At 37.7% G+C, this 72,089-nt stretch overlaps 1 protein-coding gene across 1 annotated transcript; it reads left to right on the top strand.

Moving 5' to 3' along the window:
- The first annotated feature begins 12,653 nt into the window (after positions 1-12,653).
- On the top strand, positions 12,654-53,454 carry LOC122808286 (melatonin receptor type 1C-like). Its single transcript, XM_044079250.1, has 2 exons — positions 12,654-12,855; positions 52,664-53,454. The coding sequence occupies exons 1-2, from the start codon at positions 12,654-12,656 to the stop codon at positions 53,452-53,454; spliced, it is 993 nt and encodes a 330-aa protein (XP_043935185.1).
- Positions 53,455-72,089: the final 18,635 nt, after the last annotated feature.

The raw sequence follows: 72,089 nt of genomic DNA, 5'->3' as shown, positions 1-72,089 counted from the left end.
TGCTTGTGTTTCTGCATTGGAGGTCTCTGTTGTGTAGACAGATTATCATTAAGAGCCTCTGTGAATGTTTTTGTGTTACTATGTGTGAAATTTGGTGGTGTAGATTTACTGAGACTATATGATGAGTGTGGTGTGGTATAGCAATAACCCATGCCTGGGTGTGGGTAATGCGGGATTTAACCACGGTTGGTGTGGTTTGGTCCCGAGGGCGAAGCCCGAGGGACCAAACAAAGACAACCGTGGTTAAATCCGCACCCACACCCAGAAGTGGGTTATTGCTATTATACTATGACATTATTTAAGAAAAGAAACAATTACTTTTCTTAAATAATGGCATTGTATAATGCCTCTTTGCTGCCCTTCCGCAGCTGTCTGGTATCTGCGGCAGTTCTGATGTACTGCGCATGCCTACACAGTACATCAGCGCTGTGGCCAAAAGCAATGGAGAAAGCAAGATCTCCGTTGCTTTTTCACTGTTTCGCTATGTTAAATGGGTTTAACATATCCGTTGCTTATTTTAAAGCTGTCTCGCTATGTTAAACCATTTAACATAGCGAAACAGTAAAAAGCAATGAAGATCTTGCTTTCTCCGTTGCTTTTTTTTTAAATCCTGTCTCGCTATGTTAAATGGGTTTAACATAGTGAGACAGCTTTAAAATAAGCAACGGAGATCTCTGTTGCTTATTTTAAAGCTGTCTCGCTATGTTAAACCCATTTAACATAGCGAGACAGGTTTAAAAAAAAGCAACGGAGAAAGCAAGATCTCCGTTGCTTTTTAAACACTGTGTCGCTATGTTAAATGAGTTTAACATAGCGAGACAGTGTTTTAAAAAAAGACTTATACTAATGGAAAAAGTCCGAGCGACCGGACCTTTTTTCATTAGTATAAGTTGATTTACAACGTGCATGCTGGCCAATCAGCGTGCACATTTTGGAATATTAATAGGGAGTCATGGTATAATGCAAATGTTTACCCTCTCCTCATGACTGTCAAGTTTAGTCTTGGTTGGAGAGAGCTTTACCTCCAGTTTGGCTAGATAAGTGCATCTCTCACAGGTTGTAGTGTTGGGTGGTAGGTGGAGAGGGTTGTCTGTGTATATGAGGCAATTTCTACATTGCCTCAAGAAGCCCAGATTCATCAGATAGACAGGAGAGAACACTGGGAGCTGTTTTCTCTAAGCAAGTGAGAAAAGTAAGTACAAAAACTGTTTTCCTCTAGGTAATGAGGAAGGTTGAGTGCTACAGTAATTAGTAGCTTATTTAGTGCTTACAAGTTCTGAACAAGTGCTGAGCAAGAATAAGCAAATTTAAGTGCTAAAACTAAGAATCTGTATCTGCACTAGACAAGTTACAGGACAGAAACAAGTGCAAATGCAGGCTTTCAAATCAGAAAGTTGAGAGAGATGGAAGAGATTGCCCAAAAGGCCAATAACTACATTTTCTGGGCACAAAAAAACATTCTTGAGTAAAACCCCTTCCTCTTTGGGACTCCCTGAGTCAAGAGATCTCAAAAAACCTCTGGGAAAAAAGGAAGGTATTCCCAAAGAGGTGAAGGGATGCCCATAAAAGAAGGATGGAATTTGCACACCATGAAGTGGACCTGATTAATGTTTGACAGAACCCAAGAATTCTGAGTTATCTGAAGCCAAACAGGAAGAGAAAGAGAAAGGCAAAGAGAAAAAGGAACGTGGCTGAGAAGAAACAGATAATTACAGAGCACCTGGTTTGTCAGGAAAGGAAGGCTTCTGAATCCCTAAAGTCTGAGTGGCCTTAGCAGGAGGAGCCCATTTGCCACTCTTTTTACCTTTAGTGGAAGGGCAAGATTGCCTATGAACAAAGACAGGCTTATTGGGGTAGTGTCTCTGAAATTTAGGCACAGGAGAAAGAAACATGTGTAAGCTCCTGTTAGGCCTTCCCCGTATCCTGAAAGGACAGATCAGCAGCTGCTTCCTAAAACAAACATTTATTATCCTTAAGAGCATCCTTTGACTTAGCCATAATATCATCAGATAAAGTTTGAAGTCTAAACCAAGAACACCTCCTCATCATCGAAGCATTCATTCTAAGGGGATCCAGTATCTGTCAGCCTGGGATGGCATGATCAACAGACCTTGATGCTTTTTCAGACATAGTCTTCATCTGTTACTCCTGGGATTTCAGTTACTGGCTAAGGCTCTAGCCAGCCCCATAGTGCCTTTTTTAGGCAGTGTCTCAAGGACAAAATTCCTGAAGTAAAACTCCATCTAAAAACAACTTCAACGTTATGCTACTAAATGCTAGGAGTCTTAACGTGAAACAGCACTCACTGGAAGCAGCACTCACCTTGGAAGATGCAGACATTTGTGCAGTCACGGAGACCTGTTTTAAGGCTGTTGAGAGTACCCCAGCCATACTGGGTTACACCTCCTTCTACACATTCAGAATACAAACTGAAGATGTGAAAACCAAAGGAGGCGGTGCATCAATGTTCATCAATGATAAATATACCTCCAGACTGGTTAAACAGTATGATTCCCCGGAGATATTTCAGGTGCAATTAACTGTTGGTAGAACACCTCTTCAAGTCATTGCCAGCTAAAGGACCCCCACTCTGTCTATTTGGATCTACTTGAGTCTATCAAAATACATCGGAACTCCATTGTTTTGGGTGACTTTAACTACGATTCATTGAGTGGGTAAATTACTCATGCTCAAACTCACTTGCCCAAAGGTTCCTTGACTTTGTTAACCCCAATGCCCTGTGCCAGCTGGTTAACACCCCCAAAAGGGGAGCAAACATCCTGGATCTGTGCTTACCAATATGGGGGACCACAATAGCTCCCCAACTGTGAGGTCTTCCCTGGTGAGATCTGACCACAAATCTGTTTCATTTGAAGTAGATATCACACCTGAACCCCACCCCCCCCACCCCAGCAGCAACTAAACTAAAAAACTTCTCCAAAGCAGATTCTAACCTCTTACAGGATGGTATAAACAGGTTCACAGGATCTTGCCCCTCAGATGGAACTAGCAACTATACCAAGTTCTACACCAGTGCTTTATATAAACACCTGCATAACTTCATTGTCTTGGCTGTATCTGATATGACCAAAACAAGCTACTCAAGGAAGAGCAAGCCTGCCTGGTAGGCAATTGCCATTAACAGGTTTTACAATAAGAGGAAGAAATTGCTTTCTTAGAATAAGAGTGAGTGAGCCCTAAACTGGAAACACTCCCTCCTCAGCACAAACAAGCAAATAAGACTGCCAGTGAAGTCCTCCAAAGCAAACTTCAAATCCAAATTAGCTTCCTCAACTAAGAACAAAAATAAGGCATTCTTTAGTTACATCCATAACCTAAAAGGAAAGGCCAAGATTTGTGCTGAACTAGTAGTTAATGCTACCACATATACTTAGCCTGTGGACATAGCTAATCCACTGACTGACAGGCTCTGTGAAAACTTCACTCCCCTGTCCCTGCCACATGTACCCCATGACATCCCTACCACCTGTCCCCTACATTTTACCTCTAAAGAGCAGGTCATAAATGCTCTCTCAAAGGCCAAAAATGCAGCATCTGTGGGATATGATAACATCCTAGGCTGTGTCCTACATGGGCTCCAACAAGAATTAGCAATGCCATTCGGTACTCATTCCAATCATAGTCAAACCACCAGCTTTGACCCAGCTGAAAGGAAAATGGCCACTGTTATTCCCTTGCACAAAGGTAGTGCTTCCACTGACCCTGGGAACTATAGAACTATTAGCCTGACCAACCTTATCTGCAAAGCCTTGGAGTGAATCATCATGGACCTTATCAACAAAAATATAAGTAATCTCCAAACACCTGACCTTACTCAGTTTGGATTGTCAAAGGGAGATTATGCCTGTTAAACATGGTGGATTTATTTGAAGCAGTCACCAAGGCCCTGGACAAGGGGAGATCTGTGCATACAGCCTACCTAGACTTAGCTAAGATGTTTGACTCTATCCCCCACTTAGGCATCATTGACAAACTCATTCAGCTAGATATCAACCTTTATATCATTAGATGGGTCAGTCCTGGGAGCTCTACTGTTTGGAATCTATTTCTCAGAAATACAAGCAAAAACTAAAGGTCTGTGGTTGACAAAGTTTGCTGATGACTGCAAACTGAGAGCAGCCACAAAAACTCCAAATGATCTCAACATCCTACAAGAGGGTCTTACACAAACAAATGATAGATGCCAAAGTCATGGCCTTAAACTCAATGTAAAAAAATGTATTATCATCCCTTTTGGTAAGAGTGATGTTCCTGCCAACTACCACATCAATAGCAACACCTTAAGTATGTACTCAGTGGTGAGAGACCTGGCACACAGATTGACAGCAATCTTAATTTTGACCACCTTGTCTCCACAGTGGTAAGAAGGGAATTCTATATTGCTCATCTCATAAGTAAGGGCATTGCCTACAGAAAAAAAAGAAGTTATATCCTCCCTGTACTCTTCCCACATCAGGACAATAATTGATTACAATACCCCTTTTAATATGTACCTTTCCAAGCATCTGCAGAAATTGGAGCGACTACAAAGGTTCCTCACAATGAAAATGCAAGGTCTTCAGCATCTGTACTATGTGGATCATCTGAAATCACTATCACTTTATTCTGTTTCATACAGACTACTCAGAGGTGATCTCTGCCTTGCATACAAGGTAATCTCTGACTCTGCTTTATTTGAAATGCTGCATATCCATAAGTCAAATGGTACATGGGTTACTCGCTCTAAAGACCTTAACCTGGTATGTGACATTAACGGAACCTGCTGTAGGGACAGATTTGTCACCCAGAGGTTACCACACTTTTGGAAAAGACTCCCACTTTATGTCAAACAGAGCACCTCATTGGACCTCTTCAAATGCAATCTGGGCAGTTGGATGGGTAACCATAAATTCACCCCAGGGGTTCCACCTGTGTCCCTCTTGGACAAGGGCAGCAGGTGCTGATGATGAAAATAAGGGTAGAACTTGGCTAGACTTGTAAGAGCCCTAGGGCCATTAGCCTAGTAACTTCCTATGATCCTATGATCCTATAAACCAAAAGCAACAGTCCTAAAAGAGGCATCTGCTGCATCATAGCTACATTTGATAGAATGACTATCCAGTTGAGAGTAAGTCCCTAACAAGGAAAGAACAGAAGTTTTACCCTCAGAGTCTGGAAGATCAGAAATAAGCTGATAGGCCTGAAAAAGAAGTGTCAACACATACCTAGACATATAGGTCTGATAATCAATAGCTCTAAAAGCCAGGGTAGCAGAAATGTAAACCTTCTTACCTAGCCTTTCCATGGTTCTGCTGTCCTTGTCAGAAAGCAGTAACTTGGGAGAAGGAAGCAACTGAGATGGTTTATCAGAAGCTATGAGACCACAGAGGGGTTAGCAGCAGGAAATTTGTACAAAAAGTTACAATTCTCAGGCACCTTATAAAACCCGTCATGCTTCTTGAGAGCAGGGATGCAGAGAATCGGGCACTTTAGAGGCACTGGAAAAAGCATCCAGCATAGCAGCCAAAACAGGAAGTATAGCAGCAGGTTTAGGAGATTCCAGCTGCAACAACTCATAGAACCTTTTATGGATATCAGACACCTAAGCACAATCCCACTTAAAAAATTCCATCATTCTAGAGATCGTGTCCCCAAAGGAAATTTCTTCAAAAAAAGTATCAGGACTATTACATTCCTCCTCTACTGACCCATTGTAAGGAGAAGGAATTTGAGTAGAATAAGTCAGGTATTCTTCATCAGAATCCAACTCTGCCTCAGAAGAATCCTGCTCTCTAGGTCTTTTAAGGGGAGTAAAGAGCCAAGCAGGAGCAGGAACAACCCCCCCATGAGGAAGATTTAATGACATTAAAACATTAATTAACCCTTGAGTAAAAGTCTGCTACTCATTTTGTGAATCCCTAGGGGACCAGAAGAAACATGTTTTGTTTTTTTTTTTGTTCTTTTTTAAAGGAATGCCTGCCCTACAAAACTGAGAAGGCTCTAACCCAGGATGGCATTCAATAACAATAATAGGAACTTCTTCCCTAATTGGAATCTGGGGAACCCTCCCAGGCTCCTCAGAAATAATCAGCCATGGTTTCCCATGAACATCTGAAACAGACGCCTGTAAAGCCTTGTCTGACATGCTGCCAGCCAGATCCTTGCCGGCATCCAACACGGTTGCTGCAGATCAATCCAGCAACAAAACTGAGCAAGCCTCTGGGTTCATAAAGACTTCAGCAGCAACACCCAGCAGAGGCTGGACAGTGGAAGCTTCTGGTCTTACCTTTTTCACAATCTTTTTCCCTAATGGCTGACCCTGAGAGCAGGAAGTTCCTACCATTGCATGTTTAGTGAGAAGCTTAAGTTGCTGGTTCTCAAGATACAAGGAAAGGGAAGAAAGCCTACTATGAAGAGTTTTTGGGATGAGCACCTGACAAATTGAACAAGATGTTTGGTCATGAGAAACTCTTAGGCAAAAATGATAATTATCATGACAGTCTTTATTGGGAATCCATCTCCCACACTGACATTTACCATTCCCAGATGACATTAACCCCAACAGCAACAAAAGAGCCAAGAAAAAACAAAACACCAATGGGGTACTTATCTACAATGGCTCAGACTACAGCAACAAGATGTAGGCAGTCACGGGAGAGCACAAATGCATTAAACTGGTGAAAAACAGATGTAGGTGAACAGATCAATAGTCAGAAGTGTTCGGACTGGTGGCAAGGAAGTTCTAAGTATGGTACACCTGAACGTCACCTTTATGCCCAATGTTATGCAAGGAGCATTTGGGTGATGTGCAGTGTACCTTAAAGCAACAGTAGGCTTTCATAGACTGGCCAGACATCAGGCTTCCAGAGCAGGGAGTCTCATACATTACAAATACTTCAGCAGTGAATGTAAGGACATCAAATGTTCTTAAACAATTTACTACTACAAAAAGAGAGCCTGGTATCAAGTCTGAGTCCCTGCTAAGCTCAGACATAAAAATAAATACATAAATAAATAAATAAATAAATAAAAATAAATTTCTGCCATCTTGTTTACACTCAAAAAATGCAATGTGAATTGAAAAATTGCTACCTTACAATAAAACATAATTTCAACAATAAAGATAAAATAATACAAACCCTATTACTGATAAAAAATATGGAAAACCACGGAAGAAGTTAAGAAATATACTGTTGGAAAAGGAAAAACAAAAGATAACTGCACTGAAATCAAGTACCAAAAGGAAGCATTAAACCAAAAATAAAATCTAAGAAATAACTAAACAACTTATACATGCATCTATCTATCTGTCTATCTATCTATCTATCTATCTATCCATCTATCTATCTATCTATCTATCTCTCTCTCTTTATATATATATATATATATATATATATATATATATATATATATATATATATGGATCTAGGACTAATTACCGATGATGCATTTCACCGAAACTGAAATGGTCGAGCACACTTTCACGAAAGTTCTTTTTCACTGAAAAGCACTTTCGCGAAAATCTGCAAAAAAAAAAAAATAAAAAAAAAAAGATAACAATAAACATGTTCATGCAGGGGGGCAAGCACCCCCTGCACCCACCACACACCCCTACTTTTATATTGTCATTCTGAGATCGCACTACAGTGGGGAAAAGGGAATATTACACATGTACTGCACTGTACTGCAATCTCAGCAACAGCCATCCTGTCATGTTTTTTTTTTTTTTTTTTGAGCTCACTTTTGCGAAAGTGCATTGTTGGTGAAAACACAGTTTCGCAAAAGTTGTTGTAGGTGTCTAGTGAGGTACATACCAATTGGGGCATTGTATTCTATAATAGGTGTAATGAGGGATGAGTAGAGAGGGATTATGACCTCTTTCCTCCTGGATGAGAAACCTTTTGTAATGAGATGTGCCACATAGAAAGACTTTCTGACTACAGTGGCAATGTGGTTATCAAAGGAGAGGTTGCTGTCAACCTGTATCCCAAGGTCTCTTATCACACCTTTGTTGTTAGTGGACTACTGCCTATGCGGTAGTCCATGGGCACTGATGTTTTCCAAAAGGAAATGAGAATGCACTTTTTGACATTGAACTTAAGGCCATGTTTCTGGCACCACTCATTGGTCTCAGTGAGGCCTTTTTGTAGAATTTCTATATCAGCCGGAGAATCAATAATGGCTCGATGCTTATATAACCAACATTCATTTACATGACATGAAAACAGAGGAAGATGAAATACCTGAAAAGCAAAATTATCCCAGGGTAAGTAAACACTTGCCCAAATGTAAATGAAACACACACTGAGGTAAGTAAAACTGACCTAGGTTAGGAGCTATGCCCCTCACACCCACCTAACAATATATACCAACTCTAGGATCACACCAAAGTGAAGAAAATGGCATGCTGGACAAGTGTTCACCAACCCTGGGAAAATTTCACTATTTGGGTATTTCATCTTTCGCTATTTTCATCTTGCAAAAATGAACATCTATTATATGGGCATCAGGATTTAGAAGTAGACCCATATATATATATATATATATATATATATATATATATATATATATATATATATATATATATATATATATATATATATATATATATATATATATATATATATATATATACATATATATATAAAATCTATTTTTTCTATTTTTAAGAGCACTTGCCAGGAATTGTGGGTCATTCTGACAGCCAGCACCTTTCTGAAGAATATTTTCACAAATGATTTATTGTTTCTCTAGGATTTGCTATTTGCTTTCATTTATTTATTTATTGGCATTTGATTGCAGGAAAAGTCTGACTTGGATAAGAGCCCATTTTCAGGTGAGGTCTAGGGGAAAAGCTCCAAAGTGTTACAAGACATTTTAAGAATAACAATTTCATAAACTTCAAAAATAATACAAAAACATCTACAGTTTAAATATTTTTACTAAGTTAGACATAATATTAAAATATTGGTTTAAAATAGATACCCATTATAAAACAATGATTTAATATTTAGAGAAACTTTAGCCAGTTTATATACAAAGAAAAGATAAGTCATTATAATGCAAATAGGAACAGCAGTATGAAGTGAGAGAAAAGCAGTCTTGTGGTGTATTTAGAGAAAATGCCAGGGGAGAGAAACGGATGGAAGTAATGAAGTGAATGAAGAAGGGAGAGTAAGAAGACACAAGCTATGAACATGTGTTTGCTCACATTTAGGATATGTTTATCTTGGTGTTGAGCAAGAACCGAGACAGCGTTGGCTAGGAATTACACAAACGCCACTCCACACACCTTCAGATAAAAACAACTCTGATCCAAAACAATACCAAAACAGCAAAATCTTCAGAGTCAGGAATCGAAAAACAGGAACCAAAGTTAAATCCAAAAGCAAACTCTTTATTCTCCAGCGCCTCGGTGTAACCACCTTTCAAGAGTATACAGCGATATTTCGATTCCTGACTTCTGAAGATTTTGCTGTTTTGGTATTGTTTTAGCATTGGCTAGGAAGTCTTTCAGGGTGGTTTTGAAGGGTGGGATGGAGGGCATTGACCTGATAGATACAGATAAAGAGTTCTAGGCCTTTGCAACATGGTATAAATATAGGCAATGTTCAGAAGATTTGATAGGTTTCTGGAAAGAGAGGAGTCTTTAGTAATTAAATCATAATGACCGACTGGTAACAGAGTTGTAGTGTTGGACAAGCATCCCAGAAGAAGTATACAAAGCCTAAAAAGTCTGAACCTTCTTGGATCTATCCTTTAATTGTACTCTTTGCTCTTTGTAATAAAATTATATATTTTTTCTCCTCAATATAAACAATACTGTAAATAAGAGAGGCAGGATTCTCTAAGTTCACCATGCAATGTAGACTACTCTAGGTCAAAATGTGTTATGCATTATGAACCACATAACAATTAGATTCTGTTATTAGAAGTGATTGGGATGCTTTATTATCTAGTAGTAATGTAGTGGCCAAATTCATTGTACTTATCCCTCCATTTACTTATAAAAGAACTACAAATTTAATAGGATTTCGCCTTCAAGAAATCAGGGCCTTTGTTAGGAAATCCATTTTTATTGAGTAAATGTTATGTATTTTGAGTTATTTGACAGCCAACACTTTTTTAAAGAATATTTTCTCAAACCATGTACAGCTTCTTTTGGATTTCTGATTTAAATTTAAAGTGTATTGTCACAACAGCAATTGTTTGTTTAAAATGGAATCCCTAGATTTATGAAATGTTATAAATTATAAAAAATCTGTGAAAATGTTAAATTAAAATAATTTAAAACAAAAAAATATGACTTGAGAGAATTAGCATAATTTTTGCCATGCCATTTTGTACAATATAGCCCTATTTGCCTCACTGTTCATTAACTTTTTCTAAGGTCTGCACTATACATTGTATTTTAATACTTGTATAATAAATAAATAGGTAAAAATTGCCACAAAACTTGTATTCCTTGAGTGCTCATAATGTGTATTTGTGCAAGGAGCATCATTTATGTGATGTAAATACTATATAATATGTGTTCACAGAGTGTGTAGTCTTGCCAAGAGGCAAAATAAGTTCAGAAATCCACCATAATGCAGCACGGGTATATTAACTTAAGGTTTGCCTTAATAACTTCTTACAGATATCATTTGTTCCATAGCACAATGGTTAAGGTATTCACCTCATAGATGACTATACAACTGTATTTTGACAGTCACTTCCAATCCATTTCAGACAAAACATGCAGTTAGTTCATGTGTCTGCTTGTGATAATAATAAACATCTTGTGTCTGAAGAGGTGGCCAAATCACTAATTATGATCAAAGGATCAGTACTCAGTGGATTGCCTTATGCTGTTCCCTCAGTGATGAGCAGATGGACGTTTGGTGGTATAATCCATCATTCCTTGTCGATTCATCCAGAAAGACAGGATACCAGAAATATGATGTCAGATATCCAACAATATGGTATAGATAGCCACCCTACCTTTATTTCCATGAAACAGCAGCAAAAACAAACATGTTTAGGAGTACTGTGCCCCTGTGGATCAAAATGTGTCTCAAAATTATTTACCTACTACATATCTAATGCTTTCAGAGCCCTTCTCAGCTAAGACCGAAGCAAAGATTTATGGTCACAATGACTAAATCTGAAATGACAACCCCATAAATGAGTGGGGGGGGGTGTGTGATAACAGAATGGACTATGAGAATATGTATGGAAGCATATGAGTCTAATCTCTGCAGATCATATAAACACATATTTATGATCCACATTTAAACATGTTATGCAGCCTCCAAACCTAATGTTTCCAGTTTAAGAAACAAAGATGGCACTTCTGCTAAAAGTAAAGTTTAGAATAACTGACGAATTGTAACAGCAATTTTCTGTTTTATCTGTTATGTGCTTGCACTAATGATGCAGCAAACAGCAATGTTGTCTTGGATTCCTGAGTTAACAATTATCTGAAAAAATGTGGTTTGTAAAGCAAGGACAAATTACACTGCATGTTGTAATCATTATGCACTGAGTCTTTTTTTCAGCACATATTAACATTTCTCCTTAGTGCATTTACAGACATACTGGTTCACAGCGCATGGCATTCAATGTCTGCTCTTCCAAAATCTATTGCACTGCATTAGACTGTTAACCATATGTAAATATTCTACATCTGCTATTATTGCAGGTGTTGAACTAATTTCTTCATGCATTTGAAAATAACTAAAAATCTGTTAGTTACTTATGTACATTTTAATAATGAATAGCTTATTGTTGTGATCATTGCTATGCACATTAACAGTGTCAAAGTCTTGTTTCCAAAGATATGCTAAACCTTAGCATATTGCAGTAATTGGAGAAAAACATTTTAAAAATTAGTGATAAATGCTTTCCATCAGACTGTGTAATATTAATATGCAATCTGCTATGCCACCTTTGGCTTAGCTATACTCAATAAACAACTTTATTTTCCTCTGGGATTCTAATGGTTTGAAGCTGAAAATTTACTGCAGGTCTCTAGAGGCTCAATTGCAGCTATTTAAGCCCTATTACTACATAGTAACAAACCCAAAGACTGGCCACCTTTTAGGGGATGATATGAAGATAAAGTAAAGAGGAATGTAGCTATCTGATTATTTAAGCCTGACTTTAAACTAAAGTCACATATAAATATTCTCTTGATGGAAACATTATGAAAATGAGTGCAACATATTCAGGATTACAAGATCTCAGACAAATGCAAATTTGAGATACATTTGTGCTTCCCTTCCGACTGCAACAAAAGTAGAATATTTTTATAATCTCAGCTACCTTGATGACTTAAGAGTATTTATGAGCCATTTCTCACTAATTCATCTGTTTTTCCTTGTCTCGTTAAACAGGAAAAATGAAAATATTATTATATATAAAATGTGTTGCTGTAGATCAAACGTAGTTGATTCCTTTACATTATTTATTGTTCCTTGAAAGGCATGAGGTATATTCTAAAGGGACACAATGTGTTTTCTTTAACCTTCATGTTATAAATCGCTTTTGATGTTTCTCAAAGTAATTTAGTGACCACGTTTCTCAGGTGTCGCCTGACCAAACTATAAAGAAGCTGCAAGCTATCATTTTCCTTTATTTTAATGATAATAACTTTATCAGTGAGCCCTGCTATGGATACTCAATACATAAATGCTACCTGCACTAAATGCACATTCCCTGCTAGTAATTTTAGTCTTTTTCCAGCATATAAAATATCAAAAGGGTTGACAATTTTTTTAGCTGGTTTGACACTCTTTACAGCCATTGTGGACATCCTTGGAAATCTCCTTGTGATTCTCTCTGTTATGCAAAACAAGAAACTCAGAAATGCTGGTAAGTATTAAAAAGAGAGAGAGAGAGAGAGAGAGAGAGAAGAGAACAGGGAACAGACTGTATGCATTATTATGATGATAAAACACTCCTTGTGCTTTGATATGATTAATGCCCTTACCTAGCAAAATTAGGTTTTAATACTTTAATCCTGATTATAGTGAAATGCATCTATCTGGACATTTGTGTATGTTTTTGTGTGTGTGATATTTGTATGATGCATGTGTGTAAATGTATATGCATATATGTGTGAGTGTGCATGTTTATTTTTGTTATATATTAGCAAAAGACTCTAAGGGATGATTATACAAAACACACACACACTCACATGCACACACAGTCACCCACATACACATACGCACACACACACACACACACACACACACACACACACACACACACACACACACACACACACACACACACACACACACACACAAACATATAATTATATACCTAGAAAACTCAAGAAAACAAAACACACTCTGAAAAACGATAAAGGAGAAAGAACCACACTGGAAGCAAAATAAAACAAATAGCGTAAGCGCTTTCGTTTACTGAATATACATAAACTTCTTCTGAAGAAATGAAAGTGCTTACGCTATTTGTTTTATTTTGCTTCCAGTGTGGTTCTTTCTCCTTTTTCATTTTTCAGAATATAATTGTATACCTATTTACAATTTCTGTGACTGCCAGTTCACCTACTGGCACATCTTTGAGATTTTGGAGGAAGCAGTAGCACCCAGCAAAAATACATGGGCACATGGAGAACATGAAGACTCTACCTATAGCACACCCCTGCCAATCACTCAGTCAGGGAATGAGACACTATAATGCATGGATATTAGCTGCTGTACCACTGTGTTGCCTCTCTCTCTCTCTACTTGTTTTATTTAAACCTGAGGTGGAAAAAGACCATCCAAGACAGTGTTTCATAATTTCACAAGTACACTGAAATTAAATCATTGTAAGTTAAGTATAGCTGTTAAAATGCATTCCGAGTCTGGCAGAATGTGACAGGAAATGAAACAAGACTCAGTGTGCCTGATGAAGCATATCAGTCAGTTTCATCACACAGTTTTCCACAGATGGATACTCGTGTTATACATTTTCAAAAAAAAAAAAAAACTGTTTTCAGTGCAGCTTTAAACTGCTAATATTTCAACATGTGGAAAATGGAACCCAGTCTGGGTAGTTGAGCCTGGAGAGAGCAGTGTGACAGGTAAGAGGTGACACAATACCGGACCTCTCAGTTTAGAAAGAGTGCATCCAGCTATGAGACTGACACACAACAGTGATAAGCTAATCACGAACAATACTGGTCGCAGAGATTTCACTTAATACTGAATCATTACATCACTGAGATATGTCAGTTGTTAATGGTAAGTGCCATATACTATCTAAATTGTTTTTTTATTGCTGAACAAGAAGTAACTAGAATAGAACTGTTGGAATCATGCCAAATAGTCAGACAACTGATTTAAAACATTAATCCAATCTTAATACCATTTTAAATGCTGGGCAGTTTGAAAGCATAACTCAGTTTCACTAAAATACATGCCATCAAAATACACAAATGATAAATGGAATAATCCAGGCATTATTCCTAAAAGAAGTATGTTTTCATTTACAATTTTTTTTTTATGAATAGACACTCTACTGTAAAGTTTGCTCAACTCGTAGCTCTGTTTAAATGATATTAAAATTCCTTCAAACTTCTCTTAAAATCCAAAACTGCATTTTAAATGAGTTAATCTTGTTGTTTATTTGACTGTAGAGAACTGCTAAAGACTGACATTCAAAGTCTAGTAATGGTAATCAACATATAGATGAAATATTAGAAGAAAATAGTCTGCACAGTAGCTAGTTATAAATTCAAAGAAATCCACATAAATTCAAAGGTTAAACTGTTCTTTTTTAGCTCAATTCTATCCTTAAAATGTATACAAGGAAGGGAAAGGAAGGTGTTTATTCTGCCTTCATATGAGGGACTTACATGTGAATACAACTTATCATCATCTTGTTTACTTATATTTCTAGGGATTTAAACTGAACATTTCTATTAAGACAGACTTTGAAGGCCAGTTCATGAAAAGCACTGCATTGCCTGATTTCTCAAATGGCTTGTAGTACCCCATATGGATATTATCCAGATATCCTAACAACTTATAGGATAATTTGTTTATAGCCTAGAATGAACAAAATCTTGAAGCACGTTATTTTAAGTTAAGGTTTTGAAGTGGCAAAGTTGATTTTACTACTTCATATATAAATCCTCGTCTAACTGCACTTGTGGGCCATATTAAGCGTATACAATTTCCTCTCAAAAATGAAAATCAAAACTTATAGCTTTGTATGTGAGGTAAACATATTTGTAATTATATCAATCCCCAACTCCAGTGTTATTGCCCAGTGAGTGGTTTTAACCCACAACCCCAAAATTAAAGGGTCTTATACTTTACTGACTGAGTTAGCCTCGCTACTCACTTCTGATCAAACTTAGGAGCTCTGACTTTGCATATTTTAACTTTTGTGATGTAGACTGAGTGCCACAATTTCAGTCAAATAACACAGAGAGGATTTAACTTTAACTAAGCAGAAATGTTGCAATATGGAAGATTTTACATAGATGGTATCATTTATAAAATAAATATTTTTTCCTGCTGAATCCCAAGTTAAAACAATTGTTTTACTTACCATGCAGACGACACTTTTTAATTCTGTCTTGTGTGTGGTACAAGACTAGATTTGCAAAAATTGACTGCCTCAAAATTTTGATTTCGCGTTCATTCAAGAATCCAGAGTATGTAGGTGTACATTACTTTGATGCAAACAATTCATTATCTGCATATCAGACTACACTAGGAATCTTGTTATCTGTTGTCTTTGGCTTCTACATATTAAAATGTAAGCAGTGACAAATGGTGAGGTAGTACAATGTGACATCAGATGATTACTGGAAGAAAAATAATATATATTATGGTGGGAGACATGGTTTTATCTTCAGAAGCTCTATACAGATATTATTCACCCCAACAGACATGCTCACAGAATTGCTCTGCTGTGAGGAAAGGTGGGGATCTGACCTGTACCAAATAAGTTTGTGAGCATAGTTTGACCTTTTTAATTGGACACTTCTTATGTTAAAACTTGCAACAGATGTTTGTACTTACTGTGCTGTGGAAATAAGATACATTTTGCATTAGTATAATTTTCTGAACAAGATGTAAAAAAAGCTCATTTATATTTTGCCTGCATCTTGATAAAGACAAACTGCTAGACAGCATTAAAAAGTGCATATATCAGTACTCTGAAATAAAAAAAAAACCTAATGGTTTTGCTTTAAAACCACCTCCAGGTATGAGCACTTACCAAAACAATAAAGTTTCAGAGTACATAGGAAGTCAATTTTGCAACTAATGTAATGAATTCTTTAATTATCTGTGACGGTTATGTTAAGAAACCATACCACGGTGCACATCTTTTAACAATGAATATTGGAGTCAAGTCGTAATAATTTTCGACCTACTAATCTCAGTGTCACACCCCCCCAAGCCTCCACCTCAGAGCAGCATGACTCTGAAGAAGCTCCTTAAGATGATAATATTCCTAAGGCTCCCTGAGAACAGCCACAGTAGGTGTAATGAATAAATGAATGAATCAATCAATCATACTTTTTTATTCTTCCTTCATTGTTTCAATTTCATTGTTGCAAATGACCCATTGTCATTGCCAAGACCTGAAAACTTCAATTCCAATTGACTAATAGCCCTAACACTTTTGCCACTTTTTATACTGTTTCTTAGTGTATTTATTTATCAGGTGAACCCAGTGGACACAACTTGCCTTACTCAGTGGTGACCCAGGATCATGATCTATTTAAATGAGTTGCTCATAGTCCTACAGTAGGCAAAAGGAGGAGGAAGGAATCAAACTCTGTACCCTGGGCACAAGAAACAGCACATAGCAATAGTCTTCTGCATGAACTGCTGTGCTAGTGGCTCAAAATTGCAAATGCAGCAACAGCAATTTAATGCCATTGCAGTTTGGATAATTGCAAAGGGACTGTTTTCCCCAGACATTGTAGGTTGTTGTTCTCACACACCAACCATTATGTTATCATCTTTGGGTAACTGCATCTTGAATTAGTTGAAAAAAGGAAATGTCTGATTTTCACAATAATGACAGCTCAAAATTGTGATCCTTAAATTACTCTGTGGACACAGTTTGTTTGTGAGTGTGACGATGCAACTGGATACATGTCCTCATCTGTATGAGTAGCTGCTGATTCAAACACAGGTTATGGGTGCATAACAGACATGAGGGATGCATTCATTCACCAAAACTGAATAAACAGAGATCACTGATGCAGCAAACTAAACTACATGGGTCCTACCCCCTGTTATTTGTCAGGTTCACAAAGCAAAGGGTGCCTTCCATGCACTCCAACTGTCAGACCTCCACAAAAAGACAGATGAAGTTGGAAAAATGTCAGAGCTTTTGTGCTGCCAAAGAGAGTGTTCCATGTATGGGTCTTGTGAAATTGTTGGTTGGCTCTTAAACAGTATATGTTTTTAAATTGTGTTTTTTGTTATGATATTTGTAATTCTGTTAAATAATCTTAATAAAAAATTGAACAAGATATGGCTGGTTGGCTAGCAATGTTAAGGAGCTGGGAAGATATTATTTTATATGGAAAACCTGTGTTTTTATGTCAACATTTTTGCTTGGAAACTGCACTTTTGGGGGTGTCATTGCATCAGTGAGGAAATTGCCATGTTTATGCTTCAAGCCTATTTGATGGTCTGTTTCCTGCTTACAACACATCTGAAGTTATACAACGTACCGCTGCCACACAAGTACCTGTTTTCTAATCCTAAATCAGAACAGCAGATATTTCTCTCCCCAAATCTGCTTCTGTTTAATAGGCTACTGCAACTAGCCCCATTCTATCTCCCAAGGATAGGAAAACATTGGATATGTTTGAGAAGAAAATGTATTCATCTACTATAGCTTTCAGAATTATACATTTTTATTATTATCCTTTGAGAACATGTAGACGACAATGTCTGACCATCCTATTTCTGAGGTAAATAATTCATTACATGCTCCTGCGACAGCTGGTTCCCATGTGGCTAAACATATTTTAAAGTGTATGTATGATGCTGATGATTCTTCCTCCAGAGCTCCTACTCCTTGCTCAGCTGGCTTCATTCTTAAAATATTCCTGATGATGTTAAATCTGAAAGTTTAAATTCTTTCTTAGATAAAGAGGTGCTGTTTGACAGCTGAGGTGCTTAAGGAGGGCGATGCAACTGGAAGAATGATTAATGCAGTATCTTAGATTTTTCAGAGTAAATGCTAATTTCCATTCTCCTCAGCTCCCTTTTTCAATAAACATTTTAAGCAACAAGGAACCAGCATACAGTTTTTTTAAAAGCAATGGAAAGGAGGCTTTAAAAGAAAAGAAAATAAATGAAATGCCTCTAAAATTCAAGGACAGTTGTGTCAGTCAGGATGATTATCTGCTTCTTTTAAATCTCACACCTCCCCCCCCCAAACTTGTAACGTTTCAATGTCTTTTAGACTTTAACTTCTCTCTTGTGGCATCAGAATGTTTCAGACAGTTTGGATCTGAAGGTAAGCCAGTGCAGGAATGTTTGGTAATTGGAATTCTTCCCTCTTTTATAGGGGATTCCATTTTGTCCAGGGAACCAGATTCCTCTATTTTCTCTTAGGCAAAGATTTTATTCCAGAAATGTTCTAGTTCTCCAAACAGTAAGATCATAAAGGCCCCTGTTTATTTCTTTTCTAAATCTTTTTGTTTAGATTCCTAACTTAAAGTCGTATCTCTTCAATATCTTGTACCTGTAACTCCCAATCTAGCTTTCATGGTAGAGATGGTGCTAAGAGGCCCCTATCATAACATTCCCATTGCAGAACATGTCAGGGTTTTCTTAAGATCTACTGTATATGGCTTACATTATCAGTCCTCTGTTTTACCATCTGGAATTTTCACTGCACTAAGGGTATTCAAAAAATGCCTAACTCATGGCAATGCTTATTGCAGACTTCATGGAATTCACATATTTCCAGATATAGATGACAGTCTTATCTTTGAACACAAATGACCAACTGAAGCCAAGAAACCAAAAAATGTAGTCCACAGCAGAAAGAAGGTAAAGGAAAATCCAGTAGGTGAAATCCAACGAACAAATTTATTGGATAAAAACCACACAGTAACAAATCCCTCAAGCACTTTCGCTCAGTGCAATACTGAGCTTTATCAAGATGAACACCATGTAACAACTGCTCCTATTTAAATACTAAAAAAAATCATGTGATCAATTAAGTTAAAAACTAATTGATAAAATATCACCTGCAAGTGCTTGGTATTAAAAGGGCTAGATGTAAAACCAGTTAAATAGCCTTGTCATAATATTTCTCATATACATAAAGGCTCGAAACATAAACTTCTTGCTAAACATTGTTCAACAACAATAAAACATTAAATGAATCATATTGCAATCAAGATAATAAATGCTAATGAATACTAAATAAGTATGAAGAAAAAAAAAGTAAAAAATAATAAATAATGAATAAATATAAAAAAATCAAAATAATAAAAAATGTATGAATCAATTCTTTGGGAGTGTATTAAGTATGTGAATATACCAATTTTATGTTGTATTATTATAATTTGGCTCAAAACACTGCTCAAGTTCATGTTGTCATTAAGCCCTGGCCATTTTGCAGCGTCCAACCTTAGTTGCCATATAAGCTCTTTGTATTCCAGTTTACTCTCCCAATCACCCCCTCTACCATCTTTGCTTACTCTTTCTCCAGCTGTCAAGATTCTTTACCAGCCATTCAGGAACTTCTACTCAGTCTGACTTTTCAAATCAACTTTCAGAAGTCTTCTCTCATCGCATATCTCTGAATGATTTTATGGTGATGCTTGTTGGACTCTGATTTCAGAAGAGTCTTTCTTCTCCAAGACAAAATAGACATATTTGAAAAGTGCAGCCTGATTTTCTGTAGTCAAAACCATGCATCCATAAGTGAGTTTGTCAGGACTCTGTGGTACATGGTATCAATGATTCTCATGCTCCCCTTGGCCAGACTATACATGAAGAAAATTAAATGGTAAAACATATCAATCCAGACTCAGCACCTGCACTTTTTGTCCTTTCAGATTGTAGTTCTGAGATGTGAAAAGACAGAGAGTAGAAGTTGTGTGGACTAGATAGCATACAATCCAGGTGTTCCATTCTCCCTTAAAACCTCTCTCCAGTTATTCACAACTGATACTTAAGACCTGCTCTAGGGAGCAGTTTCAAAAAGGGGATAATATCCAAGCTCTGTGAGATAGAAGCACATACATTTCGGCGAGTTGTTAGCAGTTAACAATGTGTTTGAAGGCCTTACATTATCTGTGGTCCACAGGACCTTGAAAGTGTACAAAGACAACACCACAATATTATGGAATGTAAAAAAAAGCTGGGTACTAAATCTTATTCTCTTTGCAGACGCATCTTGGTTTGACTTTTCAGCTTTGTACATATCATCAGAGCAATTCCTGGTTGCAGACAAGCTCAGCAGGAACAGGACGGACACTCATGAATGGAACCTTCATGCTGCGGTCTTCTTACAGCAACTGATCTAGCTGTGAGGAAATACCTCAGCTAGAACTGTTTGCTTTTCTCTAGAACAGATACCTAAATAGATTATAAGACAGGTCTGAAAGACAGATGCTTTCTCATGCACATGAAAAGGAATGTTCCTGAGTGCTTTTCCTCCCTTTCCACTAATATTTACAGTTCTTCTAATGATTTCAAAGGATTCTTCAAATATTGTGGTGGTGACTCCTTCTTGCTACACTAAGGCAACAGTGGTTTTCACTTCTTTTCAAGTCTGACAAAGGACAGTTATCCTAAGCATCCCCACAGACTGGATTACTGACATAAGGCTGGCTAAATTTAATACACCTCAGTCTAGAATATCTTCAGCTAACTGGATCAGTGATAGAACTTTGATACGTGCTATACATGTTATGCATATTTTTTTTCCTGAGAACATGCAGCAGGTACTTAAAGAGGTGATAAATCTTGTTAGTACACATTCATATATTTACACGTAGAAAAGATTTTCTAGTTGGTGCCAGTCAAAGAACCAAGATTCTCTTCTGCACCTGCCTCTGGTTCTGTCCAATGTGTTGCTTTCCTCTATCAAGAAACATTTATCAGACTTTTCTGCTTGCCTGTCTGTAGATCCCACCTTTCTAATGTTGCTCAAATTAAACAATTTTTGAAAGTGGCGTTAAATACTTGTCCAACTAGTAAACAGGTGCCTCCTAATTGGGATATCAATTTTGTGCTTAAGAAGCTTACTCTGTCTCAGTTGAACCAGCTCACCAGGCTCATATGATTATTTTTTTTTAATCTGAAGGCTTTTTTCCCTTTGTACTATGAGTGTATGTGAGTTAAAAACTTTTAGGGTGAGTCAATCATATATTTTTTTCCACCTTGACATGGTTGTTTGAGAACAATTCCTACCTATGTTACTAGATATTGTTAGGCTGAAAGATGTTATGTTAAGAAAGGATAATAAAGTGGTCATATAGTCATAAAGGGCACAGACAGGTAGATTTTTAAAATATCTGATATATTAGCAGATGAATATAGTTATGTTAAAGTTGATTGTGGTATTGTGAACATAGCATACAAATATATTGATTTATTGTTTCCTGAATTGTTATATAGGCATGATATAGACTATTTTACAACAGATTTTCTGAAAGTTAAACATTACAGGTTGGCTAAATGTTTTTGACACCTCCTAAAGTTCATAAAAATCAAGCTGATCCCCATTTAGACCAATAATCTCTAAAGGGGGTCTAAAGATGAAGAGATTTCAATATATTCAGATTCAAAGTTGACTTTTGTAATGCAGTATTTTGTCTTACATTAGAGATTCTTGACATTGTTTAAAGTTAATTGAAGTTTTTGGATGATTACTGGAAAGACTTGGTTATAGATACTATGGACAATATGTCATTGCATACTGTTATTCCCCATGAAAGAGGTATTGGAATGGTTAGATGTTTTCTGTTCTCAGTCAAAAATTTTATTTCCAGTAAGATTAATGCATTTTGTATTTTACTGGATGTAGTGGTATCTATCTCTCTATTTATATATACATATATATATATATATATATATATATATATATATATATATATATATATATATATATATATATATATATATATATATATATATCCAGATATAGATATGGGTATAGATATAGATATATATGGGGTCCCTTTCAGTTGATCAAGTTTTCAGAAACTCAAAATTCATATTGTTGAGACCATATGAGCAAGTTTTTGAAAACACAAAGCTTTTGAATGTTAATCGTGGTGCAGTGTGGATCTGGAAATTTACCCTTTTTTTCACTGTAGCGTAATCTCATAGTTGGTATATTTATTTTGCAGTTGGTATATTTAATTTGCAGTGGGTGTGTGGAGGAGTGTAGTGGGCTTGTCCCCATGCAAAAAGATAAAAAGGTAGATTTTTGTGTTTTTTTATGTCTTTTATTTATTTATTTTTTTTGATGTTCAAGTTTTTAAAAACTTAATCACATGGAATTGACCATATGAATTTCAAGTTTCTGAAAACTCGATCATCTGACACAGACCTATATATATATATATATATATATATATATATATATATATATATACATATATACATATATATATATATATATATATATATATATATATATATATATATATATATATATATATATATATATATATATATATATATATATATATATATATATAAATATATATATATATATATATATATATATATATATATATATGTATGTATGTATATGGGTCTATATCAGCATATCGAATGCTGAAAATGCAGAATGCAATTTAATCGAACTGAAAAGTTCGAAATGTCAGAAGAGCGAACTGACGGAGCATCGATTTCTTTCCCAGGGAAAGAAATTAGTGTTCCGTGCAAACAAAAACATTTTTTCAATACTTTAAACACTGACAGAAATGGGGGGCTTCAACTCCCACACACCCCAACATGGGGAGCTGTGCCCCCACAGCCCCCCTACTTAAATATACTAACCCAGAGACCACACCTCAGTGGAGGAAATAGCAAACTCTGATGACGGCTGATCAATTTTTTCCCTGGGAAAGAAATCGGTGTTCTATCAGTTCACTCTTCTGAAATTTCAAGCATTTCATTTCGATTAAATTAAATGCGGCATTTTCAACATTTGAAATGCTGATAGGAACCCATATACATATATGTCAACTTGATATGATCGACATTTCACATTGTCAAAACCCATATGGCCGAGACCATAGGATCGACATTTGAAATGTCGGACATACAAGTAGACCAAATGAAAAATAAAAAAAAACTAACTCCGCCCCCATGCACCCCACTATGGGGGGGTCCACCCCCCACATCCCCCCATAACTTTAATATACCAATCACACTACAGTGCCGAAATGGAAAATCTTTCCATTCCGCACTGTACAGAGATGCTGGTTCCCCATGGTCATATGGTCTCAGCCATATAAATGTCAACATTGCAAAATGTCGATCATGTGAAGGGGACCCACACACACACACACACACACACACATATATATATATATATATATATATATATATATATATATATATATATATATATATATATACATATATGTTTGTGTGTGTGTGTGTGTGTGTGTGTGTGTGTGTGTGTGTGTATATATATATATATATATATATATATATATATATATATATATATATATGGGATCTGTACAGATCCCTGAATGCCCTTTCCAGCAAAGCAGAAATCACCGAGCATACTTAACCAAAAGTGCTGTTTACCGAAGCAGCAATTTTGGATAAGTAGCTTGTTGTGCCAGTTGTGCTATGGTACGGATAAGGGAAAAGTCCCTTTTCCCCACTGTAGTGTGACCTCGGAGTGATAATATTAAGGTAGGAGGGTGTGTGGGGGGGTGCAGCCCCCCACATGGGTAGAAGTAGGTTTAATGCTGTTTTTTTTTTAAACATACTTTACCATAAACGCTTTTTCAGTGAAAGCGCTTTCGGAAAGTATGTTCAGTGATAATGGATTCGGACATTTGAACTTTCGATCAAAAGTCCTAGAGCCATATATATATATATATATATATATATATATATATATATATATATATATATATATATATATATATACATACATGTATAGTATAAAAAGTACTAAAAATACCAGAATGCCACAGAGATCCAATAAGTGATCCAACACCTTTGGTTCACTATAATACCACAATAAGGCCAAACTGTCCAAAAAGTCAAAAGAGTACTTGCAGTAGAAACATATAATAATCCACTGTGAAACTTTGTTCAGTCTCGAGTAAAATGTAACAATTCCAATGCAATAAATGTTCTCCAAGAAGCACCACACGAATACCGGCTAAAAACTGATTTATTAACGAAACGTCAATAAAAACGTCAATAAAACTGCTTGTGTGGGTCCAAGCAACCCAATGATAAACCGCTACAACGCTGACTAGCATACTAGCATGCTGGTAAACAAACCATCATGATAAAACCAAACATTTGTTGCACAATACTAAAAGTATGTTTTAAATGTATCAAGAACTTTTGAAATACATTTAAAATAACACGGACACGCTGTTACGGTTAAATGCTTTCACTCAGACCTCTTGAGCTTCTTCAGAACAACTCCGTCTCGGATTGTCCATCTTTTAAAACTTCTTTGGAGCCAAATCACCAGCTAAAATTTAAAGCAACAGTGTATCCTAATATATCTCTTTTAGTAATATACAGCAATGTAAACAAAACAATATGTACATCTCATTCCTTTGTGTATCCATTACATAAAACTAATATTGTATAAAAAATACAATATAAACTTATTAAAACTTTATACAATTCCTAACAGTAAAACATTCATAAATGAAATAAATAATTCTCCTAATGACATACATGTAATGACATATCAAAAGAAATAATAATGTGTAACCCGCACTTATGATAAGGGTTATGAAACCAGATAAGGGTGGGGGGATAGTATTATACGGCATTTTGGCATATACCAACAAGATACATCAAATACTATATGATTTGGATAATTATGTGACTATATCTTTGAATGAAATCAATATAGCATACCAGAGAATAGACAGTTACATAGAGGAATTTTTGATTGATGGTAGAATCAAGAAAAACTTATACAAGTTTTTAAAGGTGAAGAGCCCAAGAATGGCCACTATTGTTGGTATTCCGAAAATTCATAAAAATATTATGGACCCCCCATTTCTACCTATTATATTTGGGAGTAAATCTAGACATATCCAATGGGGAAATATATAGATGTGAAATTGAAACATATAACATTTATTGCATTGGAATTGACAGAGAATTGTTACATTTTACTCGAGACTGAACAAAGTTTCACAGTGGATTATTATATGTTTCTACTGCAAGTACTCTTTTTGACTTTTTGGACTGTTTGGAGTTATTGTGGTATTATAGTGAACCAAAGATGTTGGATCACTTATTGGATCTCCGTGGCATTCTGGTATTTTTAGTACTTTTTATACCATTATTCTCAAGTTGTTTTATACCATGGAGAACACCGGTGACAAAACGCCTGATGTGGAAATGACCCAGAAGGATGATATAAAATCATTGAAAGAGGAGATGAAGAGTCTTAGAAAGGACATGGGAAAACTTTTTGATCTTGTTAAGGCCAAACTTGGTAATTCCACAAATATTACTGATGAAGTGCCAGCTCAGAGATGTATGCATCTCAAAAGTTCCAATGAACTACAGCGGACAACCACTGGAATACAGAAAGAAGAGAAGTTACAATGTTTGACTCCTAAAGCATCAAATACTGGCCAAAGACAACACAGGACCACTGACAGTTTGGAATCATTATTGGACAGCTTTCCTATACCGAATGGTCAAGGTCAAATGCAGAAAGACTGTCCTATTGACATGGATTATGTTTATAACACCACTGAGCCATTGCACAGTTATAATCATTCAGGTTCCAACTGCACTTTTGACTTTTCCATTTATGATATTGAGGATGAATTCAAATGGATGGGTGCAAAACCTAAAAATATTCCCATTAAAACTTATTCCAACATAGTTGGAAAACAGGAACATCATACAAAAGGTACTGTAAATACATCTAAACAACAATTACATTCTATTAGCAATGATGGACAAGCAAAAGGCTCTGGCTACAATAAATTTAATAGATTTATAGAAACTAGTTACAATTTTGATAGTACTGTGACACGATCTGCTATGAATCCCAAAGACAATGGATCATTTGGGACATTAAAGGATATGATTTTTATGTTGGACAAAAAATTAAAAGTATTAATAGTGTTAAGGTAGATAATGCCTACTTACACAAATGTATATCAATGAAAATTGTTCCAAAAGGATTAAGATTTTTCAAACAACCTATGGGGTTTAAGTTGAATGATTGGATTATTAATGAATTTAATCAGTTTTTTGATGATTGTGGGATTAAGTTTATGAGACTCATCATTAAACATAATGATGATAAGTTATCTCAACTTATACAGGAAACTGAGGATTTAAACCTGAAGATCACCACTGATTTACTTTTCACTGAGTGGGAGAGGATGTATAACAATCAGTTCTCTTTAGCTGAGAAATACATACATACTTTGAGTGAGACGAAGCATAAGAAAATCAAGAGGGATGTAGAGCACTATGAGCAAAGGAAAGTCTATTATTGGGGGATGAAAAATGAGAATTTTGAAGAGAGGGATGTGGATGAACAGTCCCGTTTTCACAAACCTAGCAGTCGAAATAGACATGGAAATGTCAATTCACATTTTTGGAAGGATCACATCCCCCAGGGAGAACCGTATAGAAACAAAGGGGAAAGGTATCAGCAGAAAGACAGATACCAACCAAGGATCTGGAAGAACCAAAGGCAGCAGAGGGGAGAAGGAGAGGGGATATTTCAACTGTGGATATGGCTATTAATGGTATAACTTACACGTGGAATAGTTTCAGTATTTACAACCATGCCAACATTGAAATTACCAAGACACACTTTTCGTTACTATCCAAGGGAATGAAATTTATACCCATTCCCAAGATCCCACTGGTTGACAGCATAGTGGAGTTAAAGAAATTCACTAGGAAGTTAAATCTAGCTGTCTTTTTCAGTAAAACCCACAGCAATACAAACAGTGCCATTGAGCAATACCAACAATCAGAGCTTAAAATTCCAAGTACATTTGTACCAGTACAACATCCCACAATAGAGATTTATGAGAGAATTGTATCTAGAGATATTTATAGATTGCACAAAGATTATAAGCGAGATGCCCAGGAATTTAATTTAACCCCTGAGGAAAGTGAGGTATTAAAGAACTTACAGGCCAACAACAATATAAGGGTTATGAAACCGGATTAGGGTGGGGGATAGTATTATATGACATTTTGGTATACAACAAGATACATCAAATACTATATGATTCGGATAATTATGTGACTATATCTTTGAATGAAATCAATATAGCATACCAGAGAATAGACAGTTACATAGAGGAATTTTTGATTGATGGTAGAATCAACAAACACATATACAAGTTTTTAAAGGTAAAGAGCCCAAGAATGACCACTATTGTTGGTATTCCGAAAATTCATAAAAATATTATGGACCCCCCCATTTTGACCTATTATATCTGGGAGTAAATCTAGACATATCCAAAGGGGAAATATATAGATGCGAAATTGAAACACATATATATATATATATATATATATATATATATATATATATATATATATATATATATATCACATTTAGTAAAATATTCCTGGGACTTTTTAAGGAACTTCCCCACACAAATATGGCAGGATGATTACATATTCGTTACAATTGATGTTATTGATCTTTTCTCTTGCATACCTAAAACTATAGGTTTAGAAGCATTTGGTAATAGTATTAGAAAATATGCAGGAGTTGTATGGGATGAAGTGAGTTTAATACCGGAAATGTTGGATATTATTTTGGATAACAACTTTATATATTTTGAAGGAGAGTACTTTCGGCAGACCAGGGGGGGGTGGCAATGGGAGCAGCCTGTGCTCCCATTTACGCCAACCTGGTCATGCTTGATTGGGAAGACTCTGTTCATTTTTCCAGCCCTTATTTTGAGAACATTGCTCACTATGTTAGATTTTTGGATGATATTTACATTATATGGAAATCAAGAAGGACTATTAGAGTTTATCTAATTTCTTAATCACAGCAGTGATTTTTTGAAATTTACTTATTCATATAACAGGGTTGGCACAGCTTACCTTGACACATTTATATACACAGATGGAGGGAAGTTGCATTCCAAAATTTTTAGAAAGGAAACATTTTCCAACGATTATTTGTCATATGAAAGCTGCCATCCTGAAAAATTAAAAAATAATATATATAAAGGTCAATGCATAAGGGCTATGAGAATGACTACTGAGTATAAGTCCTTGGTAGAAGAGATTAATTTCATACATAATATGTTTTTTGAAAGGGGATATCCACAAAAATTATTGGATGATGTGGACACATATGTTCTGAGTCTTTGGAATACCAAATACAAACCACTATTAGGGTTAGGTAATGAATTCATCCAAGGAAACAATGTAAAGGTGGGGAATAATACAAAATTAAACGAAGACAAGTGAAGGGCATTTATTTTGATGTACAATCCACAAAGTAGGAATGTTATACAGAGTATTAAGAATTATTGGTATATATTATTCAGTGATGAAACAGTAAGGAATACAATAGGAGACAAACCAAGTATAGTGTATAAGATGGGAGCTAACATTAAAAGATTATTAGAAAAGGAGAATACACACAGTAATGAAACATGTAGAAAGGTTACCCAACATACCACGAAATGTGGATAATGCAGCCAGTGCCGTTATATTATTGACAGTAAGGAAATAATATTAAATAATGCTACCAAATCTAAAATCAGGTTCATCAGGGGGAATTGTAATACTAAGATGGTAGTATATATCGCCATCTGTCAAGAATGTTATAGTTATTATGTGGGAAAATCTGAAAGAAGTTTAAAAAAGCATATATATGAACACATCTATAATATAAGGAAAAAAGATGAAAGAAGTGCACTTTTTAAACACATAGACACCAACGGTGATGATCATTATTTCAAATTTGTGTTGTTAGATATGGTCAAAAATGACCCTAGAGGTGGAGATATTAGAAGAGTTTTAAATTATCGTGAAGCATGATGGCAAATATTCATTGATGCCACCACTCCACCAGGACTTAACGATAATATTTCATTAAAGGCAATACTTGAAGTTAATACATAGTTAAGTAGTACAAATATATAGTTAGTTCTAGCTAGTTGACTGATTCAGGGTCATAAGTGTGGGATACACATTATTATTTCTTTTTATATGTCATTACATGTATGTCATTAGGAGAATTATTTATTTCATTTATGAATGTTTTACTGTTAGGAATTATATAAAGTTTTAATAAGTTTATATTGTATTTTTTATACAATATTAGTTTTATGTAATGGATACACAAAGGAATGAGATGTACATATTGTTTTGTTTACATTGCTGTATATTACTAAAAGGGAAATATTAGGATACACTGTTGCTTTAAATTTTAGCTGGCGATTTGGCTCCAAAGAAGTTTTAAAAGACGGACAATCCAAGACGGAGTTGTTCTGAAGAAGCTCAAGAGGTTTGAGTGAAAGCATTTAACTGTAACAGCGTGTTCGTGTTATTTTAAATGTATTTCAAAAGTCCTTGATACATTTAAAACATACTTTTAGTATTGTGCAACAAAAGTTTGGTTTTATCATGATGGTTTGTTTACTAGCATGCTAGTATGCTAGTCAGCATTGTAGCGGTTTATCATTGGGTTGCTTGGACCCACACAAGCAGTTTTATTGATGTTTTTATTGACATTTCGTTAATAAATCAGTTTTTAGCCGGTATTCGTGTGGTGCTTTTTGGAGAACATTTATTGCATTGGAATTGACAAAGAATTGTTACATTTTACTCGAGACTGAACAAAGTTTCACAGCGGATTATTATATGTTTCTACTGCAAGTACTCTTTTGACTTTTTGGACTGTTTGGCCTTATTGTGGTATTATAGTGAACCAAAGGTGTTGGATCACTTATTGGATCTCTGTGGCATTCTGGTATATAAACATATATGTCAACTTGATATGATCGACATTTCACATTGTCAAAACCCATATGGCCGAGACCATAGGACCGATATTTGAAATGTCGAACATACAAGTAGACCAAATGAAATAAGAAAAAAACTAACTCTGCTACCCTGCACACCGCTATGGGGGGTCCACACCCCACATTCCCTGTAACTTTAATATACCAATCACACTACAGTGCAGAAATGGAAATTTTTCCATTCCACACTGTACAGAGATGCTGGTTCCCCATGGTCATATGGTCTCGGCCATATAAATGTCAACATTGTAAAATGTCGATCATGTGAAGGGGACCTACACACACACACACACACACACACACACACACACACACACACACACACATATATATATATATATATATATATATATATATATGTGTGTGTGTGTGTGTGTGTGTGTGATATATATATATATATATATATATATATATATATATATATATATATATATATATATATATATATATATCTATATGGGATCCGTACAGATCCCCAAATGTCCTTTCCATCAAAGCAGAAATCACCGAGCATACTTAACCGAAAGTGCTGTTTATCGAAGCAGCACTTTTGAATAAGTATGATTGTTGTGCCAGTTGTACTATGGTGCGGATAAGGGAAAATTCCCGTTTCCCCACTGTAGTGCGACCACGGAGTGATAATACTAAGGTAGGAGGATGTGGGGGGCTGGGTAGAAGTAGGTTTAATGCTGTTTTTTTTTTAAACATACTTTACCGTAAACGCTTTTTCAGTGAAAGCGCTTTCGGAAAAGTATGTTCGGTGATAATGGATTAGGACATTTGATCTTTCGATCAAAAATCCTAGAGCCATATATATATATATATATATATATATATATATATATATATATATATATATATATATTTGTGTGTGTGTGTGTGTGTGTGTGTGTGTGTGTGTGTGTGTGTGTGTGTGTGTGTGTGTGTGTGTGTGTGTGTGTGTGTGTGTGTGTGTGTGTGTATACACACACACACACACACACACACACACACATGGGTAGATCGAGAGATAGATATTTTGCAATTAATAATGTATTTATATATAAATTAGGGGTATTGTAACGGTGTCTAACTTTGCCCACACTTTTACGAACTTGGTTTTAAATAAATGTGAAGTGGATGGCTTTTGAAACTGAAGTTTTAATTGCTTTTGGATATATTAAGTTGTGTGAATGTTTTGTAGTTCATCTTCTTTTCTCATTGATGCAGCTGCTGATATTATTGAGAGTGTTCTAGACTTACATATCTCTAGTAGTGATGTTTTTGTGTGTTAGTTGTAAAATGTGGCCACAGAACATTCAGTTTTTGGATATGGATATTACACGTAGCAAGATTTTGAAGTCAAATGTTTGTAGGAAACTAATTTACATAATTCATTTTTTACTCAAGTAGTGGATACCCTACCCACATTAAATATAACATGGTTAAATCTTATGCCATTAAATTTTCCTAGCTTACTTCTGATGAGCAATGATGTTATGCTAATTTAATGTCTATTAAGAAAATATTTTTTGAAATATGGTATGAGAAAGAGTATCTTAATAAGGTTTTGGATGAGATTTTTATTAATAGAGCCAACAAATATCCTTCAATTTTGAATAGCAATGAAAAAACTGTGACTGATAATGATTTATTTTTAAAGTATTGAAAACACTGGTAGTAACAATGACTTTTTGAATTCATTGATATTTGCTGACAGTGTTGACAATACGGATATCAAAATATAGTTAGAAATAACTACAGAGTGTTTTATGGCTGTCCTGATGGCATTAATAAAGTGGGTGTTTATCCAAACATTATGAAGAAGAGCAGATGAAATGTAAATAAGATTTAGAAATATGTCTTACTTCTAGACATCAAAATGTTAGTGTGCTATGCTTAGGTATGTTTAAATGTGGATCATGTAGGAGTTGTTTTAACAAGAAAACAGATTACATTCTTCTACAATATATGATTGTAAAACTGAAGCTGTGGCTTATTATATATTGTGTGAAATTTGTAATTCTTTTTATGTGGGTAAAACAATGAGAAAATGTTATGAAAGAATTAGTGAAGATATCACTGCGATTAATAGCAGGGATTGTACAAATGATCTCGGTAAACATTCTTCTATCTGCATTTATATCAGGAAGTTTTCTTTTTTGTGTTAGGTAGAGTTTCTGATAATTTTGATAATGATGTGGTTAGGTACTTGAATATTTATCTTGAGGGCAAAGAATTCAGCTGGCAAAGAAGGCTTAATGCTGGGAAACTGCATGGGTTAAATGAACACCATAATGTTAAAAGTGTTTTAAAAACAAGAAAATTAAAATGTTATTTGTTTACTGTTAAATTAATTTGTATTTATTCATCTGTTTTTCATATTTTTTGGTGAACTTTGTTATTGGTGCTTGTGATTATGTGATTTTTTAAATGGTATGTAAATATTGATTAATGTTAAATTGTACTCAGTTCTGATGAAGGCTGATTTGTATAAAAGTGTTTGAGAAATAAAATCTTTTATAAAGTCAGTTGCTCATTTATTAAACACTTTTTAGGTACATGTGATTTTTATTTAAAGGAAGAGAGACCATATTTTCCAATGTTATCCTATACTTGATTCTAGAGAGAACAACATGGTCCTCTGTAAACACTTTTACAAAGCACTACAAACTGGTTTCCTGCATGAAAGACAACCTTAGCTTTGTGAAGCTGTCTGATCAAAGGGAGTAGGAGGCCCATAGCTTAGGGTACAGTAACCAGAACCAGATCCAGCACTAGGTGCCCAAGGCAGTAGCATAGGACTCACTGGCTGGGTGGGTGCCATTGCTAGCTGGGAGAGGGCCTGCTGGCTGGGTTTTTTTTTAATTAAAAAAATATGTATTTTTTAAGGGAATTCTTATTTAAGAGATCCCTTTGCATCCATTCCCACATACCTGTCATGTGTGTAAGGCCTGTTTACATCTGTGTCTTCTGCATCTGTGTGACATGTTGTTTACAGCTTTGTCTTCAGTGTGCATGGAATTTGAATACAAGAATATGTTTGAACTGTGGACCATAGATCCATAGATGGACAAGTAAGAGGTGTGTGTGTGTGTGTGTGTGTGTGTGTGTGTGTGTGTGTGTGTGTGTGTGTGTGTGTGTGTGTGTGTGTGTGTGTTTGTGTATGTGTGTGTGTGTGTGTGTGTGTGTGTGTGTGTGCAAGTACAAATAATTGAATACAAGAAGACATTTGGACTGCGGACCAGTGTGTGTGTGTGTGTGTGTGTGTGTGTGTGTGTGTGTGTGTGTGTGTGTGTGTGTGTGTGTGTGTGCGTGTGAGTGTGTGTGTTTATATCTGAGAGGTAGGTAACTACCTCTCAACTGCTCAGATACCTGCAAAATGTCAACTTGTGCCTCATATTTTTTGCCCTCTCCCCATAAAATGTGTGATTTTCTGGAAAATCATTCAGGATTGAAGCCACTAAATAATGACAGACATTTGAAATTCAGACTTTCTATCCTTTAGAAAAATGTATACTAATGCAATTCCTGTTATTCTATCAACTTTCTAAGCTCATGAGAACGATATTTAAAATCTGTTCCATTTTTTGGACCTTTGTCACTCATAATTTTAGGATTTGTCTAGATTTGTTGAACTAAGCGGTTAAGAGGTATGGTAGGTTTGCATACAAGTTTGTGTGTGTGTGTGTGTGTGTGTGTGTGTGTGTGTGTGTGTGTGTGTGTGTGTGTGTGTGTGTGTGTGTGTGTGAGTGTGGGTGTGTGTGTGTGAAATGCCCTAGTTAGGGCTAGTAGGTGGTTAGCTATTTGATCAAGCTCAAGCCCTGCACTTTATATACAGAAAACAATAGCCTCAATTCTCTACCCCAACTACCAAGCTGCATTTTTCAAGGAATTGAGTTTTCAGTGCATTTCTTGGAATTGTGAGTTTCAAGTGAAAAGAAGTTCACTGCTGCTAATGATAAGTCTATTTACAATATATAACTGTTTTATTTAGAAAATAGTATCACTACCATGCTATACAAGCAAAACGCATTGCTAGTAGCACAACAGGTAGCATACTTGTTTGTGATTCAGAAGGCTGTGGGTTCTATTCCACAGCAAGTAGATAGGTTGCTGATACTGTGTTGTACTTTAAGGGAGTGGGGTGATTTAGTCCAGAATATGTCTTCCTTTGGATAAGATGTCCAGTAACTATGAATCTGTTATCAGCTTTCCATCCCTTCTCTATCGCAATATTATCAGGTTACCATTTTTTTTTAATTTAACATAAGCAGTTTATTTTTCATTGGCATCAGGCACTACATTTGTGGATGAAACTCTGAAATATAAAGTTATTTGCAAGCACCAACCTCTTCATTAGTGAGAGATCTTATCAATGTGGACTTATTCAGATGACTTACTTCTGTAGAGATTGTGCATATTGGCTGATAGTGGATTGTAATGTCAGAAGTTTGTGCGGCCTTTTATGATTTAAATGTTCTGAATTAGGGAGTTTTGTCATTATTGCTTCATATGTTTTGTTTCATTGCTTACTAGAAAAATGCTCAAACTATAAATTGAAAACACACTCTAACAACTGGTGCTGTCTTATACAAGGAATATCATTAAATACTGGTAGGAAGGCAAATCAAAGAGCTCTTGCATGTTTACATGGTTCTAAAAATGTGTGCAAGGGGCCTATGATTTGAAAACAGCCGAAAGGTACATTTTATCCTCCATTGGCCAGATGCATTTTCTTTGAATGTGATTTTCAATGCTATTTCAATGTTTTTAATGTGAAACTGTATTGTTTTGTTTAGCAAATGTCTGTCAGTGTTTGTGCTATAAAATTTGAAATAAAAGTGGTAAATTAAATTCAAATATCTGTAATCATTGTAAAAGTAAAGCAGAAAAAAGTATGGACACTGACATGTTTGAACTGTGTTTATGGTAACTGGAGATGAATAGCAAAGTAATGGGACACTGGAATAGGGGGTTGTGTATGGAGGGGGTGAGGTGGCTGTGTATGAGTGGGGCCCTGATCCATTACCCTTCCTAGGGCCCCACTTGACCATGATCTTCTTCTAACTGTACCAGTGATCTATTCAAACATCTATTCTTAAGGTAAGATTATTTAAAATATTATACTTTTTTTCTTAGAAACTATTTGATCTTACAAACTGTAATATTCTGAGAATAATTAATTAAATAATGATTCAGCAGACATTCTACCTCCTTAAACGACATAATCACTTAAGCATAATAGTAGCATTTCTAAAGTTTGAACTATGTTAACATTTTCTAAGTAATTAATATCACATATGTGAAAATTTCAAAATTTGATGTATGCTAGTTTTCACACTTTTAATGCATCAAATCTTAAATCAAAAATAAATTGGAATCAGTGATGCAGATAGGCATACTTTTTGTTGTTGTCTGATTACTTTTTTTTCTGTACTGTGTCATTTACAAATGACTGTGAAAGCTATGTGGTTAATATGTCTGGCTATAAATTTAATAATTTTGAATATGCTGTACTAAACTGTGGGCTTAAATTTGTGCCAACAGTAATGCCCAGACTGTATGAAATTAAGATTGATTTTTTTAGGTTTATTAGAAAATTATATTTTAAAACATTTTCTTGAAAATACAGATTTTACTGTTGAATCAGTTTTGAATCATAGTATACTCTCTAATGAATCACAAAATGAGAGTTTTTACTCATGCTTTTCAGATATGAAAGTGAATGCATATACATTGTTTGATACTAGTAAGATAATATGTAAAAGTAATTTTCTTCTTCCTTTTCTACATGAAGGAATTTAACATTTTTACACCGTGGTACAATTTGCATTAGAAAAAGAGATTAATGAATTTATAAACAATTAATTGAATTTAACCAAAAAAGTAGCAAGCAGGATATTATTTTTAAACCTGCTGACAAAGGCAACACATTGGTTGTTATGAATGTAGATCAGTATATAAATATGTGTAACAAACACTTGAATGATGAAAGCACATATGAAAAAGTAGAGATGGCTATGTATACTGAAGCTGTTGAAAAATATGTGGATCTTATAAAAAAAAGTGGGAGACTAGGATATTTTTCTAACAAAGATGTAAAGAATATGTTTGGGGTGTCAGGATGTAGAATAGTACATTTTTTCTATCTCCCCAAGATCTACAAATCATTAAATAATCCCCCTGGGCACCCCATTGTGTCTGGGAAGGAATATTTTTTTATACAAAATAGGTCAGTTTTTGCATTTTTATTTATTAACTAAAGTTTAGCTGTTGCCTGCTGATATACAGGCTGTATTTGATTTTTTTAATAAGATTCAAACAATACAATAGGACCAAGGCCTGTACTGGATAACATTAAATGTTACAAGCCTTTATATAAACATTAGTCATCAGTTTGGGTTGGAAGCTATCAGATTCTTTTTTGGAGAATGTCCAACGACTGAATATGTTATAGAATTAATGGACTTTTGTCATAAAAACAATTATTTTGTTTTTGGGGGAGATTTATTTAGACAGAAGAAAGGAACAGCAATGGGGGCATCTTTTGTCCCCTCTTACGCCAACCTAAGCATGGGCTTGTTTGAAAATGAGTGCATGCATAGAAGTGAATTTTTTCACAAATGTCATTTTATACTATAGATTCATAGATGACTTGATTTTTTTGTGTAAGGGTGGTGAATATGAAATAGATGGATTTATTAGAGTGTTGGGCAGCAACAGATTTGGATTGCCATTTGTTGGATTAAAGGTGGGGAAAATTGTTCCTTTTTTAGCTGTAGTTTTGGATGGCAGTAATAATACAAATGTTTACACCAGAGTACACAGGAAATTTGAAAATGGAGTACAATTTGTAAGGGCTGAAAGTTCCATTCCCCTTACACTATTAGCTCCATACCTTTTGTTGAATTTGTACGTATATATATATATATATATATATATATATATATATATATATATATAGATTGTGTAATAATGAAATTGACTATGCAAGGGAAATGAAGAATACTATAAATATGTTCAAAAGCAGAGGTTTTGATCAAGAAATGTTGAAAGATTGTTGGAAAAAATTCTTAAAAGAATATAATTGTAATACAATGGGAAAACAGTCAGTATGAAAATTATGTTAAAAAAAGTGACTGGAAAAAAAAGATATTTATTTTACTACAACATATAGTAGTTTTAGTATTATACTTAAAGAAGTGTTGGTTGACTATTGGACATATATTGAGAGTTTAAGTGACATGTTTGTGGAAAAATTAGGGGTCCCTGCGATGTCTTATAGAAGAGGGAGAAATTTAAAAGACTTATTAGTTAAATCAAAAATAACATTTCCTCTGCAAAATATACAGAGAGGTTTAAACAGCTTGAGCACAAATGCTTGTGGTAAATGTAAAGCATGCAGCTTCATCTTCAGAGTTTCAGACAGACTAATGGTTATACTTTTGAAACAAAGGATATTTTTTGCTGTCATTCTGAGGGCATTGTATATGCCCTCAGGTGTCCATGTAAAAAATATTATATAGGTAAAACCAAAAGATCTTTTAAACAAGATTGTTAGAACATGTTAGAGATATATCCAGAAATAATAGGAAAGCGCTATAGCTAATCATTTTAATATAAAATATGCAGGTAATAGTGATGGTCTTAAAGGTACTGTTTTAGAGCAAATTAAATTGTATAATGATGAAAATGATCTTAAGAATAAATTACTGGTGAAAGAATCAATTTATATTCTAAAATTTAATACTATGTCGCCTAATGGGTTGAATAATAAAGTTAACAGGAGATGTTTTATTTAATTTAATGAATTAATTAAGTTGTGATGTAATTAGAGTAAATTGTTTAATTGTGTGATTGGTATGTGTATTTAGGCAGGTTGTGATTTGAAAATGTTATACTCCTTGAAAGCTTGCAAGAGCCGAGACATCAGAGCATTTTATTAAATTTTTGCTGTTGGAATACTAGCTGGTGGTTTTATTCGTATTTTGGCTTTTCATTGTGTGGTGCAGATAGTTTTTGTTGTTGTCTGATTACTTTTTTTTCTGTACTTCTAGCACAACCATTTTGCATCCAAGCAGTGATTCTTTACATAAACATCTCATTGTTGTAAACATGATACTTGCAATGACATTTTACAAATATCTTATGAATCTGATCACTCGCCATTCATATGTTGCCATTATCACTGGCCACAGTTGTGCAGCTGATAATCGTCCAACGATCTGCTATTGCACTGGACTTTCCTCCAGGGGAACCTATGAAAACAGCAATACACCTGACAACATTGTCTATACACATGCACACACACACACACACACACACACACACACACACACACACACACACACACACACACACACACACAAACAAATGTACAGTAACCCCTTTTGACATACATAGCTGAATGTTTTATAATAGACATTGTTAACCTGCTGCATCTGTGTTTGACACATGGTTGGGTGATGCTGACCTAGCCCCTACATCTTACACTGGTCCACTAATATGTATAACAGGCTGGTGAGTGAGACTGAACACTCAGCAACCTCTATGAGATGTTTTACTTAACTGCTCAGCTCCTGTGGTAGTCCTTCCTGTCACAATATCATGCCTTTCTCTTTGCACTATGCATGATATCAGTAACCCTTCACTGTACCTGTTGCAGAGGCCTATTATGGTTGACCACAGCAATTGATCCTGTACTAGTCCCTGACAAATCTAGTTCTGATACTACTTGTTGCAGCAGTATTAACCAGGAGGCACAGGTAACGTTTGTGGAGAACTTGCAGTAGCACTTCATTCTTCTTGGCAGTGGACTGATTTCATCTGTTAATTCTCTTGTTTTGCCATGACAGTATTTGTACACTTGTGGACAACACAATTCTGTCAGTAAATGTGTATGTAATACATCAGGATGTCCATATTTATGCTTACAGCTCCCCATTATGTGCCTGTTTCTGTGCTGTGCACAGTGCAACTGACAGCCTCACCCCATTTCTTTACTGCACCAATGGCCACACAATCCCACACTTTATGCACTTGTTTATCAACTACAGCTAGTGCTGTACAGAGGAACACACACACACACACACACACACACACACACACACACACACACACACACACACACACACACACAAACACACACACACACACACACACACACACACACACAGTTCTGGAAACCCAGAAAGTGTGCACATGTCCTTTGCAGTGACATCACTGCTCCCCAAAACCACAGGCAGACTATGGTTTATTATGTCAGTGTCCTGGGTTCCCAGTTACATGCATATTATACCAGCTTTCTCAAAGTCACTAACATCTACCATCCACAAAATGGACCCTACATGTTCCTTTAATTAAATTGTATTTTTTATTTGTATTACTGTGTCGAATGCATTTGTATATTTACTGTTTCATGGGTGGTGTCCAGCTGAACTGAAGCAGCTTTTAAGCCTTTTGTTATTTTGGGATATTCTGTATCACACTCTAGTAGAATAGTCAGGGCTACTTTGAGATATTTTAGTATTGTAGTATATTGTTCCATTCAAGACAGTTTAATGCTATTACATTTATTTATTGATTGATTGACTAATTGACTGATTGATTGATTGATTGATTGATTGATTGATTGATTGATTGATTGATTGATTGATTACTGGGAAAGTCTGACTAGGTAGAAGCCCATTTTCTGTTGAGGCCCAGGAGAAAGCTACCAATTATTACAATATATTTTAACACTAATTTTACAGTCTTGAAAAATAAAACAAAAAAATTGCAGTTTACATAATTATAACAAATCAGACATAATATAAAAACACTGGTTAATAATGTATTCAATGTATATGACAACAATTTAATATTTAGAGAAATTTTAAACAGTTTATAGAGAAATTAAAGTTAAACTAGTCAAATAGAAATAGGAATTGCAATGTGAAACAGGCTTATAATATGTTTAGAGAGAAAGTCAAGGAAAATAATTTGATAGCAGTAGGGAAGTAAGTGAAGAAGGGAGAGTAAGGAGGTGAATGGAATGAAAAGGTACTTGCTCCCATTTAGGATATACTTTATTCTGGCTATGAACAAGAGCAGAGACAGATTTTAGCTAGGAAGTCTAGTCTTAGATTTCATATTTTGATTAGCATTTTGCTAGTAATGTCATTTTCTATTTGGCTAGTGGCATCAAAACATTTTACTTATTTTTTATTACACGAGGTTAACCTTTTTATTCAAATAAATGTTAATTTATGTATATGTGTCTGATTTGTATTGCATAACATGGATATTCCTTGATCTCTGGAAAGCTATTTGCTTTATTCCAAGCCCAAAAGCAGGACATGAGTCTTTTGTTATCATTTTGACTCATCTGTCTGTTCTCTCATCTATGAAAAATATTTGAGACAGCAGTGTCAACCCAGATAAGGCAATAGCTGAAATGCCATGGGTTTTTCTTCAAAAAACAACAAGGTTTTCAAAGGGGTTGCAGTACCTCCTCAGTAATACTGTATATCAGTGACAACATATACAAAAGCATAAGACAGACTCTTCTTACCAAACCTGTTGTTTTAAAAAAAATTATAGTACCTACTCCATTCCCCCCAAAGACTTACTGTTGAAGCTGTACAACTATGGAACTAAACCAGATGTTCAGCATTTCTAGAGCAACCTGTGACACAGAACCTAACAAGGTGAAAGTTAACTGAGTCTAATTAAATGCACAACACATATAACTGGGAAGGGGGGGGTCCAGCAGGGCCACTAATAGACCCCCTACTGTTCAGCATTTTTATAAACCTTTCCCTTTACCCTTAACAAAAATAATCAGGATTCTCAGCTTATGTGAGTTAATCCTATATAAATGAGGTGAGGTGAAGGAGACAACTGAAAAATGTTTATTTATTTCATTATTATTTATTTATTTTACATTTGTTGACTGGGATTGTCCGACTGAGCTGAAGAGCCCTTTTTCAGCAGAGGCCCGGGGAGAAAAGCTCCACCATATTATACAATTTTCATTAAAAATTAGCATTAAACAGCAATGTTACAGGATTATTCCAAGGCATTGATTAGCAATACATCAATAATCATGAGTATAGCATAACTATTTCAAGATGTCTGAAAAGAAATATGTCATTAAGATGAGTAAAGTTTTTGGGGTATGTGGTTACAAAAACACAGTTTTAGCATGATGTATTTGCATGAAGGCAAGACAATTACAATAGAATGTTTCTCTGAAGCAATTTGCTTAATAGATTTTAGAAGACAGTAGAAAGAGTAGTCAAGGAAGATTAGATAGAGCTAGTGAGAAGAGTGAGTTAAGGGCAGAAAGTAGATTAAGGTATGAGAAGTAGGGGATGTTTAAGGAGGGAGAGTGCAGTGGCAGAACCAGTGACTTTTAAAGTGCTCTTTGGTGGCTGTCTTAAATTGTTTAGGGTGTGTAAGGGTCCTGATTTCTATTGGGAGCCTATTCCAGGCAATAGTGGGGTGATAGCTGTACATGTTGCATCCAAATTTAGACTTGGGTTTGTAGATTTGCAGTAGGTCTTGGTTAGAGCTTCGGAGAGGTCTGGAGGGAGAATAATGGGATATGAGAGAGGATAGTGCTGGGCTTTAGGAAGGCTGGTATAGGATAGAATGGATGATCTGGAGCTGAGAGAGAATAAGCCGATGGGGTAATTCAAGCCAGTGTAGGTGTTTTAGAGAGAGACAGTGATGGGATCTGTAGGTTTGTTGGGAAGTAAATCTAGCTACCTTGTTGTAGGTAAATTAGAGTTTGGTCAGGAGTGCTGAGTTAAGATTTTTGAGAATTAGACTGGGTAGAAGGTAGGTAAAAGAGAGTGTAATCTTGGCTTCAGGGGTAAGGAATTTCTTGTTACAGTAAAGGAGCCCTAGTTTTGAATGTGTCTTTTTGATACAGTTATTAACATGCAAGTCAAATTTTAGCTGATCGTCTATGGTTACGCCTAAGAGCTTAGTACTGGATTCTACCTGAATGAGAGTTTCATAGTTTCATAGTTTAGTACTAGGCTATCTGCCCTGGGGTATTTGTAAGCCTAGCCATAGTAATGTTGCTTTTGCCACCCCATGAAATGGTACAAAAATGTACAGAGTAAATTTAGAATACAGTGCCTCTGTCTAGTAGTGACACAATGAAGGTCCCCTTATATAATAGAATTAGTTTACTGTGCCCCTGTCTAGCAGTGACACAGATGTGACCCCTGGAGTAAACTTATGATCTCCCATCCACTCATCAAGATTTCTCTTGAAGAGAGTCAGTGAGGGGCTCTGCCTAATATGAACTGGGATCTTGTTCCAAAGCATGGGAAGCCTCTGGGTTATGAATCTATCCCTCCAGCATGTCCTATTCATACTTCTGCCGAGGTTTAAGTCTTTAGCTCTCGTGGTCCTGATGGATTTGGATTTTTTGAGGTGGATCGTGTCCATCAGATCCTGATTGGACATGGCCTTGTACGTCAGGCAGAGATCACCTCTGAGCAGGCGGTATGCTACAGAATAGAGCTGAAGTTTCTTTAGTCTGGCAGAATAAGACATATGTTGGAGACCCTTGATCGTCTTGGTGAGGTACTTTTGTGGTCTCTCCAGCTGTTGCAAATGCCAGTTGAGGTACATACCAAATGGGGCATTGTAGTCAATCATGGGTCTGATGAGGGAGGAGTATAGGGGTACAATGACATCCTTGGATCTGGATGTGAATCCCTTCATGATGAGGTGTGCAAGGTAGAATGTTTTTCTAACCACTTTGGCAACGTGGGTGTCAAATGAGAGGTCACTGTTGACTTAGGTCCCTAGGTTTCTGATTACTTTTTCCATACTCAGTGGGTTGCTGTCTATGTGATAATTTGTGGGTACTTTGTTTTTCTCAAAGGGGATAACTATACATTTTTTGGTATTTAGTTTAAGGCCGTGACTCCGGCACCAGTTGTCCGTTTCTGTGAGGCCTTTTTGTAGGATGTATGTGTCTGCTGGTGTATCGACTATGGCGCCTAGTTTGCAGTCATCTGTGAACTTTGTCAGCCACAACCCTCCCATGTTTGCTTTAACATCTGAGAAATAAATGCCGAACAAGAGCGGTCCCAGGACAGATCCCTGTGGGACACTACTTGTGACTGGCTTTGAGTCTGACATTGCTCCAGCGATTTTAACTTTATGGGTTCTATCCTTTAGCCAGTTTGCAACCCATCTAGTGACATAAGGGTTTACGTTTAAGCTGTTGAGCTTATCTATGATGCCTGAGTGGGGTATTGTGTCGAAGGCCTTAGCCAAGTCCAGGTAGGCTGTATGGACTGCTTTGCCCTCATCAATGGCTCTATTGACTGTTTCAAAAAAGTCAACCAGGTTCAAAAGGCAGGATCTGCCCTTTACAAAGCCGAACTGGGTGGGGTCAAGTGTCTGTAGGTCCCCTATGTCTCTTTTTATGAGTTCCATAATGATTCTTTCCATAGCTTTGCAGACCAGGCTGGTTAAGCTTATGGGGCGGTAGTTCCCAGGGTCTGTAGAGGTACCCCCTTTGTGGAGTGGGACCACTGTTGCTGTACGCCAGTGTTCAGGTACATATCCTGTAGTAAGACTAAGGTTAAATAGCATTTTTATGTGCAGGTTTAGTTCCTCTTGGAGTTCACGTAGCACGCAACCCGGGATACCGTCAGGTCCCATTGATGCTGTGTTTTTAGCTTTGTTGAGAGCGGTTCTCACTTGGACATCTGAGATGACAGGGGATTACATTCAGCTGGGATAAGTATTTCTTCTTTTGGGGGTGAGGGAGGGGAGAAATTTGCACTGAACCTGTCAGCCAAAATGTTGGCAATATCTGTGGGTTCAGTGTATTTTTTGTTGCTGTGAACTAACTCTGAGCATATCTGAGGGTTTCCACCCAGGTTTCTAACATAGCTGAAGAAGGATTTGTGTCCTTAGCGATTTTGTCTCTCAAAGTTGGCCTTGGATGTTTTTATGAGAGAACGTAGTTTTCTGCTAATGTTGATCAAAGATGTCTTCCCTTTATGGGATTTTGCTCTGACGTGCAGTAGCTTCTTTCTTTTGTTATACAGTTTGTTAATGGCTGAGGTCCACCAGACAGGACGCTTGCCTTTGGTGGAGAGGCACTTGGATTTATTTGGGATTGCATGATCCATGCATCCTTGGAGATGTCCATAGAAAGCATTTTTGAAGGATTCGGTATTGTGGGATGTGGTATCCACTGGCCCAGTGGGCTTAAAGGATACCATCTCAGTCTTAAGAAGAGTGAAGTCTGCTTTTGAGAAGTTTTTCACTGTGGTCTTTTGTGCTGGGGGTGGAGGTGGGATATGTATATCCAGGCTGATTAGTTTGTGGTCAGATCTCACTAGTGAGGGGTATACCTTCGGTGTGGAGCATTTTGTCCCCATGTTTGTGATGATCAGGTCTAGTATATTATCTCCCCTAGTGGGAGAGGTGACTAGTTGTTCCAGTGCATTTGAATTTATGAATTCCAGGAACCTTTGGGCTAAGGTGTTAGGGCTAGAATAATGTACCCAATCTATGTTTGGGTAGTTGAAGTCTCCCAGTATGATGGTATTTTGTGATACATTCATATCCTACAATGTCTTCAGGAAGGCAGAGTGGGGTTCCTGAGATTGGGAGGGTGGTCTGTAACATGCTACCAGTTGTATAGCAGTTTTGCCTATGGTTAGTTGCACCTGTATGGTCTCTGATGCTTCATGTGTTGCTACTAACCTGGAGGTGTGGGTGTCCTTGATGAATATGGACACTCCCCCTCCCTTTGTGGTTCGGCCCGGGTTTTGAGGCTGAAAAGCATGATACGAGGTATAGCCTGGTAACGCTGGGGTGCTCTCAGGAGCCTTGAACCAGGTTTCAGTTACTGCACAGACATTGATGTTCTCCATGCTGAGGAGTGCATCGAGTGCCTGCATCTTGAGATTTAGACTTCTGGCATTGAGCAGCATTACCCTTAGTTTTTTTCCATTTTTGTTTTCTAAGGAGGTGGGTTTGTCTTTTGAGCCTTGCCTAAAAAAGGCACTATGGGGATGGCAAGAGCCTTAGCCAATATCCGGAAGTCCAGTCGTGACAGGTGTAAGCCATCCCTTGCGAAGCAGCGTGGCTTGTCCAACATGTCATCCCAGGCAGACAGACATTGGATCCCCTAAGAATGACACCAGTACTTGAGCCAATTATTAAAGCTGATCATCTTGTCTTTGTATTGTGGCATCATTCTTGGTGAGGGCAAGATGCTGCTCAGGGTCAGGGTCATACCAGCCTGGGCTACATAATCGGAGAACTCCTCTATGTCTCTTTTCATGTAGTTCAGGGAGGTACGTCTCAGGTCATTCACGCCAGCATGGACAATGACGGAGTCATATTTGTACTTGCTTTGGAGTGACCTGAGTGCGTGTATTATGTGGCGGATCCTAGCTCTCGATGGGCAGCTCACAGTCACCCTCTCCTTGTTCAGCCTGGTAAGCGGGACATCAGTGTGTCTGACTATAGAGTCACCTATTACTAGTGTATCAGGCATGGTGTTTGGCCTTAAGGGCTGTGATTGGTTGACACACTGATTTATTGAAGTATGTGTTGCATGTGTTTTGTTTTGAGGTGGTGGATTTTTGGATGTCTGCTTTGGGAGCCTCTGTTGTTTTGTTAAGTTTTTTATTAGAGCCTCCGAGTATGTCTTTGTGTTTTTATGTGTTTGGTTTGCAGTTGTGGTAGGTCTATGTGGGACTGGGTTTGTTGTGTGTGTGATTACCATCTCCTCCTGTCTGGTCATGCCAGCCCTGAGTTGAGAGAGTTCAGCCTCCAGTTTGGCTATATAGTTGCATCTCTCACATGTATTTGTGTTTGATGGGAGTAGGAGAGGGTTGTCTATGTACATGAGACAATTGTAGCATTGTCTCAAGATACCCAGATTAACCAGCTGAACTGGAGAGGACGCCAGTAATCTACCACTCGACATGCTAGAATAGTATAAGGGAGTGCTGTGCCTTTAAGGGAAGTGGATATTCACAAGGGTGGTAGGTGGATGTAGTGCTTACTTAGTACGAGAGTGCTTACTTAGTAGAGAAGTTTTGAGAACAAGTGCTAGGCTTATCATTATACCGAGTAGTCTGATTATACTAAGAATAGAGCTTCCTTAAGGGAAAATTTGAAGAGCAGACTTGGCGGAGCCAGAAGAAGTTTAACCTTGTTTAACCGGCGCTGTGCTATGCGCAAAACCGCGCAAAGCCGTGCAAATGCGGATTTTAAACAGAGAACTACAAAAGAGCTAGAAATGGTCCAAAACAACCAATTACTACAGCTCTTGTGCTGAGGTCACTTCCTACAGGGACAGGTAGGCTGCTCAAGGCTCCCCACTCCCACTGGTGAGCAAAGAAACTTCCTTCTATCCAAGTAAGGTAATGGACAACACAGGAACTACACCACAGCCCAGAATACAGCAATGCCTGTAAACTGATCTAAACTAGTCGAGGAGAGGCGGGAAAACAAGGATTATTTTTTTGGTTTTTTTGTTTTTTGATAGAAACACATAAAATGCAGAAACAGTGATAAATCAGTTACACGGGCTAGCACACTTTATTGGGCAGCCTCAACAGTTAAATTAAACAAACAAACAAACAAACTTTTGATCAAATTCAACTAAAAAGTAACTTTAAGTGCAGATTTTAAAATAATGCAGCAAACAGCTAAACAGCAGTTTAAGCTTGTTCAGGGTAAGCTACAGAAGCTATTCCAAGTAATAAAACAGCAAAGATACTTAAATCCAGAAAGTAGTCACTTTTCTGAGTTCTCTGTAGCTAGGACCACTCTGCAGGACCACGAGGAGCTTGCCTGAGCAGTATAGCCAGGAAAAAAAACGCCCATAGGAGGATTTTAAACAGGGAACTACAAAAGAGCTAGAAATGGTCCAAAACAACCAATTACTACAGCTCTTGTGCTGAGGTCACTTCCTACAGGGACAGGTAGGCTGCTCAAGGCTCCCCACTCCCACTGGTGAGCAAAGAAACTTCCTTCTATCCAAGTAAGGTAATGGACAACACAGGAACTACACCACAGCCCAGAATACAGCAATGCCTGTAAACTGGTCTAAACTAGTCGAGGAGAGGCAGGAAAACAAGGATTATTTTTTTGTTTTTTTGATAGAAACACACAGAAAATGCAGAAACAGTGTTATTAAGGGACTGTATGGAGATGGAGGGTTAAGGATGAACTGGTTGTTTGAGAGCCATGTTTCAACTAAGTTAAAAGATGCCTGAGTAGCTGAGAAGAGCTTAGAGAGAGAGCTGGCTGTGGTGATGACTGTAGAGTCATCTGCGTATTGAACTAAAGATGACTGAGGACAGGAGGTGTAGAGCTGATTAGTAAAGATATTAAAAAATAAAGGCCATGGGATAGACCCTTGAGGTACACCCATTTTGACAGGGAGAGGAAGGGAGAGTGCAGAGCGCCATCTCACTGATTGAGATCTATCAGTGAGGTAGCTGGAGAACCATGCAACAGTATCAATGGAGAAGTTGAGGTTATGCAGTTTGTGCAGTAGAAGAGAATGTCAGACAGTGTCGAAAGCTTTTGAGAGGTCCAAGAATAGGCAAGAAATAAGTTTATGGTCGTCCATGGCTATAGAGACTGTGTTGAGGAAGGATAATAGAGCTGTAGTGGTGCTGTGTTTGGGTTTGAAGCCATGTTGAGTGGGTGTAAGCAGATTTTCCTGTATTAGATACTGCATAACTTGTTTATGAATACATTTTTCTAGTACTTTAGAGAGAGGGGAGAGGATAGGGATAGGTCTAAAGTTGGAGATATCAGATGAGTTACCTCTTTTGTGTATAGGTAGAGTGTGACATTGTTTCCAGATGGAAGGGACTTTAGATTCAGAGATAAAGTGATTGATTAGGATAGATACAGGGAGAGCAAGAGAGTCAGCTGCTAGCAGAAGAAAAGTGGAAGGAATATTGTCAGCTGATGCTGAGCATGGTTTTAATTTAGAGAGTAGAGTTTTGATGTAGCTAGTAGGTACAGGTTTGAGGAAGAAGGTATTAGAAGAGATAGTATTAGGAGTAGGTTCAGAAAAGTTGGAGATGTTAGTAGTAGAGGAGTTTGGGCTAGGGTTCAGTAGCTTAGATATTGAATCGATAAAATAGGTATTGAAGATAGTGGCAGTTTCTTCAGATGTCTTGTCTGGGCATGGATTGGGGGAGCTAAGATTACTGGGATGTAATATTTGGTTAATAGAGTTCCAGAATTTTTAAGATTAGATTTTATGGTTGTGGGAGGTTTGTTATAGAAGTCCTTTTTATCTTTGTTTATGCATTTTTTTGTCAGATTTCTGAGTTCTTTATATTTTTGTAAGTCTGCAGAGAGCTTAGTTTGTGACCATTTTTTCCATAGCTTGTCTCTAGTTATCATAAGGGTATGAGTGGCTTTTGAAAGCCATGGAGATATGGTGGACTTAATTCGGACTTTGTGAGGGGGAGCAAGTGAGTCTAAGATGCTAAGGAAGGTGGAGTTGAAAGCTAGGACTGCTTCTTCTAGTGGGAGTTGGGTAAGGAATTTCCAGTTTACTTTAGAGAGGAGGGCATTAAAGGTTTCTGGATGAAAGTTAGAGAGTTTAGAACAAGTGATAAATTTCGGAGGTTTTGAGAAGTGGGATGTGAACCTAAGCACTTTTATAGAGCAGTGATTGCTCAGGGTGTTTGGTAGGGTTTCAGGGTCATGATATTTGGAAGGATTAGATACAAGTACCCAGTCGATAAGAGTACTAGATGTGTGAGAGTTGTTTGTATGGGTAGGTTGGGAGATTAGCTGTGTGAAGCCACATAAATTAATATGAGTATTAGAGTTTGAATTACTGAAAGTTAACCAGTTATTGTTGACATCCCCAAAGAGGATAGTTTCATTGGGGATGTGTTGAGAAAAGTATGAAAGAATATTTTGAGCAGAGGAATGTTGTCTTCTGGAGGAATATAGATGGTTGCTACTGTGATAGTGGTGTGGTCATTTATTTTAAGATTAGCTGTAAGTAGTTCAGCAAAAGAAAAGGATGGGATAGGTTTCATAATACTTGTGAGGTGGTTGGAGTAGAGGATGGCAACATCACCCCCTTTTTTGTTTTGGAGATCTATGCGGAGTATATTATAACCAGGTGGGAGAATGTCTTTATCAGAGTTTTGGGGTTTTAGCCAAGTCTCTGTTAGGCTGATGACATCAGGGGTGTTGGTGGCTATCCAAGCATGGATTTCACTAACTTTGTTTAGAATACTACGGGCATTCATAGAATAAAAGGAAATACATTTGTTTGGAGAGGATGAGTTTATTAAGTTAGGAGAGGTAGAGTTATGCATGGTGGGGTGATGGATGGGCCCAGGATTTGGATGTATGTCTCCTGATAGAAGCCGGGCTACACAAAGGTGGTAAAGTTTGAATTTCTGTGGGTTTTAAGTCAAATACTTAATCTTGGTTTTAGATGCTAGAGAGTGAGGGGGAGGAAGTTTGATTTTAGGCAGAAGGATGTTCATGTAAAAGATAGAGAAGGAGACTGTAATAGAGTACTGCAGAGATGAAAAACAGTTATGGGGATTAGTGGGATCTCTATGGACAGGTGGTAATGGAGTAATACAAGATGTAAGATAGATGAGGAGATTGTAATAGAGTACTGCAGAGATGAGAAGCAGTTAGTATGGGGATTAATGAGATCTCTATGGACAGGTGATAATGGAGTAATACAAGATGTAAGAATGAGAAGGAGAAGTAATGGAGGCAAGAGGAAAATAGAGAGGGTTACAAAAGCCATGGCCTAAGGTGGGGAAGTAGGATTGGGATGGAGTGAGGAGTGGAAAAGGGACTAGGAAAAGTTAATTGTTGGACCTGTCAGAGAGTTGAAGTAAAATTTAAGTGAAACAACCTGTAGTGGGAGTAGGGGATATATAGAAAGAAGGATTTGCCGCAGACTAAACTATGAAGTGATAAGTAGGGGAGGGTAAGGTGTTTAGAATATTTTAGCAGACAGGAAGGGGTGGAGTTAGGGGGAGGAAGGGATTAGATGGTTAGGTATAAAGGAAATGATATGGGGGTGTGTGGGAATGGGGGTGGGAGAGGAGCAAAGTGAGCCCGAGCATAGCAAGGGCGAACGGAGCGGGAACAGGATTGGCCAGGAAGAGTCACCACAAGAAACAATCAGCAGGGCAGGAGGGAAAGAGTAAGGAGCACACTGTGAGAGTCGACAGGTAAGTAGAAGAGGTGGGGAGGTATACATAGAGAAGGAGGAGATGTAATAGCGAGGTATACACAGGTATTTGCAGTAAGATAAAAACAGTTAAATGGAAACCACAAACAGAAAAACAAAAAGAGTATAGCTAACTAAGAGAGAGGTGACACTGGGGTAGTAACTAACTTATAGATGGCAGAGAGTTACAGAGGCAAGGTTTCTAAACAGGTGAGTATGGGGGGGACTCTCAGTGGTATGCAGGTATCCTGTACAGTAGACAACTGACAATAAAAATGTCTGCTGTAGTTCATGTAGTAAAACATGTGCCATTTTAATCAACCTAACTGAGATATGAGAATATAGCTAGACAGAAGTTCTATACTTTAACTCTTGAATTCTACAAGCCAGGATAAGGAGTTAAAACAATTGGCAGTCTCACGGCAACAGAACTTAGAACTAAACAAAGTGAGCTATACTTCACATCCATAAGATTGCTACTAAAAGTATTTGACATAGAGGACATGCCATAATGCAGTCACTGTACAAGTTAAGTGCCCAGTAATGCAATATCTAGATTCTACAAACCAACTATCACCAGTTAACACTGCTAAAGAAATTCAAACTTCAGATTCATCCACCAGTGTATCTCTGATATCTGACTAACGTAAAGAGGCATCATGAGCAACCTTCAAAAGACAACGTCCTTGCTGTTTGGTATGTACAAATGGCGATCTTCAATTAGCAAATAACTCTCCATAATAGTCTCTTCCAGTGGCTATGATGAGACATTTTCTATGGCTAAATACCTGGTGGCCTCACTGGACCCTTTTTTAACCATGACTGAAAATATTAAATGAAGACAGGCAAAACAAAGTCCCAGCTAAAGCATGGGACATTCCAAACTGTTTCCAACAAACTGACTAAATAAGCGAGATTGAGAGTTGTTGGCATTCTTCTTTTTATAGGAAAGGGAGTGGCAGTTGGTAAAGAAATATTTATTTTCACTATAGAATACAGTCCACCATTTTCTACTTGAAGCTGTGTTTCTCATCTGCTGCCACTTGAGTTTATTGAGGATTCAGTCATTTCATTACGTGCTCACTTGAAGAAATCATTGCTTCAGCTTAGAGAATGCTCTTCGCCTGCATATCTGTTTGATAGCAATTCCGTTAATCATCCTTCAGCTTCAGATTTTTATATGACGTGCCCACCCCTTAGAAAAGCTCTTCAGATTAAAACATGCTCAAGATCATTACACATCTTTAAAAGGTGAATGGATTTAACTTTAAAACATACAAGTCTATCCTCTGTATCTTACTGTGTTGTATTACACACTATTAACTGCATCTGTTTCTGTAATAGTAATCCATGACTATAAAGTGTGCACTCTTTATATGTACTAAAGAATCTTGTTTTTCTGTAATGAATTGTGACTGAAAAAATGGTTATTGGGTTCAAGTCCTTCAACAAGTAAAATGCAACTACAATCAATAAATAGATCTAGGGATATTGAGTTAATGTACCATATTAAGAAGGACAAAAATTGCTCATAATGCCACTTTAAAAATAGTAAAAAACAATATATATATGTGTGTGTGCGTGTGTGTGTGTGTGTGTGTGTGTGCGTGTGTGTGTGTGTGTGTGTGTGTGTGTGTGTGAGTGTGTGTGTGTGTGTGTGTGTGTGTGTGTGTGTGTGTGTGTGTGTGTGTGTGTGTGTGTGTGTGTGTGTGTGTGTGTGTGTGTGTGTGTGTGTGTGTGTGTGTGTGTGTGTGCGTGGCTTGTGTGGACACCATATACATAGCTTGATAAGCTGACATGTAGATTGACAGATGTGTGTGAATGTGTGTATGTAGATATTAGAAGAGCAAATGTTTCCTCCTTTGTAGCAATCATTGCTAGCTAACTGGACTTTCAGCTAAAGGCTCAAAATAAAGTTCCGAACACTTAGCCTTTACTGTATCTGTGATCACTAAACATGGTTTACAGATGGTTAAGAATATGATTTCTCACTTTACAAAAAGATTTCATTTTCCCAGTCATAATCACAAGTGAACATGATTATAAGAAATTTGATATGGAGTTAATCCAAAAGTGTTGGGATTGGGAAGGGTGCTGCAAAGGCTTAAGAGCAACACCCTCTTGTATCTTCATGAAAATGACACTTTTTTTGGCATGGATTCCATCGGGTAATGAATGTATCATATTTTGTTTGGTGACAAACAAAATATACTCCTGACGGCAATGTTTTGTATTATCTTTTTCAGGTAATATGTTTGTCATCAGTCTGTCTGCAGCAGACATCATTGCAGCTGTGTATCCATATCCTTTACTTTTTGGTGCCATTTTACAAAACCAGTGGACGTTTGGAAACACACAATGTCAGATATCAGCGATGATTCATGGACTAAGTTTTATTGGTTCAGTCTATAATATAATGGCCATAGCAATCAATCGATGGTGCTGCATTTGTCATAGCATCACTTATGAGAACCTGTACAGTATGAAAACTACCTGTTTTTATATTTTCCTGACATGGGTGTTTAGTTTTATTCTTGTTTTGCCTATGTTTTTAGTTGGGGCTTTCCAGTACCATCCCCATGTTTATTCTTGTGTGCTCATGTTTACAGCAAATGTAGAATTAACTATTGGCGTTGCAGTATTTCACTTTATTATACCTGTAACTGTTGTAATCTACTGCTATGTACAAATCTGGGTCCTGGTCATTCAGGTTAAGTACCGTGTCAGACAGGAGAGCAAACAGAAAGTGAAACCAGGAGAAGTACGTAACTTTCTCACCATGTTTGCAGTGTTTGTTCTTTTTGCGATTTGTTGGGGTCCATTCAGTATTCCTGCTTTGATTGTTGGTTTCAGTCCACCAGGAAAGTCACCTAAATTTCCAGATTGGCTTTTTGTTGTAGGCTATTTTACTGCTTGTTTCAATAGCTGCCTCAATGGTATGGTTTATGGAGTTTTTAACCAGAACTTCCGGAAAGAGTACAAAAGTATACTTTGGTCACTATGTGCACTTATACTAAGAGGGATAAAAATATGTTGAGTAGACAGGAAATGCTGAATTAGATTCAAAATCTGTTATGTCCAGGCTGGGTTAAATAACCCAGAACAACATTTCTCATTCATCTTCTTATTTCATTGCTCTGTAGACTGTTAATAACATTGCTAAAAGTAAATGATTTAAATGAAATGGCATGCAGTTGTGAGAGCTTATGACCATTTCGGCACACTACCATTTAGATAGCAATTATCCGTTGTGCTACTTAATTCCTGAAAGCAAATCTAGCATTAATTTGCAAAGATGTGGTTATGTTCCCCAGCCGAACATTGATACCCTTTACCACATTCCAGCCCAGTTTTGCTGGGACTGGTATATGTTTAGTCAGCTCACTCCCAGTTTGTCAGGAATTAGCCTGCAATTTTGGCTCTAGGTTGTTTGTGATTTTGTACAAATCAAAGACTGACTCACATGCCAGTAAACACCTTTTAGATTTCTCATGGCCTTCTCCTGGCAAAATTCAGACATTAATCAACACCTTACTCATTCTCCAGAAGCCCACATGATGTATCATTGAATGGTACAAGACCCCCTTTTACCCTGATATTCAAACTAAAACTGTCAAAAACCTCCTACACATGGAATCGTGTTACACAAAAGTAGTGAAGTCCATTATTGATGACCTGCCTAAAGATTGGTGTGTGTGTGTGTGTGTGTGTGTGTGTGTGTGTGTGTGTGTGTGTGTGTGTGTGTGTTTGTACGTGTGTGTATGAGTCACACCATTAACGTCCTGTACTGGCCAGCTAGCCATTCTATCATGTGATCTGTATCCTACAGAATAGTCCAGGAGAGGAGCCTGGTCCCACCTCCTCCCATATGAATTTACTCTTACTTTACAAACCTCTACAAGACTAAAAGTCATCTTAATAAGTATATTCCAAGCCATTAGAAATAACACACAGTCTCCATGGCTTCTTTTGGTTGTAGGTACTTGATCTGTAATAGTCATAAGTAGTTGAGCCTTACATTCCCATGGTAATGTTTAGCCTTTATATTTTCCATACGAATAACCCAAACATAAGCGGAACAAAGATATGCTAGGGTATTTATTTGTTGTCCCTGTTCATGAAGGACAGGAGTACTAAATCAGGGGTATATTTGCAGTTACCCATCCATTAATCCAAGTTACATATCAATAGAGTACAAGAAGAGCGTTCTTTGATGAGGAGGGTATACAGTGTGGAACTCCATATCTGCAACATGTTCTATTTATTTTGCAAAAGAGTTTAGAGATCCCTTGAGCCAGTGTTTATATTATTATTGTACTTGACAATATGTATTATGTTTGACAGAACAGGGTCTGTTGAAGCTCTACATGTGAAAAAGGTCTCTGTCATTAGCCTGCATAATACTGATAAGAGGGATAAAACTTTCAGATTGCCTGCATAGTTTTTACAATTTAGTTTTTTTTTTTAGGAAAAATGTGGTTAACAGAGACTTTGACCTTAGCCAGCACTGTGGCATTAAGAGCATAATATCCTAACTGCAGCCTAGTTGACCTGGATTCAATAAGTGTTTCCAGCATCTGAGGAGCTGGAAAAGAGGGGTGGGTGGACACATCCTGGGAGGTAGGGTATTTACTGATGATGTTCCCTGATGGGATGTATGATCCAGTGAGGAAAGAAACCCTTGAATGAGGTCATTGAACACAGGGGGGGCATGGAATGGGTAAGTCATAAAGAATCCCCCCAATGGAAGTAGTCAACCATAACCCAAGGACACCCATAAGCTCCAAGTCAGCCCCAGCCCTAATGGAGAAAGTCAGGTGGGTTAGAAAGGTGTCTGGTGGACCTAGTGACGGATGAGGGGTTCTGAAAAGAGTGCTGAAGAATGATGCTGGAGGGAGAAAAAAAAACTTTTCCCTCCAAAAAGTAAATGCCAAAGGAAGTCATCCAGGGACTGGACTCTGGGGTATACCACTAGCAAGAGGTATTTTGGAGAGGTAGTTCTGCCAACTGTACCTTGCTATGCACTATTTGTGAGCCAGTTTGTTATCTAATGAGTTATGTTGCAATTGACATTTATTTGGGAGGGTTTACCTACAATACCTTAGTGTGATATGGTGTCATTTGCCTTTTCTAGGTCTAAATATATGGTGTGACATGTTCTGCCATTGTCCATTGCTTCAGTAACTTTTTTTTAAAGCAGTTGACCAGGTTAAGGAGGCAGAACCTGACTTCAGTGAAGCTGAACTGGGATGGGTTGAGTAGGTTACTTCGGCCCTTATTTATTATTTCCATAAATAAATTTTCAGTATCCTTACAGATAAGATTATTCAGGCTTATGTGTCAGTAATTAACCAAGTCCATTGAAGTCCCAACTTTGTGCAAGGGAATGACTATTGCTGTGCTCCATTCATCCATCACAATGCCGATTTTGAGGCGAATATTGAATAGCTTCTGCAGGGGGTCAGACAAGTCAGATTTTGACTAACCAGTAGGCAGCCTGATATGTTATCTGGCCACACTGACGCAGTGTTCTTGACCTTAGACAAAAACCTTGAGAACTTGTTCTTGGGATAATTAAATGGGGTGTGGATCTGAATATGTAATTTGAAAATATTGTGGGTGGGGGTAAAAAATTTGTCTGTTATAGATTAGTTATGTCTTCTGATTCTGGGTGTGTGATATCATTCACTAATATCTCTGCATTAATGCAGGACATTGCTTCAACATTTTGTAACATAATTATAGACTACTTTGCAGTTATCCTTTGCCTGGGTGGCTACTTTTATCTCATGTTTTGTTTTGATTGACTTGATCAGAGTCTGCAATTCCTTGCTTTGTTTAGCAAAAGCATTTCTGACATCTTGAGAGATTAATTTTTGTGTTGAGTGCATTTTTTTGTGTTATTATAGTGCCTGTTTATATTTGAGATCCACCATAGGGGTTTATTTTCAAATTTGGAATTGTATTTATTTCTACTAGGGAAGATGCATCAATGCAGTTATTTACATTTAAATAGAAGTTGGCAGTAATGGATTCCAGATAGGCACTGGGGTCATCAAGATGGAAGAGGGGGGTTGAATTTAGTCAGGTTATCATCACTCAGTTTTAGTAGGTTAGCCTTCACCTAATCTTTGTACAACGAGGTACTTGAAAATGTGGTCTGATTTGACCAGTAACTCATCCAAAGAATTTGTATTGATAATGTCCACAAATCTCTGGGAATATATTTTTGAGGCCCTATTTGTCTCCCAGGTTATTGAGGGGTAGTTGAAATCTTCTAGGAGAATGGTGTTTGGCTTAATACATGGACACTCCATACTAGTTACATAGGAAGTATGGGCCTCTTTATTAACTTTACTGAATTTACTAACCCACACAGTATCACTCTGGCATACAGTTTAAAGGATACTGCACAAAATGAAATCAATAAAGCAGCTTTACAGATACTCACTGGCTGCTGAAACTCCAGTGCTTAAATGAAATAAGTAGATTTTAATGAAATCAGTTCAGTCAGCTAAATCATAGTCAATAGTCACAATACTGCTTGATATGAGGTATAATGAGAAATTAAGTTCTAGGATAACATGTTAGTTCAAAGTCAAAACTTTATTTACTTGCAAACTACTGCACTGCATACATTTTTACTGTGCATTCACCAAAGTCAAGTAGCAAGGCTTTATCTGTTAACCATAGCTGAAATCATTTTTACACATACTGATTATTTTTTTATATATTCATTGTACCATCTGTATGTATTATCAGAATAAATTAATTTGAATGAGTATGTTTTTGTCATTATTTTTAATCTGGTCTAAAGAACACAACCTTTTTTAAACTTTGAAGGACCTCTGTCAGCAGAACCTAGAACACAAAAAATGTTGTGATCATATCCTAATCTTCTGTGCAGCAGTAATATCCTTGTACCATGGCACTAGGGTAATACTATTTCATTTTTTTTCTAATCAAAATGGCCTTGTGATTACTGTAATACTTGCTCAGCTTTGTTTCTTAGCCAGAATGGCTTTCAAAAATACACTGTATGTGACATAATATGATATTTTTCCTATGTCTTTGTTCAGGCTAGTTTTTCTGTTGAAGTAGAAAGACATTTTGTCTCATCCTCAGGTTAAGAAAATAACAGTAAATGTTATAATTTAAAATTTAAAACTTCCTTGTTCCTCTGCATAAACCTTTAAGGGGACAGGGAATATAAGATGTAGATTCTCTATATGTAAACGTAGACATGATGTAAGGGATTACATTGCATTCACCAGTTCATCAAAAAAGTTATTACATTTCTTCTTCAAGAATGCTAACATAACATTTCCTTATACATATGAAGTGTATGGTGTGCAGTGCTTACACTGTGAAATTTGGAAAAAGACAAATCAGTTAAGCATTAATGTGGTATGAGACCCAACTTTAACAATTGTTATATACTCCCTGCTTAATTTGTTAAGGTTGGATCTAGTCCTAGTCAGTTAAATGTGCCAGTACTAGTAAATGATAGCTGCAGTATTGCTGTCTAATGAGATAACATGTCCCTTCCTCTTACAAATTTAGAAAAGCAGGATGTGTTCACTGGAAGTTTTCTTTTTTTTTTTAATGTACAAACTCTGAAACTTAAATGTATGGCACTATTCATAGACTTCAGTTTTCTTTGATTTGTCAAACATGGACTTTAAAAGGAAAAAAATAAGGCAAAAATCTGGACATTTTGTAGAAATCTGGTCTGTTGAGAGCCATGAAAGGAGAGTATAAATGCAATGGACAGATTTACATTGCATTTCTGACAGCCACCCCCAAGTGCTTTACGTCTTTAAAAGCAGTCAAAACACTTAGTGGTTTTTTTTTTTGTAACTAGTAATACATGGAATAGATAAAGCCCCATGCATTACAAAGAATGATGATCAGGTCAGAATTCTTTATTAAAGAAATAAACAAAAACAAAGCAGCTGAACTCTCTGTTTGTGTTTGTTTTTGTTTTTGTTTTTGTTTATTTCTCTAGTTTGTGTTTTCTTGGCACGTTTGGAACAGAATTCTTTATTATATATTTACAAAATGGATGCCAAGATTCACCTCTAAAGCAAATTTCATGGCATCCATGTCTCAAATACATAATAAACAGATTATGATTGGTGAACTGATAATATTCATCTATATTATATTTAGTTATTGAAACTACATAACCTTTTTTGTGCTTTAGTACTACTTTGGCTAATACTGCTGGTGGTGGGGGGACTAACATAATCTGGATTTTAGTAAAGTAACAAGAAAAACTATAAACAATCATACTAGTTTTTATAACTGGAAAAGGTTACAGGACAGTCATGTGACAAAACATGGACTGTTCTACAATTTACTTGGCATCACTTGATATGTTAATTTCTTTGAGGATTATTAACACTTCATTGTTGGCTGTTTCAATGGGCATCTTTACTGTAAAATTTAAATTCTGTCCTATGAGTTTTATCAAAATGTGTTGTACAGTGCAAGCAAGTCATGCTTTTGTAGGGTATTTGCCATTGGTACATTCACAGCATTGGAGTATATAATCTAGAGAGGTATGTGGGGTGAAATACTGGTACAGCGGTAGCATTGTTACCTCACAGCAAGAGGTTCTCCCATTTGATTCTCGGCTTGGCTTGGGAGTACCTTCTGTGTGGAGTCTGCATGTCCTCCCCGTGGTTGGGTAGCATTCAAAAGACATGCGTGCGTAAATGGGTGTGCCTTCGTTGAAGGTTGGGCATCGAGCTGGCACCTCGGCATTTTGTAAAAACCTACTGCCAGTCATTAGTAGACCAGAGTTCTGCTGTAGTGACCCCTTACTGGGAAAAAGCCAAAAGACAACAACAACAAGTGTTTTTCACTGATGGTTTTTAGAACTTATTTTTCAGAAAAAGAAAAAAAAATCAAGCAAATTAGTGTGCTTCAGTAAGTCACAGATAACAATTCCTTGATGTCCCAGAAATTCAAGTACTGATACTGAAGTCTTAGTATCTAATGCACAAATAATTAATATTATCTTTCAGTGCTTTCAGACATTATCAGCAGACTTTTTCTTAATAGTACCTTTTGCTTGTTTTTGCCTATAAACCCATAGGCAGTTGCCACCTTTTCTTTTCCCTGCTTGTGCAAAGGCTGTCTTAATCACAGATACTTTAATTTTATTGCTATACTGCTTCAGCAATAGAAGAAAAAAATCTCTCCAATTTACACTCGAGTTTCCTTCTCACTTGTGATTAACAGCTCATAGATTCCAAAAAGATCTGACATGGCATTTCCTGGAAAGGTAAAACAGTGTGCCAAGAGCCTGCAAAAGTCTGGTACAAACAGGACAAAGAACGAAAACATATATAGTTTATTATTCATTTAACAAATAGGCAAGTTGAACTACTTTGATTCCTTTTCGTCTTTGTCCTAATTACAGACATTGAAACATTAAAAATAATATAATATTGATATACCACAGTAATATATTATTACATAAAACACAAAATGATAGAGTACTGCTCAGTAAGAAAAATGTACAAAGATCAGTATCAAGAAGAAAAAATGGACAAAACTATATGTACAATAAAACATTGCATTTCCTATGAAAGATATGTTAATAGGAAAGTTTAATTGCAGGTATAAAGATAGTAAATTATGTTTTTAAGATACATATCCAATGCATCAGTTTGGCTTTGACAGTTCAGCAATTGATTCCAACCAAGATTAAGATAAAAGTGCATACATTTTAGTCTATAGTTCTATCAATATTTAATCTACTGATAATGATTAAAATATGGTATTCTAATATGTGCTTAAAAATCAGTTATGTTCATCTATTTATGGCACCAGCTATGTAAATTTGTCAGAATTATACCATATCACTTTTGAAGAACAACTCCTTCTCTGTTCATTAAAAGGATGAATGGTGGGGATTTAATAAACTCTGTGTAGGAATAGTGGAAAGCCTACACAGAGTGTAGTGTGGCCCTCTGTGTGGCTCCCCCTCGACAGCGCGCCTTGCATATTAATGAAGCTGCGCTACTGAGAGAGAGCCATGTAACATGTTTACAGAATCAGTGTTGGGGGCATGTTACAGTGTCCAGAGATGACTAGATGAGTAACACACCCCCTGCACTGTTAAAGTGCCAGATGGCACCAAAAAATGTTTTTTTCTTTTTTTGTGTGTGTGTGTGTGTGTGTGTGTGTTTGCGTGAAGCTGCACTTAGAAATGGACATGTGCCAGACATATAAAAATAGTAACAGAATACTTTTAATTTTAACTTCAAATGTCATGTTTAAGCGTAGCAGAGCGTGTTTGCGCACCTCAGCGCGGTGCTCAGCAGTGCTTAAATGTAGCTGAGAGCTATATAGAAATGTATAGCCAGCGACATCATATCCATGTAGCTGATTGATTAGAGTCACTGCCTTGTGTGCAGTAGATGCATGATTCAAATACACAGACAAGCCATAGCAATGTTTTATAAATTAATGTTTTTTTTTTCATTGATGTATGTCTTGACATATGTTAATTGGGTTAGTTCATCTGGGTCAGAAGCCCATTATCATTGGAGACCCAAGGAGAAAAGATACAGTTACACACAAGTCCACAATACCTAAAATACACACTCCAAGATAAAAAATTAAAATACAGAAGGTCAGGAAATATAGAAGTGCAATACATACACATAATAATAAAGTAGTAGGAATGAACAAATAATTTAATTTTAGTCTTATTTTTTATTTTTTTTAATGTGGTTTGCCCTTAGCTAAACTCTGCTAAGCCAAGCCAAGCAGTGCTTAAACAGGACCCATTTTAGCAGTACTTAGCAACACGCAGCTCTGCTTAGCTGGTTTGGGCACTGCTAAGCAAACCCTGTTTAAGCAGTCCTCAGCCCAGCTAAGTGGGTTTGCTCACCATTAAGCATTGCTAAGCATTGCTAGATTAAACCCTCCTCAGCTAAGGTTACCAGGTTTGCAAGGTGCTAAGCTTTGCTTATCATTTTTTTAAATTATCCAATGGCAGCAAAGGGCAGGAAAACAGCCTTATTTAAGTGCAGCAGGTGGGAATACAGCTAGAATATGTTGGAGTTTTATCTTGGCAGGAGTTGGAGAGAGTGCATGCTTCTGGGCACAGTGTTGGGACATTTTGGAGTCCAGGATCATGGTTGGACTCCTTTTAAAGGACCATGACATCCGGCTGCTGCAGGGCCAGTACCAGGGGTCAGAGTATAAATTGGACTGGCTGGCACATGACCTCAGCAGTATGAATGGTATCCCATGCACAGGTAAGCAGTGTCATCACCATGTTGATGACCTGAAGCATAGAAAGAGAGATTTCTTGGCCACATGGATCCAAGATGCTCGGGAGAACAATGTCCCACATGTTTGTAAGTACTGTAACCATTTTTTAATCAAATCTAGTCAGAATATCTGATAGACAGGTATACATAATGGTATATTTCTCTCCCCAGAGCTGCAGAGGAGAGAGCTCTCAAGCTAGAGACCCATGCAGGGTGCCTGGCCAAGTTGCAGCATGAGTGTGGTCAGTACAGATGTCTCTTGAAATCTGTAGTCATATAAACAAGAAAGAGTTAAATTAGTAACTGCCAGTAGGTATATTCTGCTATGAGTATAATGCCAGGTACAGTTCAATAGACATAAAAGCATTAAACCTGATAATGTCATGGAATAAAAAGTTCTAGTGCATTAATAATGTTAATGAAATAAAAGTTGCTATTGCATTAGTAATATGAAGAAAATAAAGGTCAACTGCATTAGTAATGCTAATGAAAATGTTCAACTACATTAATAATGTTAATGAAATGGAAATAAAATATATACTGCATAAATTGTGGAATTATAGCTGCCTTGAAACACCTGCATGATATAAACTGCCCATCAATACAGACTGTTAGATGTATAACAATCACTGCATGATGCCATCAGCAATAAAGCTGTGACCATCAATATCTGTGTATTTGGGCTGTTGGTCATGAACTTGAGTATTACAAGTGTTGTGACAGACATATGGGAATAATACCATTAAATGACTGAAGGTTACATAATAAAGAGAGTGTTTTGTTAAACTGTATGTGTGGAGCTGTACAAAAATATATAATGCATTCTGATATTTGTTCTGCACTAAGATCTGAACCTATAATAGGAACGGCCAAGGTATACTAGTGTGTCTCTCAGGATTTTCTTGTGTTAACCATTGCATTTCAGCTATATGCATTCCTTATCTTAGGTTACACTGCTGCAGGCAAGTATGAAGCTGTAATAGCTGTAGACTGCAAATATACCATCTGCAACTGTATATGGGGCAGGAAGGCAACACTCTGATATGGTCTGTACACGTCACACATATTTCCACTCACTAGGGTTTAGGGTTTCAGTGTGTACACCTGCATTCCATGTATTAATGTACACTTTATCTACTATCTCTGTCATGCATGAATGCCATGCATGTGTGTTCAGGTGTCACTGCAGTCTTTTATAACAGTCTACCTCTATTAGCAGGTCACAGTTTCTTACCAGTTGAGCTCTAGGCATATATCAGTCAATCAACACACAGCAGTGGCTCAGTAGTGCAGTTTGATAAACACTATGTATGACATATATTTTCCCATCACAGACTGGGGTTCAAATTCAGGGACAGGTGCTACTGCATATTTATAGATACAGACAAGTACTACTGAATATGTATAGAAACAGTTATGTGTTGTTAATAGATGTTTTCCCCAGAGGAATTACAGGTAAATAAATGTCTGTAGTAGCTGTTTGAATGGTATACTAATTTGTGTGTCAAGATGTACCAGTGTGTAAACAGCATTGTTCAACAAAGTGATAAGACTTCATTAAATAAAACGTCAACACGTCAACTACTATTATGAGTTATTAATACAAATAAAAATGTTTAATATTGGTACGGTTGTATGCCTGCTGTGTCTATGAATGTCTGCTGATAGTCTAACCCCATGCCTGCCAAGGACAGCATGATAAGCATAAACTCTCTGTATTGTGCGTGATACATGTCTCTCAAGTGCCATGCTGTCACAGACTGTGATCACTGTTTCCAAATTCCTGGGTCATAGATTTAAAAGCCACTTGATGTATCTCAATAGCACAGTCACACTACATCAGTCCACAGTACTCTTTGGTAGTCACATATGTTCCCCTGACATGTAATGGCCCCTGTAGTTGTGTACCTGTAGGTGTTACAGCTTGGCCCATACTGTCCCATGTGGATAGCTTGAGAAGTATGTAGGTGCTACAGAAAGCTATATGGCACTTGTAGACAAAAAGTAAGGGCAGACCTGTAGAGTATAGAAGAGTTCTGTTATAAACAATATAGCCTATACTGGTAGTAATGGCATGATTTTTTTGTCTCACCCCCCCCACCCCTTATCTGCATCATACTTTATTATCCTTATACATTGGGTATGGTTTCCCTTTGACATATATTGTTCACAAAATATTATGTTGGGCCTTGTGTTTTATTATTATTATGTATTACAATGGTTGCATATTAACAGACCTTGTGGAATTACCTATGTTGTTGGTCTCATGCCATAACTGTTACTGGCATGCTGTTACAATACTGACTGTTAACCCAATTTTTGTTGCGTTCTACACACTCTGGCATGTTATGTAACTGGGTTATGTGATTTGTTCTGCATGCTGTTACAACTAACCACATGTTTTATTCATTATTAACCTATACACTTTGAAAAACCTCAACACCATAGCTTGACTGGGTAGGCTGGTTCCCGTGGATCCACCTACCCTACCTCAACTGGCTGTGGCACTGGGTCCCAAAATGTTTGGGACCCAACCTGGAGCTGCTCCCTCTGCTGGTCCTGCATCACCTATGGGTGGAACTGCCTCAAGGTACGGGGTCCGTCTCCCCTGAGAGCAGGTTCAGAGAGGGAGTGGTCACCCAGCAACAGCTACCAGGGATGGTGCGCAGGATCATCCAGCATGATTTGGACAATCAACTGTGCCAGATTGAGTCAGACTGGCTAACTTAGAGGGGCAGGCTGGCTCCAGCATCCGGCCGCAACCACAGCCACAGGTCAATAAAGGAGCAGTGCTGACTGCCCATGGGTGGGGAGTTCAGTCCCAGTGCACACATTGGCCTCAGATTCCAAAACACCATCCCCGTCCAAGGTGTTTACCTCCCTCATGTGTCATTCACCCCCCCTCGTCTGCTTACTTGTCTGTCTGCTAATGCTACCTCTCCTATCCCACTTACCTCCCCAAACATACCTAAAACCCTTCCCCAACATTCCACTTTCACTTAAAAAAAGAATACCTGTCCCACAAATAAATATTGCCCCATACATAGCTATCCAATTCACCCACCCCTAAACTGCCCACAATCAATCACTACAATTATCAACAAAGTTATTTTGCCACACCCCTTTCTTTGGGATGTGAGGCTCCAAAGTCAAAATTGTCCACAACCTGCACAGCTGCTGCTGTACAAGAAATGTAGAGCTATGGTCATTTCCTAAACTGTCCTGCACATCCATAACTGCCTTTCACATTGTTTTCCCCCCTGCTTGTCACCATTTCACCATTTTGCTATCATCCACTTTTTCTTTTCTTTTTTAGGAATTACCATGGTTTTAAGTGGAGCTAAGTGGCACACTACTCCATGATACATTGTGCAAACTCATGCAAACCCACTTAAAACTGCTTAAAACTGCTTTAATCACCTTATATGTTCCAGACATTGTTATGCACATTAACAAAATAATCACTGCTGTGAAGTCTCAAACCCACAACCCTATCAATTATAGCATAGTGCATCAGTCCATGAAGCTACTCAGCTTTTAAGACTAACAGCTGTTGCAATAATCATATCCTGATTATCAGTGATGCACATCAGCAAAAATAATGACAACTGCCAGGTTTTGAACCTGGGACCCTATTTACTACAGCATAGTGCTTTAGGCCACACAGCTGTTAGGAATTGATGGCGTTTCCATAAACATATCCTGATTGCCAGTGATGCACAACAGCATAAAACAATCAAACTTGCCATGTTTTGAACCTGGGATGCTGTCAACTGCAGCGTATTGCATTAATCCACTACACCAGTCAGCTTTGCTAAATAGCACTTGTTTCCATAAACATATCCTAATTGCCAGTGACACACTACTTGTACATATAATGGGATAAATGACAGCATACTTGGGACTGTGATGCAGACACCGAACCAGTACACAGACAAATACATGTTGATGATGTACATGAGGCCAGTGATATCAGGTAGAGCTGACACCTGCACAGACTGAAGCAGAATGTCCACAGTTATGCCACCTACTTTTGGTATGGTTCTCACAGAACCTATTCTGTGTGCTGAAGTACTGGCAAGTCAGACTGAGGTTATGAAATCATAACAGACAGGTCAGTGTCACATGTCATACCTATCTGAACATACCTGTTTATGCGAATCCTGTGTAACACACAATATGCATGCACATATGTCTTGCAAATACACCTGCTATAAGATTGACTCATATCTCTAGCTGTTACATTCCTAGCATGCTTTACATTTTGACACCCATAGTCCTGGCATCCATCCCAGTCTGTTGCACGTCAAGTACATGATTGTCAACACAACATTTAACTAACGGAGCCTTGAAATGTCCAACAGAACTAGTTGCTGCTACTGCAGTCACTGCCACCCATATTAGCATGTCATAGGCCTGTAGGGTGGGACACTTCAAAAATATGGATAGGTGTCTTATATGTCGCCTACCACTCTCTGGTCTCTGGGTGGCACTATTACTTAACATGTTTACCAGAGGCACATGCCTATCCTGGACTGTTATGGATACCCTCACCCTGGCTATGCTGTGACAACAGAGCTGACACTGCTCCCTCACTGACATATACAGTTTGCTGTTCAAAATGAGCTCACAATCCCCAGTATGAATCAGCAGCTGCAGCCTTCAACACATGCAGCAGTATGTTCAGCTACCTGCTACAGACATACCATACCATACCTCTCAATACCTCCCAAAGACCTAGAACAGGGAATCCACACAACACCCATACATAAAGGGGTGGGGTAAATGTTGAATTAAAAGGGACATGTGTCACAGTCTCCCCTACAAACATAACCAGCTGATAGACCAGCAGCTACTGCAGCAGCATGCATATTCTGATGCAAATGACATATGACACTGACATATGTCTGTCTCCTAACTGAACTCAACCCACATTGTTAACAGTAAACTGCCACATAATCAGAAAGTCTGTTAACAATGGCCAAACATAGCATGAAAAACTGTGGACATACCACATCAATCCAAAAATCTAACTAGCATCTGTGATGCTGTAGTCCCCACAACTTAATAATGTCCTTCTCACAGGCCAGGAAAAGGGTTAAGGCCTACATAAGACCTTAATTACAGCACTGTATTGACATGCCATGAAAATTCAACTCAGATTTTCTAGATGCAATTACCAAGTCTGAGCCACAGAGTGGAGCACAGGCAATCACATGTTCATGAGCATTACCTACAAAAGGCAAGCTGCTGCCTATGGTAAACAAGTCTGTGACTTTCTTCATGAAGACAGACTGCGATATCCTAGGAAAACTACCACTGAATTTCTGGTTACAAAGGAGTACAGCACTCTAACAATTATGTAATTGAATTCCCCATGTAATGGGATGCAGATGGGGGATGTAGTCATCAGAAATAGGAATTACAACACTAGGTCTGAAAAACATATCTTGGAATGGCATGCTGCTGTTAGTCAGCTGTTCAGCACCTACAGGCTTCCGTTTTGGTTCTATCTGCAGTGACATAGATCACAGCTCTGGCCCCTGAGTCTCCCTAGCAATGGTCAGCTCACGTACGAATACTACTGGATTGTCTATTAGACAATAGTGACAGTAAGTACTGGTGGCTACAGCTGGCATATCACGTCATGTACTGTCAATGAGCCAGGTGTTCCTGACTGTGCCTGATGTACTCTGGCTACGTCACTGTGTACTCCACACCTGTATCTCATTACCTGACAGCTATGGCTAGCATACCTGGTGACCCCCTGCAGCAGAGCAGCAGGTTATAGCCAGTAGTAGTGGGGGGACACAGGCTCCACCTCAGAAATAGTGTGTACATATCGAGCATATGATGTAAGGGAATGAATACAATACCAGATATTAATGTACCATTACTGTGTTCTGAGGGGTCTGGTATGTCACAGCCACATTCCTTACAGTCTGGGAACAACCATTACATATTATCCAATTAGTTTTCAGACATCCATATTTGTCTGACAGAGGGTCCACATACATCAGGCACATGTACACATTCTGCAAACATCTGTGTACTGCAGATGTTGGACACTTACAAGGAGGATACCCTACACCACATTTGCACTGCTCTCAGTATTTGTGTAGCACAGATGTCGCTGGAATGTCCACATATATTTTTAGTACTCACCTATTTGTCGGATGGTGGCTGTATGACATAGTACTGGAACGTCGCCCATAGGGAACACACAACAGTAGATGGCAGCGATGGGTTTGGACACATAGCAACACAGTCTGTCACAGCAAACAGGCCATAAATGGTATATCTAGGATCATACAAGGTTACTAGGTTATTGGCCCTGATGACCTCATAAGTCTAGCCCAGATTTTATCTCATGTTTATGCAAGTCAGCACCTGATGCCCCAGTCCTTCAGGGACACAGGTGCTATCCCAAGGGGGTATGTCCTGTTAACCATCTAGTTACCCAGGTTTCGCTTGCAAAGATGCAAATAGCTACCTTGCCTGTTGTGGACAGGGTGTCCATTCCACAACAAGGCCATTGTGTGGGACACACAGCTGCACCAAAAAGCCTTGATGATGTCACACACCAGGTTGAGGGTGTGTGGGCAGGTTAATAGAGTGGAGCTTGACTTGCACTTGTGCAATAGTCCCAGCAATATGGAGTCGATGATTGCCTTTTATGCCAAATAGAGGTAATCTCTGAGGAGTTATGTATGAAACTAGGTGGACCTCTGTGATGACCCCAGCTGCTGCATGTGCTTTGTGAGGTGAATGACAAATTGGGCATTATACTTAATAATCGGCCTTATTTGGGGGAATACAGGGATGTTATGACCCCATGTCCCTGGATGACATACCCTTATGTATGAGGTGGGCCATGTAGATGGTTTAGCTTACAATGGAAGCAACATGCTGGTCAAATGTCATGTTGTCATCAACCTGTGTGCACAGAGCCCTCACTACTGATTGCGTGCCTAGGATGTTGTTAGTACTGTGATAATATATGGGGATGTCACTCTCCCCAAAAGAGTTGACACTGCATTTCCAGGTATTCAGCCTGAGTTCATGTTTCTGGCACCAGTCATGTGCCTACTTGAGACTATCCTAGGCAAATGTCCACATCACTAGGAAATCTGGTGACAGAATACAGCATGCAGTTGTCTGCAAACATGGTCGGTCATAGCCCAATGGCTGTGCCCTGCACCTCAGAAGTGTACATCACACATAACAGAGGCCTGAGCACACAACACCAGGTTACATCACTAGTTATGGGTCAACCACTTGACGTGTATTCCCCTATGTGGATTAGAAGGGTCGTGTCAGCATGCCAGTGTTTTATCCCTCCAATAACATATGGGCTGATGCCTACATGGCAGCATATGTCTATTATGGCCAAGTGGGATATACTGTCAAAGTCTTTGTCCAGGTCAAGGTAGGCAGTGTGCACTGTCAATACCCCATCCATGGCTTTGGTGACTGTGTCAAAGAGGTCAACCGACTGTAACAGACATGATCCCCGCCTTGACAAAGCCTAACTCTGCGTGATGGAGTTTGTGGAGGTCGCCAATGTCCTTGTTAATGAGGTTTACTATAAACTGTGCCATGGCCTTGCAGATCAGCCTAGTTAGACTGATGGGTCTATAATGTGCCAGATTGGTAGACTGGGCGTCCCTTAGTGTAAAGCGGATGACAGTGGTTGTCCTTTACTTGGCTGGGACAAAGGCGGTCATCAAGCTTTGTTTGAATACAGTGCCTTATAGTGTTGCTAGATCATGTTTGGGGTCATGTAGGATGTATCCTGTAATGCAATCAGCTCCTATGGTGGCTGTATACCATGACTTTGAGATGGCAGTGGTGACCTGTACCCTACATATAAGAGAAAGGGGCAGGTACTGGGGACATCCTGATGTACTGATAGGGGACAGGGGATGAAATCTACACTGACTCTTTCAGGCATCAAGTATACTATACCTACAGCACTGATATATCTGGCATCCTTGACCATCACAACTGAGCAGATCTGCATGCTTCCTCTGATGTTGTAGTCATATATGGAGAAGGAGAAATTATCATCTGTAGTGGATGTCACCAATGTGGGCTCTAGATTTACTTTGCAGGTTTCCAGTAGTGATCTCATTTGCTTGTTCAAGCAAAGGAGACATTGCTCCTAATTGGGCACCTGCTCCTACTTTGTCTTGGACAGCAGTATGTCATCCCTGTTATAGACACTATTTATTGCAGGTGTTCACTAGACAAGTTTATGTGTCCTTGCAGAGGATAATGTAAACATGTCAGGTATACCTGATTCCATGCATCTATACAGATGCACATAGAGCACTTTTTTGTATTTGTGGATATTGGTGCCAGTTCCTACAGAGGGGCTGGGGGGTGGCGAAGCTGTGTCTACCACCCCCAAGGAGGCTGTATTCCACTTTGGATTTGTATGTATGTCTGATCCTAGCTAGATGGGTATTGTGGGAGATGGTGACTGCAAACGTGACCGCATGATGGTTGTTTGCCACAGAGGATGACACTGTAAGGATACTGCAGTGGTTACCCATTTTGTCTAATATCAATTCCAACAAACCTTCACCTGATGAGGGGAAGGACTTAGCTGCACCTAGGTGTTTGTATTTCCACTGTTGCTGGATCTTTGGGCGTTTGTGTGCTGGCATGGGTACATCTTCCAATGTATGTTTTGGTCATTCAAGTAACCCAGGATCAGGGTACAGACCCGAATCCTGATACAGGACATCAGGTCCATATAGGCAGAATTGGCTCCCTAGTTACATGTGCGGGCTGGTAGCTAGCTATAATTTTAATAGGTGCGTTCGCAATGATGAACTGCCCCTGCAGTGTCCCTTGTGCATCTTACTGCCTGTATAGCCAGGAGGTGTGTATGCATCTCATATATAGTGAAATCCCATGACCCATGGAATTACCACCCGCACTTTGGGGTGTGACTGTATGATAGGATAGTTGACTATGTAAGGCTGGAGTTCTGTCTGCAGCTTTGAACCATGTGTCTGTGACTACATAGATGTCAGCATTTCCCAGGGTTAATAATGCTTGCAATGAGCGCAGATTCATGTTTAGACTCCTAACATTTAGCAGCATGGCCTTCAGTTTGTACTGCACTGACAGTTGTATGTTGGTGCTGATAACCTCACCACTTTTCCTAATAAAGGCATTATGGGGGTGGCAAGAACCATTGCCAGATGCCTGAAGGCCAGTTGAGATAGCTGGAATCCTGGTCTGTTGATCATTTCATCCCAGGGTCGGAGGTACTGGAGCCCTCTGGAATGGCACAAGATAACAGGCCAATTGTTAAGGTCAATCATTTCCTGATTGCACTGTGGCATCAGTCTGGGTGACAGCAGAATGCTGCATAAGGCTAGGGACATACCTGAGGGGAACAGAAGTCCTGGAAGGTATGTCTCAGGTCAGGCACGCCAACATGGACTGTGACTGACTCATGACAGTGCCTGTTGTTGAGAGACAGCAGTGCATATGTGATATGGAAAATTCTGACACCTGCTAGACAAGTAACTGTGACCTTCCCCATATACAGCCTGGTGAGAGGCACATCAGTGTGTCTCACAATGGAGTCTCCTATGTCTAATATGTTTGCTATATGGTGATGCCTTCATGGCTGTGGGACACAGGTGTGTGGCTAGGTACTGACTACAAATGTAGGAGGCTGAAACCACTGAATACAATGTAGACAAGCTATAAACAAGCAGTAATAGGTGTAACAGGAAAATGCATTTGAACACCATATATAACATTCAGCAAGTAGCAGGAAACAGCAAGATCAGGAGGGCAACACATGATGTATTGACCCTATGTTGCTGATAGCCACATACATAATGTGGTGATAGATGATGGGGTATGATGTTGGAGTTAGCGGTGGATAGTGCTGGCCAATGTGGATGTGCAGGGTGTGTACATAATGGAGAGCAATGTATGTGGTCCTGGAAATGTGTTCCCCTCTTCTTCTCTTTCAGGAGGGATGTGTTGCCATAGGAACCCACCATTTTCAGAATCAGAGAATGCCGCCATACTTGATGGCCAGAGACTCCATCATCAGATTCTACTGTCAAGGAGTCACCATAATCAGCAACAACATGTTCCACTGGCAGAAGACATCATAGAATTGGTGAATCATGTTGGGCAACAAGAAATGAGCTATGAGCAGGTCCGACACCGGACTACAGACATGAAAAATAATGCATGACAAAGGGACATGGCTGTGGCCAGGGACAGTGCTGGCACTGGTGGAGGGCCTGCAACAAAACAAGCACTCTCAGCCACAGAGGAGTTCTTGGCAAACCTGGTTTCAGCCACCAGCTCACAAAGATCCATCAAAACATATGTTGTG

The sequence above is a fragment of the Protopterus annectens genome, chromosome 8.part0 (genome assembly GCF_019279795.1).
Source record: "Protopterus annectens isolate FY-2018-M chromosome 8.part0, PAN1.0, whole genome shotgun sequence".
Taxonomy (NCBI): Eukaryota; Metazoa; Chordata; order Ceratodontiformes; family Protopteridae; genus Protopterus; species Protopterus annectens.
The sequence above is the reverse complement of the archived record's forward strand: the minus strand, read 5'-3'. Positions and strand labels throughout refer to the sequence as shown.

Excerpts from the sequence above, each read along its gene's own strand:
- LOC122808286 (XM_044079250.1), top strand. The coding sequence starts at position 12,654 with ATGGATACTCAATACATAAATGCTACCTGCACTAAATGCACATTCCCT. Across the intron at positions 12,856-52,663 it reads CAAGAAACTCAGAAATGCTG|GTAATATGTTTGTCATCAGT; the intron begins GTAAGTATTAAA and ends TATCTTTTTCAG.